The 72,089-nt window shown below is 42.3% G+C and overlaps 1 protein-coding gene across 1 annotated transcript; it reads left to right on the top strand.

Annotated features, from left to right (window-relative positions):
- LOC102184867 (cytochrome P450 2J2) lies at positions 44,210 to 71,502 on the top strand. Its single transcript, XM_018044784.1, has 9 exons — positions 44,210 to 44,495; positions 50,738 to 50,900; positions 54,292 to 54,441; positions 54,817 to 54,977; positions 57,540 to 57,716; positions 59,390 to 59,531; positions 59,879 to 60,066; positions 62,789 to 62,927; positions 70,980 to 71,502. The coding sequence occupies exons 1-9, from the start codon at positions 44,286 to 44,288 to the stop codon at positions 71,156 to 71,158; spliced, it is 1,509 nt and encodes a 502-aa protein (XP_017900273.1). The 5' UTR covers positions 44,210 to 44,285; the 3' UTR covers positions 71,159 to 71,502.

The raw sequence follows: 72,089 nt of genomic DNA, 5'->3' as shown, positions 1-72,089 counted from the left end.
ATTCTTCAGCACTCAGTTTTTTTATGGTCTAGTTTTCACATCCATACATGGCTACTGGAAATATCATAGCTTTGACTATATAGACCTCTATGGGCAAAATAATGTCTCTTTTTTTAAATATGCTGTCTAGGTATGTCATAGCTTTTCTTCCAAGGAGCAAGTTTCTTAATTTCATGGCTGAAGTGCACCATCTGCAGTGATTTTGGAGCCCGAAAAAGAAAGTCTGTCACTGTTTCCATTGTTTCCCCATCTATTTGCCATGAAATGATGGGGTCAGATGCTATGATCTTTGTCTTTTGAATGTTGATTTTTAAGCCAGCTTTTTCACTCTGCTCTTCCACTTTCATCAAGAGGCTCTTTATTTCCTCTTCACTTTCTGCAATAAGGGTGGTGTCATCTGCATATCTGAGATTATTGATGTTTCTCCTGGCAATCTTGACTCCAGCTTGCGCTTCCTCCAGCCCACCGTTTCTCATGATGTCCTCTGCATAGAAGTTAAATAAGCAGAGTGACAATATACAGCCTTGACGTACTCCTTTTCCTATTTGGAACCAGTCTGTTGTTCCATGTCCAGTTCTAACTGTTGCTTCCTGACCTGCATACCGATTTCTCAAGAGGCAGGTTTGGTGGTCTGATGTTCCCATCTTTTTCAGAATTTTCCACAGTTGATTGTGATCCACACAGTCAAAGTCTTTGGCATAGTCAATAAAGTAGAAATAGATGTTTTTCTGGAACTCTCTTGCTTTTTCCATGATCCAGCAGATGTTGGCAATTTGATCTCTAGTTCCTCTGCCTTTTCTAAAACCAGCTTGAATATCAGGGAGTTCACAGTTCAACCTCCTCTTATTTTCCAGAAAAAGTCCAAGCTGAGATTGATAGGGTGCTTGGCCAGTCTCAGAAACCAAGCACGGCTGCTTGAGAGTCCATGCCCTATACCAACACTGTCATCCACGAGGTGCTGAGAAGGGGAACATCATCCCTCTGAACGTGCCCCAGGAGGTGGCAATGGACACCACCCTGGCTGGATACCACCTGCCCAAGGTAATTAGGGGCTCTTTCATAGCCTCAGGACTCCAAGTTCATATTTGTAAATGGTTGAAGTCTCAATGGGAAATGTGATGTGTTTTCTTGCCTTAGGGAAGCACTTAAATAGGGAGAGAGATATATTAATATTATTGCTGATGTAATAGTAGATTTTTTTTCCCTGTGGGGTTTTTAGAATGTTAGTTCAAAGAAACGTTAATAGGTGTTGTGGGAAAGCAAGGGGATTCCCAGGTCAAACATGTTTAGGCAAAGACTTGCTGTTTTAGATTTGAGATATCTCAGTGTTTTAATATGTGATGTGCATTGTTAATTCCTGTGGGGAGATAGCAGGCAGCAATTCTCAGTCAGACTTTGCTGTGAGGTCCTTTTCTTTGCCTTGGGAGAACTTCTAACAGAATAGGGACCTGCCACACGTATGTTAGAAAATTCTGCTTCACAATCCTGGTGGTTTAGAATATTGAAATATGAATAAATATTTGAGACCATCTGAACCACAATCACATTAAAGTGATGTTTCTAACATAATATCCCCAAATGTATTTTTCAAGCTTTGATGTACACCCTCTTGATGGGACTACATCACAAGGGAAAACAATCTAAGTCCGTGTGGTACTAAATGTCAGAAAAGGAGAGAAAGGAATGCGTGCCTTTTAAGTAGTAATTATGTGGCATTGGTCTTCCCTGGTGGCTCAGACTGTAAAGAATCTGCCTGCCATGCAGGAAACCCGGGTTTGACCCCCGGGTCAGGAAGATCCCCTAGAGAAGGGAATGACAGCCACTCCAGTATTCTTGCCTGCAGAATTCCATGGAGAGAGTAGCCTGGCAGGCTACAGTCCATGGGGGTTGCAAAGAGCTGGACACAACTGAGCAGCTAACACGCATACACCATGTGCCATTGACTGTTCAGGTTCTCTCAAAATATCTTTATCGGTCCTCAGAATGTGAATTTTGTTATCCTCATTTTACAAATTTGAACTTCAGGCTGAGAGAGTTACTAGTCTTTTAAAGAGGTCTCAACTACAAAATTACCACAGTTGGGTTCCAGAAACAGAGTTTTTCTGATTCCCAGGCTCATCTTTTTCTGCTCTACACTAAGTTCTCTCCTCAGAGGTTACTTTACTTTGCCTTTAAAAAAAGTCTCCCTGCAATTATTCTCTGTGGGGCCCTGTCCTCGCAAAGGCAATTCTGCTCTCATTCTGCCCACCACTGTTAGGATCTCAGCAGACAGCTCTCCTGTGCCCCCGAGTGCCCTCTCTGCACACTGCACATTCACAGTTCTCACCCCTTGGTCCATCTCTGTGGATCCATTGCAGTTTGTCTGAGTTTCTCTGTGTGTGGAACCTGGGGCTGATATCAAGGCAGAACACTAGGAACTTCCCCATTGCGTTCCCCTTTGTCCCCATCCTGCAGAGCTGGGAAAAGCAGCTATTCCTGCAATGATTGCGTTTACTATTTTCTTGCTGGCTGACCATTTTGCGGGTGAAATCTGAAGTCTAAGTGACTTCACAGGTTATCTTTGTATATTCATAGCAATTAATTTAGTTCCCAATAACCATTCTAAGTCAATAGACTGGTTATAACAAGTTTTCTTTTCTGATGTAGTGTTCTGCAGGCTCAGGGAGCCAAGTAAAACTGATTTTTAATAGAAGCTCGAATAATTACCCTGAGGGATGGCATGCGCAGTGCTTCTCCATACAGCCCCAAGCTGAGGTGTTCTGAAATGCTGGCTTCCAGGCCTCTGCATGCAACCCTCTTTGAGCAAGTGATACTAGACTAAATGCAGAGGAAAAGAAGATTGGGCATTGGGTGCTGAGGAAAGGCAGGTACTTGCTGAAGGATATACAGTGAGAATGCTCCTCAGATTGGGTAAAACTTAGGTCACAGAAAGCTAGGTCCTGGTTGATTAGCTCACGATGGTGGAGTTGAAAGACTTGAACTTAACCTTCTTATGCAAACACAAAACTCACAAATATCTTCTGAACAACCACTGACCAAAAAAAAAAAAAAAAAAAGGAAACGTACCAGAAAAGATACCCTACATCCAAAGATGAAGAGGCCACAGCAAAATGGCAGGAGTGACACAATTACGATAAAGTCAAGTCCCATACTCACTGGGTGGGCGGTGCACAAACAGGAAGCCAATCACATCACAGAAATTCTGCCACAGAATTGGAAGTCCTGAGCCCCATGCCAAGTGCCCCAGCCTGGGGATCTGACAACAGGAGGAAGTACCCCCACAGAATCTAGCTTTGAAAACCATCAGGGTTTGATTGCTGGAATTCCACAGGACTGGAGGTAACAGAAGCTCCACTCTTAGAGGGCACACACAAGGTGGTGTGCACACCAGGACCCAGGGGAAAAAAGCAGTGACCTCGTAAGAGGCTGGGCCAGACCTACCTGCTAGTATTGGAGGGTCTCCTGGAAAGGTGGGGGGCAGTGTGGCTCACAGCAGGGACAAACACACTGGTAACTCCAGCAAGTACTCATTGGCATGAAGATACCCAGAGGCTGTCATACAAAATGGCATGGAAAGGAGTGGGGACAAATGACAGATTGAGAAATTGAAAGAGGCTTGATGTAGTGGGAATGCAGGTAGAAGGACAGTGGCTCCAACAGGGGCAGGTGATGTGTCCTTAATCTAAGAGTGATGGGAGCTCTTGAAGGCTGTCTGTCAAGTGCCAGGTGTGGTGGGTGGACAGGACTAACATGATTAAATTGTGTCCATAGCTAACTCTGCTTTCATTGTGTTGAGAACATTGAAGGGGAAGAGAGGATATAGAGTTGTAGTCAGAGCTACTGTAGGAATGTGTGGACAACCAAGGTAGTACCTTGGACCTGGCAGTGGGCATAATGCAGGTGACAGAATCAAGAGAAATTTCAAGTAAAATTGACCAGCCTGCCTGAAGGACTGGATGAAGGCAAAATGGGGAAAAGGGAGGCACTAAGGAGGACTCCTGGGTTTCTTGCTGTGTACCAAAAAGGATAGTGGTTCCTTCCACTGGGTGACCTAATTCTATCATTAAACCTTCTGTGGAATGTGCTAGATAATGGAGGGAAGAGATTGGAGGGAGAAACTTAGACGAATGAGACATTTTTGTTATACAAACTACCATAGTTACCACTTCACTGAGCATCTGGGTTGATTTTGGTCCAGAACTGCCTGCCCACTGTCACATGATTCATACCTGTTGTATGTTCATTGTTCATTGTTCATCATATGTTCATTGATTCATACGTGCTCCCTCCCAAGATCAACACTGAAAGGTCCCTGCAGAGATGCATTCTGCACTAAGAGTAGTCATAATTCCTTGATCAAATTCCCAACAGACAATTCCAGGTCACAGTTTTAAGCTGACTCATGGCAAAGAGCTGAGTCATAGCGGTTGGGCTCTGAAGTTACTGGGTTGGGGGGTTTGAGGGAATTTGGGGTGCTGCCAACATTAATGTAGGAGCCTGGGGGGCTGCTGCCCCATTCCACATGTGTGTTGTGTGTGTCATGTCTTGCATGAGTCTTTTCTGCCTTCTCCAGGGCACCATGGTCACGACCAACCTGAGTGCGCAGGGACCCCGCAGAGTGGGCCACCCCCAACACATTCAATCCAGAGCATTTTCTGTAGAATGGACAGTTTTAAAAAAGGGAATTCTTTCTGCCTTTTTCAATAGGCAAGTAGCAAAAAATAGGAGTGTGGTGCCGGGGTCCAGCCCTGGTGGATCCAGGGAATTTGAAGCAGGGACGGAGTCAGCAAGGAAAAACTTATTTATTTAGAAATATAAAGAGAGATTAGGAAAGAATAGTGTCGTAGGAAAATTAGTGGAGAAAAGAGGCTGAATAACTTGGTTTACATGGAAAACCAATAAAGTGCTAAGACAAGGAACTTGCACCGTCTATGTAGGCCACTGGCACCCGCTTGAATAGCGGAGGGTGCCCTGCCTTGGGCTCCCTCTCGCGTGGGTCTTAGAAGCCAGGGCAAAGAAGTAGATACAGTGAGCCTCCATGCTCCAGATGGGAATTCAGCCAGAAAAGGGAGAAAAGAATGACATGGGGGAGCCAAGCATCGGTGCCAGACCCACAACTTTATTTTCAAAAGCAGCTTATATACCCCAAGTTGTACATAAAGAAATAATGGAATATGCAGAGTTATGCAGGGGCAGCAGTCCTGACACTTATTGAGACCAGGTTTTCCTCTTGCATACCTTCCCGTATACAAAAGGTCCCAGGTGGTTTTACATCATCTTCTGGCCAGGGGGCCTGTTAACATTTTTATGGCTCTTTTCCTAGATAAATGTCTATCAACCAGAAAACTCTTTTTCCCTTGAAGTGTTTTTCCTTATTCTTCATCACCCTCAAAATACTAAATAAAGTTACATTCCTGTAGAACAAAGGTGCAGTGGGTTATAACAAAGAAAGTACTTAACTCAAAAATCTAATGTTACTAATACCAGGGCTACCACCTGTTTTTTCTACATACCAACTATATCAACAAATAAAAGATATAAAAACTTGGCAGCAAGTATTGGCTCAACAAATGAAACCCTTAATCAGTCCTATTCTAATGATTTTGACTCCTCAGAAGCCCCTACATTCCTAGGATGTTTTAAGCTTCCTGTGCCTCCCGCAGTTGGGAGGCTGCAAACAATCACATGTGCAGCTGTAAGAGTCCGGCAGTCAGGCTAGAAAGCCATCAGAGGGGTTTTTGGATTGAAACACTCTTATTATGCCCAGAAGACTTATTACGTAAAAGCTCTAAATTAACTTTTTCCAGAAAAAGGTGGTGGGGGGACAGCCCCATCTTAATGTCAGAGGAGTTGGTGAAAGCATAATGCAGTAAGGTAGGCAAACTCTGGTTTTGGGGGTAGATGCTCGAGAATTTCCAGGGTGACCCCTGAGGCTCGATCCTGCCTTTGCGTATGCCGAGCCTCCTTCCTCATGACCTTTGCCACGGGCGGGGTTCCTCACACTGGCTCCCAGCAGTGCGGGAACCCAGAGTCTCTCTCTATACCCTTCTCTACTCTTCTCCTTGTGAGGCTTTGCTTTAGTTGGAATGTCTCTACATTGCCCTGCCCAGCATGACTCGCTCTTGCTGCAGTTGCATCTCAGGATTCCCTGGGTGGAACATCACCAGGACTCATGCCCTTACTTCCTAAGCCCTGGCTTGACTCAGATGGAGATTTCAGCATTAAGTTGTTCTGTCCCCAGAACACCAGAGACAGAAGCTTAGCCTCTGCCTGTTACCCACACAGAAGGTTAGAACCCCACCATCTTCATAGAGCTTTAAGTTCCATGATCCTTTTAGGGCTGCCCACTCACATAAAAATAAAGCTATTTTCTAAGAAAGAGGTGGAGGAGGTTCCGGTAAAGGGGCTGCTTCCTGATCACGATGGGCATCACAAGTGACTCTAGCTGCCATGGACTTAAGTAGATGAGGTTCTACTCTATCCGTTTTCTGATGAGGTCCCTTTGCCTTTTTAAATTCTAATAACCCTTTAAAAATCTAGTTAATACATTTACATGGTGCACAACTTGAAACGTACGAAAGAGAATGCAGAGAAAACTCTTTCTTTCATATTTCTGAACCTGCCTGTTAAAAAAGGGTGTTTTAACTCATAACAATGTGAAATGAGTAACAAAATTCTCCATATATACCAGATAACAAGTTAAGTATGCTGCTGACATCATTTCAAATAATTTCCCAAATCCTTAATTCCATAAATGTTTCCTAAGCACCTATTTTGTGTCAAGCATTCAGCCTGGAGGATATGACAATGATTAGGTGGGGGTGGGGGTGGGGGGAACAATGCAACTCTCATGGACCACATGTTGTCGTGTAACCTTACATGGTTCAAATTCCTGTCACCACATTGGGGATAAGGAAGGAAACTGAAGCTTAGAAGGGCCAGCTGTGGTATCTACAGTAATAAAGCTCATAGAAGCAGAGCTAGAACTCAGTGTTGAACATGTTTATCAAATACTGAAGCCTGTGCTCTTCCTAGCAGTGTCTTCTTTAAAAAGTAACTAAATGCTGGTGAGTTAACACTCTGAAATTCATAGTCATTAATTTAAATTAAATATAGATTGATTATCTGCAATAGTATAATTTTGCTTATCATGACACAAAGGCACAGTAAGGGAGGGACTGGAATTTGAACCCACATAGATGTGGTGTAGAGCCCAGGTTTTCTGCTGTAGGAGTCTGCCCTGTGTGTATCTAGAATGATTCTGATTTGGATTTGGATTTTCTATATTTTTCTTACTCTCATTCTGTGCTACCATTGCTCATTTTGACAAGTCACTTTCTAACATGAAAGCAGATGTGAGATGCAGGAAAACCTTTCAGTCTTCCCATCTACAAGAGCTTCCAATTTCCTATCATAGTACAAAGCTTTAGGTGCTTTATTTAAGTATAAAATTATTCTTGCCTCACTAATTTTGTTGTTATTGTTGTTTTTATTCAAAGTTGTATCACACCCTTCTAATTATAGATTTCATTGGCAAGCAAATTGTTTTATTTACTACTTACAAAAACCCAATTATTAGCAGTTAAACATAAAGGGATCAGTATCTAACTCTCAATGTAAGGAAATTAGGATTCAGAAAAGTTGTTTCTCATCCAAGGTCATCTGCCCAAGGAATTGGCAGAAAATGGCCAAAGACTCAAGTTTCTGGTTTCTTCATAAATTTTTATTGATGTATAGTTGATTTAGAATATTGTATTAGTTTTAGGTGTACAGCAAAGTGGTTCCATTATACATACATGTATATCTTTTTTCTTATACTTTTTTCTCCTTACTGGTTATTACAAAATATTGAGTATAGTCCCCTGTGCTATACAGTAGGTCCTTGTTGGTTATACTTAAGTTCTAATCTAATGATCTTGCTAACACAATTAAAACGTTACTTATTTTCATAAAGTAGCTTCCATTTTAAGATTCACTGAGTTCACATTTATATGTATTGATCATTATATTACTACATAACAAAGTCAAGAATTCAGTTACTTAAAATAATATGTATTATTGTTCCCAAGTCTACAATTGAGCCTGGGAGCTCGACTAATCTTAGCTGGGCTTTCTTGCCTGTTTGGGAGGTCAACTGGCTGAAGGCTGATCTAAGATGACCCTGGCTGGGACAACAGGGTTTTTCTAGGTTTTTTCCTCCAGCTGGTTAGCCCAGCTGGTTTACTTGTGGAAGATATGACCACAGGTGGGAGAACGGAAGCACGCAGTGCCTCCAAAAGGCCCAGCTGGGAACCAGTGACCATCACCCCGACTGCCTTCTGGTGCCCATGCAGATTTATAGCCCCAGTTCAAAGGAAAGGGAAAATAGCACAATTTTGGGGAAAGAGCTATGAAATCACATTGCAAATGATGGGGGTACAGGGAGAGGGTAGAACTTAGAGCCACTGTTGCAATCAAGAGTTCTCACAAGCTGTCTTTCTGCCTAAGAGTCAAATCCAGAAAAGGCAAGCACTTTGGGGATACTCTCAGCTATTACAGAATGAGGGCTAGCTGAACACAGCAGGATATGGAAACTTGAAAATGCACTGAGTCAAAAAGTCAACAAAGCTGTCAGGTTTTTCGCACCATACTCCCATCTTCGGGGCACTGTTGCTTTGCCTCATTCTTGATCCAGCACTTTGTAAAGAAAACTTCCTTGAAGGAATGGGATGTGGAAAGCTCCTTCCCTTCTCTTGGAAGGATGATCAGGTGTGGAATTAGGATGTATGTACAGTCAACAGTTATTGCAAACTTGTATTTTCTTCATGTAAGGTTTTCCCCTTTGATCCAACAAAACAGCAAACAACTTCTTGAAGAGCAAGAGACTGAATCCTCATTTTTAAAAAGAAATAACTGGATCATGGGAGATAAGATTAGAAAGATCTTTTTTCAAAAGCGCTAGGCCAGTTCTCTCATTCCTAGTGAGTCAATTGACCTGGTTAGTGATGGCCAGCTAGTGGAAGCACCAAGGAGAAGGACATTTCCCATAGTCCAGTATGAAGACTTGAAGTAAAGTAGCCCTACTTTTCATGATTTAATAAATCATGTCTCCTGTCTTACTGGTATCCTTTCCCAGCCACATACTGTGGTTAGGAGAAAGATTACTTCACAAGTTTGACAAGTGAGAATTGTTTATATCGGTGAGAATAAATGATTTACTCATAGCCCAGAGCTGGGTACTGATGGAACCAGTACTGTAACACTGGTTCCTGACTTTGTGGGTCCAATTTTGTCACAATATCTGAATTCTTCTAAGAAAATCTTGAGTATTTACAACACAACTGATTTGGTACGGTTTGAACCAATTTCTTCATTGTTCCACTAGTGATGGATAAAGAAATCAGAATGAGAGGAACAGAAATGATTAGACATGTGCTGGTGGGAAACATAGAAACAGAATTATATAAAAATGACATCATTCTGAAGCATATTTCGATTTATTAAACACTTTTGCAGCTACTCTCTAATTTTATTTCCTCAACAAGTGGTTTCAGGCAGAGGACACAATGGAAGCATGCTACATTACTGCTTTCCAAGAATAGTTCATTACTTGGGGAAACACGAAAAAGCAGCACCCAGAATTAACTACAGAGAGTAATGTCAGTGAGGGTGTACAGCAGAATCTTTTCAAAGACAGCTAGGCAATATGTCAAAATGTTAACAAAGGTTCTGTCTGGATTATAGAATTACAGATACCTTTTATCTATATTTTTCACACATTTTCTTCATTTTTGCAGTAAACATGCATTACTTAGGGAGAAAGTAAGTTATTAAAACACCCACAAGAGAGATGGTGGTAGAACCCTGTGTGGGGTGTTATAGCCCAAGTCAGGGAGGAAAACATTATGAAGGGGAGGGGATGAGAGAAGCCTGGAGCAGGTGAACACAGGTGGGATGAGATGGAGTCTTCTGTCCTATAGGCAGTGGGGGTGGGGTCCTATGGCAGTGAGAGTCCCAGTTATTAAGGCAGGAAACCTGCCATAGGGAATAGGTGCCTCCTGCTTGAGAAACTTTGACATTCATTTGCTTATACTTTTCATCAGTCTTTTGAAAATTGAAAAAAAATGCAAAATTTTGCTTTTGTCTGCTTTTGTCCTTATCATTTGCTAATGGATTTTTGAAAGACTTTTGACTTGACAACATTTGTAGGTCGACCCAACCCCTCACTTGTTTCATCCACACCCTGTACCTTCATCCTGTGCCTTACCAGTCTGACCCTTGAAGGCACTGGAGTGTGTGATTGTGAAATGAGCTCACTGGACTTAGGTTTTACCAGGTGGTTGTGATCAAATAAACAGTGCATAAAGGTCCAGGACCAGGCAGGCCCTCATTTTGCTCAGGTTTTACAAGATGGGGTGGATGATTACCATGCTTTTGGGGCATAGATACCATCTGAGGAGGTAACTCACATTATATTTTTGTCTTTTAGGAAAGCAGATGTGCCTTGAAGAACAGTTGGCCAGGACTGAATTATTTTCTTTTCTTCACTTCTGCAAAAATTTATTTTCAGGCCTCCAGAGAATGAGAAGCTGAGCCTGAAGTTCAGAATGAGCATGACCCTCTCCCCAGTCAGCCACTGCCTCTGTGCTGTTCCTAGGGCGTGATGTTGTAGGGAGGGGGAGGAAAGCAGGAAGAATGGGCATGTCCCCGCAAGGCAGGGGGCCTGCTCAGAAATGAGGGAGGTGCATCCAGCGCCTCCAGGACAGGTCACAGGAGCTAGACTCAGAAGGAACTGGATCCAAACCCCAGCTTTGTCATCTTCAGTGGAGCCTTAGGAAATCAGTTACTTTGTGAGTGATTTGCCATTTCATCTAGGAGATTTAATCAATCTTGAGCACTCTTTGGAAGGACTGATGTGGAAACTGAAGCTCCAATACTCTGGCCACCTGATGCCAATGGCTGATTCATTAGAAAAGACCCTGATGCTGGGAAAGAGTCAGGGCAGGAGGAGAAGAGGGCTACAGAGGATGAGATGGTTGGATGGCATCACCGATTCAATGGACATGAACTTGGGCAAACTCTGGGAGATGGTGAGGGACAGGTGTAAGGTAAGGAGTTAGAGTAGGCGAGGTTCAGAAAAAGAATGAGACTGGCACTCTACAGGAACAGATCACCTTTAATGAGGTGAGAAGTGGAAGAAGTCAGATTAGCAAGCTGCTGCACTTATCTAAAAAAAGAGTAAGTATATATAGGCATGTATGTAGAAAGCTACTGTCTTAAGGGGGCCTGCTCTTCTCCAAGGTTGCTGGGAGTAGTTACCTCTTAAACAGCTGGGGCAAGGAGTTCTAGAGATCGGCCAGAGGCTGGGCTGGCTTGACGCTGGGCGTAATCAACCTAATGTCTATTTTTCCTTCTGGTGAGAGAGTTCTTTGTTTTGCCTAGAATGGTTGGGAGGACCTGGAAGGGAGTTTTAATTCCAGGTTACCTTGAGCCATGCAACTTTCCTTCATTCCAGACTTTAAGGAATATATATAAAAAGAGAAAGAGATGTGGGCACCGTTAATGTTCAGGGCTTCTTCATGCTGATAAATGAGGGTCACAGGTTTGTAGTCTGGGAGGAAGGAAGTCTAAGGCCCATAGTGTTGATTTTTTATTCTCGCCGTCAGGGTTTCAAGCAAAAGAACAGTCTTGACTTGGTCTTGAAAGATGGCCCGATTCCATTCTCAGAGAAACCTTTGAAAGAGATTGAAGAGACAGGGTCCAAATAAAATGAAAAGTACCAATGGTCCCAAGAAAGGGAGTAACCAAAGGAGGGCCTGTTGGAACAGGTTTTGGGGAGTGTAAAGGTTTTGTAACTCTTTTCTGTGGCATTCAATTCTGTCTCTAAATTCTTTGACTCTGCCCTGGACTATGCCTGTTTCATTAACAAAATAACAGCAGTCTTCCCCTAGAGAAAGGCAGGTCCCTCCCTTTTCTGTGGTGAGAAGGTCCAGGGCTCACCTATTTTGTAGGGCCACGGAAGCCAATGAGTTAATTTGTCTTTGGACTGAAACGAAGGGCTCTGCTACTTGCTCCATATCCTCATTATGTTCTTGGGACAGTTTGTAGTAAAAATGGGCCAAGATCAAGATGCCTCCAATCCCAGTGCCTAGGGCTGCTGCTATGTCAGTCCCAATCAGGAGGGGGGCTATGACAGCTTGTCTTTTCCAAGGGAAAGTTTTCCTTGGGGGTAGACTATTTGTTCTACTTCTTCTTTGAGGAATGTTAGACCTGGGGTCAGGAAGACCAAGATGCAAGGGCCAGGGGGGTCAAGGGGCAGACATGAATAGCATAGGTCCCACAGAGAATGAAGATTCCTGGGTTGGTGCAATTATTTATGCTGTTCCAGAGAACCCAAGTGGAACTGAAGGAGGGAGCAGAGTTTGTAAGACCAGTGTAGCTGGGACTAGAGTAGTTGATACACGTTAGGTTTAAAGAGGGTGAGAGTAAGACATTGTCAGAGACTGGCCCAATAAGTTGTGTGGTTTTTTGTTGAGAAGGGGAGGTATAGTTATTCTGTGACAGCCAGGTTGAAGGTAAAGCAATTGCTATGTGCTGTGAGGGAAATAGTGATATGTATATCCAACACTGGGATGTTTATTGTGTGTACTGGAAGAATTGGAAAGAAGAGCTGAGAAGGCAGGTAAGGTGTTGGTTATCAGAGGGAGGTTTTAGGGGAGGCTGTAATTGGGAAAGGAGGTCTAGGCATTTATAAGGCTCAGGGGTCACATGTAACTGGGAAATTATGTTCTTTATAACTTGTTCTTGTTTTTTTTTTTTAATTTTTTTTGATCTAGTATCCCACCCCCATCTGAGTACCCCCAGTGGGTAATGGGATAGAAACATATGTTTTTTTCCATTTGGCTTATGGCAGGTACTCACGAAACTTCCTCTCTTTTGTACTTTAACAGTGAATAGGTGTTTGGACTTTCTCCCCATGAGGTTCATGGTGCGTGGTCTTGGAGCCGTATTATAACATGAGGAATGAACATAGGAATAAATGTCTGAGCAGGGGCAGGGACTAGCCAGAAGGCTGGGGAGCACAGCAAGGATAAGGAACAGAGGAGCCATGATTCTGTTAGTTAGGCAGTGCAGAGGAGTAGAACACAGCTAACAACGTAGGCAATACCAACAGAAAGATGAGGGATAAGTGACCAGTCCTGAGGGGAGACAGTTATTAGGCCTATAGGAAGGACTGAGATTAAGAGTCCAGTTATAGTTAGAGAGACGGGAAGAGACCAGTCAGGGCGAGGGGCAGAAGGTCCCAAGTTGGTGGTTGCTTGAATCTGAGGAGGAACAGTGCTCATTAGGATGTAGAATGATGTAGAGAATGAGAGTAAAGAAATCAGTTTCTTCTGGAGTCAGGTTGTAGAAGGTTCCCTGAAGTCACAGTTGAGACACCAGTGTAGTCAGGCCTTTGAAGGAGGTTCCTGTCAGGGCGCTGGTCCAGAGGTCTTGTAGTAGCTGGGTCAGGAACAGCTGTAGGTTGAAGAGTGTCCAGGTCATTCAGTGTCTTCTTGGATGGTCAACAGAGGTTGTTGCCGGGTGATTTTTAAGAAGGTAGGCCCAGTGAGAGAGACTGATAGGGGTCAGTAAAGGAGGGCAGCGCAGGATCAGAGGTGAACCATTTTAGGCGAGAGAGGTGTACCCAGGCGGTGACTCCAGTGGCTAATGGGATAGAAATATGGGTTTTTTTGTTTGTTTGTTTGGCAAAGGCAGTTTAATGTCTTAAGAAACTTGTATCATGCACAAAACTCTCTTCTACTCGCTACAAATCTTTTTTACACCTTCTGTATTCATCACTTTATTTATCCATTCATAGAACAGCCATCTATAAGCCATACTACCTTTTTCTCTTAATAAAATATAATTCTATTTCTTATACCTTTTTTAGTAAAAATATGCACCTTACTTTCTTTCAGAAACCATGAACTGTTGTTTAGCTCATTTATAAATTAACCTCAGCAATATTATCCAGAGACAAAGACATACACTGAGACATACATATATATCCAGACAGACAGAGATCTCACAGTTTTCTGCTTTAAGATTTAAAAGATCTGTTTGCCCTCTTTTTTTTTTTTTTTTTTTCTTTTGGCTTGCAGTTGTACTAATCTGTCTAAGGCTGACATCTCAGGCAAATTGGGTTGTCTATTTCAATAGCGTGATAAGAGTTAACTATAGGCTTTTGCCTAGGCATGTTTCTATTATATCAGGGTTGGAGCTGTTGGGTCAGGAACAACTATAGGTTGAAGAGAGTCCAGGTCATTCAGTGTCTTCTGGGACGGTCGACAGAGGTTGTCGCCGGGTGACTTTTAAGGAGGTACGTCCTGTGAGGGAGACCTGATAGGGTTCAGGAGGGCAGCTCAGGATCAGAAGTGACCCATTTTAGGTGAGAGAGGTGTACCCAGGAGGTGACCTTCTCGAGTTTAGCTGCAGTTGGGGTAAGCAGGATGATTTTGAATGGTCCCTGTCACTTTGGGTTTAGGTCACCCTGGGGATTATCTGACAGATAGACCATGACTCTAATTTGTAAATGGGGCAAGGGGACTTGGGGGTCAGGGGCAGGCAGGTTGTGGTTGATGAATTTCCAGAGGGCATTGTGGAGTTCTGCCAGCAGAGGGGACTGTAGGAAGCTTGGTATGGGAGGAGGTTCAGCGGGGAGTCCAAGAGGGAGCATGGGCCTCTGTATATCACCTCAAAGGGGCTCAGCCCCAGGGGCTTTTGGGGCAAAGCCCGCACTCTGAGGAGAACAATTGGCAAAAGTTTAGTCCAATCCAGATGTACCTCAAGGGTTATTTGGTAAGAGTTTCTTTGATTATTCTGTTCATCTTTTCTACCTTTCCTGAGGACTGGGGATGATATGGAATGTGAAATTTCCAGGGTATCTGTAAGAATTGGACAAATTGTTGTGTGACCTTGGATGTAAATTTCAGGCCCTTATCAGGCTGTAGGGATGAAGGCAGGCCAAACCTGGGGATAATTTATGTGAGGAGGATTTGGGCCACAATGTGGGCTCTTTTGTTTGTAGTGGGAAATGTTTTTACCCATCCCAAAAAAGTGTCCACAAGGACCAAGAGGTATCTGAATCGCCGAACTGGGGGCATATGAGTAAAGTCTATCTGCCAATCTTGCGCTGGGAGGCTCTCTCGCATTTGATGGGTTGGAAAGGAGGTAGGTCTAAGGTTGGAATTGAGATTAATACGTTGACATGTTTGACAGGAGCAGGTAAGGTTATCTAAATATTGTTGGTCAGTTCTGATGAGATGGATGAAACTGGAGCCGATTATACAGAGTGAAGTAAGCCAGAAAGAAAAACACCAATACAGTATACTAACACATATATATGGAATTTAGAAAGATGGCAATGACGACCCTGTATGCAAGACAGCGAAAAAGACACAGATGTGTATAACGGACTTTTGGACTCAGAGGGAGAGGGAGAGGGTGGGATGATTTGGGAGAATGGCATTGTAACATGTATACTATCACGTAAGAATCGAATCGCCAGTCTATGTCTGACGCAGGATATAGCATGCTTGGGGCTGGTGCATGGGGATGACCCAGAGAGATGTTATGGGGAGGGAGGTGGGAGGGGGGTTCATGTTTGGGAACGCATGTACACCCGTGGTGGATTCATGTCAATGTATGGCAAAACCAATAAATTTTTTTTAGTTTAGAAAAAAAAAAAGGGTAAATGCATTTGCTACTGCTGGGCAGAAGCTAAAAGTGTATCTGAAAGTGCTATGAAATTCATTGTTCATTTGGATAAAGTTTGAATTTTTATTTCAATAACCTTAACTGAGAAAAAAGAATACTATTATATCATGATATTATTAGGTTTTTGTTTAATTTATGTATTGACCTACTCTTGCTGATTAACTGAGTAGTTAAAATCTGTCAGGAAAAAAAAAAAGTAAAACTGAGCACAAATTAAATGTGTTTACTTGAATTCTGAAAAATAAATAAATAAATAAATAAATATTGTTGGTCAGCGGTGGATATGGGGAAGTGGTTACGGAGGAGCTGTTGCAGTGTCTTGGATGAGGAATGAAAGAGTGAGTGTAGATAAGAGAGGGTTTTTCTGGTGGTGGGAGGGTCACCAGACCCTCGGGTGGAGTCAGAGCCAAGATGACAAGGGACGGGAGGGAGGGATGGGACAGGGCTCTCTCTTTTGTCTTCTGGTCTGCAGCACTGTTGTAGGCTGATATGTGACTTCCCTTTTGATGTCCCCTACAGTGGAGGATGGCGGCTTTGTTTGGTAAGAGTGCTGCCTCTAGAAGTTTGTGGATTAGGTCTGAATTAATAATGGGGGATCCCTTTTGGGTTAGGAAACCTCTCTCTCTCCATATTAGGATGTTTGAGTGAAGTATGTTATAGGCATATTTGGAGTCTGTGTGGATGTTAACCCTGAGATTTTTAGCCAGAGTTAAAGCTCTGGTGAGAGGGATCAGTTCTGCCGATTGGGGGGTGGTGTGAGGTGACAGAGGTGAAGCTTCAATTGTCTGGGTTCCATGATTGTGACAAAGGTCTCCCTGGATGATGGCATATCTTGCTGCAAAGGGTGGGGATTTTTGAGAGCTGCCATCAATGAACCAGTGTGGGGTGCCTGGGTCTAGGATGGGCTAATCTGTTAAATGCTGAAAGGAGTTTTGGATAAGATCTACTGTTAGGCTGCAGCTATGTAGCAGAGGGTCTGTTGTAGAGGACGTGGGTAATAAGCTGACGGGGTTAAGGGGAGAGCGGGGGGAGAATGAGAGCCGAGGGTCGAGGAGAAAGGCATGTAGGACTTGCACCCTGGAAGGGGGAAGGGAGAGGAAAGCCTGATGTGATAGTAAGTCTCGGAAGGTGTGTGGAGAACAGACTGTTAAAGGGGCATGTCTAGAGAGTTTATTTGCTTCGGGTATGAGGGCTGCAATAGGAGCCATGACCTGTATGCAGGGAGGCCACCCTTGGTCACCCTTGGTCACCATGTCAAGCTGTTTTGACAGATAGGCTATAGGAGACCAGGTCTCTCCAGCCTGCTGACATAGAAGTCCCAGGGCCTGTCCTTGGTTGGAATGGGCAAAGAGAAAGAATGATCTGGTGTGATCTGGCAGGTGGAGAGTTGGCACTCGGAGGAGGCTCTGGGAGAGCTGGCGAATAGGATTGGCCAGCGAGGAGGGGTTAAAGAGGGACTCATCTGGACATCCTTCAGTAGCCTCATAGAGCAGCTTTGCACAGAGGGAGAAGTTAGGGATCCAGATACAGAAAAAGTTTAGGAGGCCAAGTGTAGACAGGAGTTCCCTTTTCGTTTTTGGAAGTGGACAGTTAATCAAGGCCGGGATTCTATCTGGGGGAATAGTTCTTTGTTGGTGGGATATGGAGAGCACCATGTAGGTGATGTTTGTCTGTACTACTTGGGCCTTGGATTGGGACACCTGATAACCCCAGGATCCCAGGGCCCCCAAGGAGTTTGGAAGTATGTTGGAGACAGAGTTTTTGGGTTGGGCTACAAAGGAGGAGGTCATCTATATATTGGCAGAGATGACTTGGGGCTAGGTCGAGTGTCTGTAGATCCTTTTGTAAAGGCTGTCCAAAAAAGTGGGGGCTGTCTCTGAACCCCTAGGGGAGACATGTCTATGTTAGTTTTTGAGAAATGTGAGTCTCAGGGTCTTGCCAGGTAAAGGCAAAAAGGGATTGGGAGAGTGGTGGAGGGGGATAATGAAAAAGGCGTCTTTGAGATCTAATACTGTGAGGTGGCTTGCAGTTGGGGCATGGCAGATAGAAAGGTGTAAAGATTAGGGACTACTGGGAATGTTGGCATAATAGCCTCACTGATTTTTTTCAGGTCCTGGACCAGTCTCCAAGAGTTTGGTCCCTTTCTTACTACCAGAATAGGGGTGTCATGTGGTGAATGGATAGGAATTAAGATAGAGGCTTGAAGAAGATGGTCTATGATAGGCTTAAGTCCCTTTGGGCCTCCGAGGTGAGAGAGTACTGTTGTTGGGTGATTATAATCGAGGGGTCTTTTAGGGTAATGTGGACTGGGGGATGATGTTTGGCTATGGATGGGTGATCAGTGTCCCAGACTTGGGGGTCTAAGGCGGGTGGATCCAAGGGAAGGTCAGGGGTTAGGGATGGGGACAGTCCAGGTGTCATCTGCATGCAGAATATAGGGACTGTATTGAGGGGGGTTACGGTAACAAAGACCCCCAATTTGGATAACAGATCTCTCCCCAGGAGTGCCATTGAGCGCTTAGGCATTATGAGGAATGAGTGTATGAGGGTCGATTTTCTAAACTGACAGAGTAATGGAGGGCTGATTTTTGGCCTTAAGGGAACTCCAGAGACCCGCTTGATTGTGAGTTCTGAGTCTTCACTTAGGCCAGAATAGGAAATTAGGAGAGAGAAAGTGGCTCCAGTGTCTACCCTAAAGGAGGTCTTTTTTCCAGCCGCTACCCCGTCTAGGTTCCGAGCTCATGTCTGGGGCACAGGCTGGGGGCCTGGAACTTGGGCCCCATTGTTGAACAAACTCTCACAGTGTTGGGCTGGGGTTTTGGGGAGAAGTGGGGATCTCCTCAGGAGTGCCAGGGCATCTCTGTAGACATTCCATACTCCAGTGTCCCCACTGGCCACAGGTCGGGCATGTTTTTGTGGGGGGCTGCGGGTTTGGGCATACCTTTGCCCAGTGTCCTGATTGGTTGCAAAGGAAGCAGGGTCCGGGGAGGGGGAGGGGGGTGGTCTTAAGTCCCAGTCTGGGATGACTTGGGCCGGGCTGATCTCTTCCCTTAATTGCTGCCGCCAAAAGGGCATATTTAGCTTTTCTCTCATGGTCTTTTTCTCTCTTAGCTTCTTCCTATCTATTATTGAACACCTTGAAGGCTACTTCTAGAAGGTCTCTTTGAGGGGTATCAGGGCCCTTCTCTAGTTGTCGAAGCTTGTGTCTAATGTCAGGGGCGGACTGGCTGATGAACTGAACATGAAGGTAGAGTAACCTAGCAGGGGTGGTGATATCTAGCTTTGGACTGTCTCTATGAGGCGTGCCAAGAATAAGGCTGGATTTTTGTCTGCCCCTTGGGTGATTTCTCTGATTTTATCATAATTGACATGGATATGAGTATTTTTCTGCATTCCTTCTAGAAGAAAATAATCATATGATTGAGTCTCTTGATACCTGGAGCATTGGGCTGGTAAGTCCAGTGGGGATCTAATTGAGGCACCGCCTCATCCGCAATTGTGCTATCCCAGTCTTGGTTATGTAAATGATCAGCATGGGCTTTTGCCACTTGACATATACAGTCTTTTTCATCTGGGGTGAGAGTGGCATTTAGGATATAATATATGTCACTCCATGTGAGGTTATAGGCCTGGGAGAGTCTCAGGAAATCTTTTCTGTATCTGGTAGGATTTTCAGAAAATGATCCTAACTTTTCTTCTATGTGGCTCATATCTGACAATGAAAATGGCACGTGGACTCGGGTGGGGCCCTCTGGCCCCACTACCTTTCTCAGGGGAAACATATGTTGGGTACGTGACCCTGTGGCAGGAGGGGAGGGAAGAGGGGAGGAGGAGTCAGGAGAGGTTTTGGGGTCAGTAGGTGAATTGGGGTGGCAGATAGGGAGGGGGCTCGTCTGCTGGGTCAAATTCTGGGAGTGTGGAAGGTCGTGACCAGTGGTTAGTTGAAGAAGACAAGCCTTTTTTTTTTGGTAGGCAAGGTGCACAGAAGGACTTCATGCGTGGAGCAGTTCTTGCATGGGGAAGGCCTGCTCCGAAGGGCCCAAAAGGCTTGGGCATATGGTACCTCCGACCCTTTGCCATTCCATTTGAGGAAGTTAGTGAGATCTGATAAAATATTGAAATCGAAAGTCCCGAACTCGGGCCAGTGGTTTTGGCTGTCTAATTGATATTGAGGCCAGATCTGTATACAGAGTTGGTTTAAGCAGTTAGCTTTGAGTTCAGTGAGAGAGAGTGGCTTGAGATTTTTGAGAACACAGGCCAGAGGGGAATCCTTTGGGACAGATTGGCCAGACCCCATAATTGAAAGGCAAGCAGAGGCTCCTGTTGGGAGCTCGAGTCATCACCTGTTTTCGCAATAAGAGTTATGAAAAGAGAGCTCTATGTGGAGGTGGAGCGTCCCCCACTGTCACCTACAGAATGGCCCTAGGCTGGGGGTCAGAGAGGACTAAGTTTTAGGGCGCCTCTAGAAAACTGTCTGGATTGGATCTTACCTTAATTTAGGGACCAGCTTGAATGGAGTATTGCATGTAAAGCGGTCAAATGGCAAAAGGCCTCTGTCCTGGAGTTGGTCGGTCTCACGAAAAAGAGAGTGTAGAGAAAGCAGGAAGAGAGAGAGAGGCCAGTATTCTTCGGGGTATGTGGAAAACCAATAAAGCCCTTACACAGGATTTGTACTGCTCACAAAGGCACAGGGCGTCCTCTCGAGGAGGTCTTGAAACCCCGGGCAGGAAGGTGAGCTCAGCAGGCTTCCACGCTCTGAAGAGCTGGCCAAGAAGGAGAAGGAACCTCAACCTCCCGGATTTAGGCACCAAAAATGTAAGGTATGGAGTTAGAGTAGGCGAGGGTCAGAAAAAAAATGAGACTGGCACTCTACAGGAACAGATCACCTTTAATGAGGTGAGAAGGGGCAGAAGTCAGATTAGCAAGCTGCTGCACTTATCTAAAAAAAGAGTAAGTATATATAGGCATGTATGTAGAAAGCTGCTGTCTTAAGGGGGCCTGATCTTCTCCAAGGTTGCTGGGAGTAGTTACCTCTTAAACAGCTGGGGCAAGGAGTTCTGGAGATCGGCCAGAGGCTGGGCTGGCTTGGAGCTGGGCATAATCAACCTAATGTCTATTTTTCCTTCTGGTGAGAGAGTTCTTTGTTTTGCCTAGAATGGTTGGGAGGACCTGGAAGGGAGTTTTAATTCCAGGTTACCTTGAGCCATGCAACTTTCCTTCAACAGGGAAGTCTGGCGTGCTGCAAGCCATGGGGTCTCAAAGAGTCAGACACAGCTGAGTGACTGAACAATGAATAACAACAACTAGGAGATTTGAAGTGGACAGCAATTCCTTAGCTAAACAAAAAACTGCTGTTAAGATCAGAGGAGTAGAGAACAGACTTGTGGAGAAAGGGGGGGAAAGAGAGGGTAGAACTAATTGAGGAAGTAGCATTGCCATATATACACGACCATGTGAAAAATAGATATTGGGAAGCTGCTGTATAACACAGGGAGCTCAGCTGGTGCTCTATGACCTCCTAGAGGGGTGGGATGGGGTGGGAGGATTGAGGCTCAAGAGGGAGTGGATATATGTGTATCCACGGGACTTCCTGGGCAAGAATACTGGAGTGGGTAGCCATTCCATTCTTTAGGGGATCTTCCTGGCCCAGGGATCAAACCCAGGCCTCCTACATTTCAGGCATATTCTTTACCATCTGAGCCACCAGGGAAGCTGTGTGTGTGTGTGTGTGTGTGTGTGTGTGTGTGTGTGTGTGTGTGTGTGTTTATGTCTGATTCACATTGTTGTATAGCAGAAACCAACATGACATTGTAAAGCAATTTTGCTCCATTTAAAAAAAAACAGCTCAGGAAAAATAATGGACTTTAAGTGGTTTGTAAATTGTAAACCACATCATAAAATTTATCATCATGATCTGCTTTTCTGTGCCCTTCCTGAGAGGGAAATTTGCTTCTGGCCTGTTGAGATGGTCTGGGTCAAAGAGGTGCCAAATGATGGATAAGAGTTAGAAGCTGGGCCCTGGGGCAGCCATGCAGGTCAATCAGAAAGGCCGTCACCCTTGGTAGCACTGGGCAAACTTATCCTGCTTCTGCCTCAGACTGGCCCCTGGGAAATCAGTAGGGCAGGGAGATTCTTGATTTATAGGCAGGTTTCCATGGAGAAGCAGTTTCTCTGGTTTACTAAGAATACACTGCCTTGGCTTTGGACACTATAGCCAAAAAACAACATCATTACATATAAACAAACATGGAAATCAACTTATGGAGGAACAAATTTGGAAATATTTTGTCATTATATTGTGCCTCTGTACCTTAAATCCTCTCATGCATTTATTCCCACTCCTCTTATTGGTATTAATAACATGGTAGCTGTGATCTTTTCTTATATATTGATTGTCAGCTTTTGACTGGCAAATATTCCCAGCCTAAACACAACTGATGAGCTCTGGTAAAGTATAGTAGAGAAGGAAACAGAAATCCCACCATCCTGTTAGCCCTCCTGTGTGTGGTCACTGAGGGGCAAAAATGGCATCAACAGGAAGGCCAGGTCCCACTGAGAGTCCATAGGGTTTTGATGCCAATCCGCATCCAGACAAACACCAGCAAACCTGGCAAACTGGACTAAACCTTGTAGTTTATCTTTCTCAAGGGTTAGAATTTTAAAATATAAATATCTCAGAACAAAAAGACACTTGAAGACATGGGCCTTTTCATCCCTGTTGCTTGGGATTTAGAGAAAAGCTAAATCATGGAACCATTAGAAAGGGAATCAGGAAGAAAAGGCAAGAGAGAAGGAGTGAGAGAGTCTGGCTGGAGCTAGCCTAAGCCTGTCAGAGTCAAGAGTAAGTCTGGGAGAAATGGTTGCGTGTTCTGAAGTGCACGGAAATGATTTGCACTAGAGTAGAAAATGAGAAGCCCAGCTGCCCACCAGAGTGCGCTTTCTTTGTAACCTCTTGAAAAGTTTCATCTCTAGAAAACACCTTAAATGACATTTCTGAAATGAAACCAATCAAACCAGACCTTGAACTTCCTGAGTATCTGAGACCTTGTCATCCATTCTGTGTTTCTGCAGTCAGATCATCCTCATAGGAGACTGCAAATTGGCCAAAATATTTTCCCTGATTTACTCAGTCTCAACTGTTAAATGAACTCTGTTGAATCATCTCCAAGGTCCATTCATGCTCTGCTGTGCATTTTCCGTGATTTACTAGAGTCGTGTTTACTAGAGTCAGTAGGGCAGGCATTTACCTACTCCCTGTGGAATCAATGGAAAACTCCTGGACCCTCATCCTGCTCTAATAGATGCAGTGGGACCCAGGCCCAAGTAGCATGTGATCACAATTAACCAGAAAGCTATAGGACACAGGGCTGGGAGAAACTGAATTTCTGAACTTGCAAAATGTTTCCCTTTTTCCTCAAAGTTCATATTTTGAGGGAAACTCTAAACTATGAATTCTCTACTGTAAAAGCATTACACAAGTATTTTGTTTTCTGTCCTTTTGTAACTCTCTTATTCCTCATCTATTTTGGAAGCTCCAGGTCATCTTTCCCTCTTCCTTTGTGTCTGTATCTGACACATATCATGCCAGCACATGACATGTTCTGTGACATTGTGGATGAGATGCAGATATTACTGGAAAGCACCCAGGCTGTGAATATTCCCTTCACCCTCGTCCTCCCTTAGAGACACTGACATGCACAGGCTGCTGTGTTATTTAAAGTCACGTTTGAGGCTGACCTTTTACAAGTAGATGAGGAGCAGAGCACTCAGGATATCCTGAGTTGTATAGAAACATATTCAGGTCAGGCATGACTGGAGGACATGCACCAAGGAGGGCTTCTAGCAGAGGAACCACTTCCCACGCCCCTATGTGTTTACAGACAGGAGGCAGGAGCTGGCAGATGACTAAGAAACAAGGACAGTGTCCTAGGTGTTTCAATCTTTGCCCTGGGAACACCAGAGCCTACCTCCATGACAAGCTCTTCTCCCTGTGATCTAACTCAAACTTGCTTATTGCTAAGCTACCAAGAAGGAAGGAGAAGGGCACTGAGGATGAGTGTCCAGGGACATTGTTCCATGTCAGTCATCCCAAATTCCAATGTATTTTCTCTTCTTAGCAAGATGACACTACTATGTTGCAAATTCTCTCATTCTTGTAAAGGATTCAAGTCAGTCTTCCAGGGAGCCCCTTATGGTTCATATTTAACATATTTTGCTTAATATATTAAGTATTTATATATAATATATATATTAGATTTAAATTATATATTATATAAATATATATATATATTTGTGGTATAAATATATATGTAATATATCTATATTAAATCAAGTTACAGTTTCCTTTGCATATAATACACTAAAGTGTAGTTGTAGTCTTAGAAATGTACAACCCACCAAGTATGAACCAGAAAGAAATAGAAATTATATAGAGACCAATCACAAGCACTGGAATTGAAACTGCAATAAAAAAATCTTCCAGAAAACAAAAACCCATGGCTGTACTGCTTCACAGGCAAATTCTATCAAATGTTTAGAGAAGAGCTAACATGTATTCTGCTCAAACTCTTCCAAAAAATTGCAGAGGAAGGAATACTCCCAAACTCATTCCATTAATATGAGGCCATGATCACCCTGATACCAAAATAAGACAATGATACCACCAAAAAAAAAAAATTACAGGCCAATATCACTGATAAACATGTCAAAAATCCTCAATAAAATATTAGCAAACAGACTCCAACAACACATTGAAAGGATCATATACAGTGATCAAGTGGGGTTTATCCCAGAGATGCAAGGATTCTTCAAAATATAAAAATCAATCAATGTGATACACCATATTAAGAAACTGAATGATAAAACCATATAATAATTTCACCAGATGCAGAAAAAAGCATTTGACAAAATTCAGCATTCATTTATGATAAAAACTCTCCAGAATATGGGCATAGAAGGAACCTACCTCAACATAATAAAGTCCCTATATGATAAACCTACAGCAAACATTGTTCTCAAAGGTGAAAAACTGAAAGCATTTTCTCTAAGATCAGGAATAAGACAAGGCTGCCCACTCTCACCACTATTATTAAGTATAGATTCTGAAGCTCTAGCCATAGGAATCAGAGAAGAAAAAGATATACAATGAATACAGATTGAAAAAGAAGTAAAACTCTAACTGGTTGCAGATGACATGATGCTATACAAAGAAAACCCTAAAGATGCCATCAGAAAATTACTAGAACTAATCAATGAATTTAGTAACACTGCAGGATACAAAATTAACACACAGAAATCCCTTGCATTCCTAAACACTAACAATGAAAAAATCAGAAAGAGAAATTGAGGAAACAATCCCAATTACCATTTCAACAAAAAGAATAAACTACCTAGGAATAAACCTAAGGAGAAAAAAGCCTGTATGATGAAAATTATAAGACATTGATGAAAGAAATCAATGATGACATAAACAGATGGAAAGATATAGCACGTTCTTGAGTTGAAAGAATCAATATTGTGAAAATGACTATACTACCCAAAGCAATCTACAGATTCAATGCAATCCCTATCAAATGACCAATGGCATTTTCCACAGAACTAGAATACAATTTTACCATTTGTGTGGAAATACAGAAGACTCCAAATACCCAAAGCAATTTTGAGAAAGAAAAATTGAGCTGGAGGAATCAGGTCCCATGACTTTAGGCTATCCTACAAAACTACAGTCATCAAGATACTATGGCATGAAAACATAAATGTACCTCAGTGAACAGGATACAATGCTCAGAGATAAACCCACATACCTATGGGGAACTTATCTTTGACAAAGGAGGCAAGAATATACAATAAAGAAAAGGCAGCTGCTTCAGTAAGTGGTGCTAGTAAAACTGTACAGCTACATGTAAAAGGATGGAAGTAGAACACGTACTAACACCATACACAAAAATGAATTCAAAGTGAATTAAAGATCTAAATGTAAGGACAGAAACTATGAAATTCCTAGAGGAAAACATAGAACACTCTTTGACATAAAGAGCAGCAAGATCCTCTTTGACCTACCTCATAGAGTAATGGAAATAGAAACAAAAGTAAACAAATGGGACCTAATTAAACCTGAAAGCCTTTGCACAATAAGTGAAAGTGAAGTCACTCAGTCGTGTCCAACTGTTTGTGACCCCATGAACTGTAGCCTACCAGGCTCCTTTGTCCATGCGATTTTCCAAGCAAGAATACTGGAGTGGGTTGCCATTTCCTTCCCCAGGAGATAACAAATGGGACCTAATTAAACCTGAAAGCCTTTGCACAATAAAAGAAGTTATAAATAAGATGAAAGACTACCCTCAGAATGGGAGAAAATGATTACAAATGAAGCAACTGACAAAGGATTAATCTCCAAAATATACAAGCAGCTCAGGCAACCCAATATCAGGGAAACAAACAATCCAATCAAAAAATGGACAGAAGACCTAAGCAGACATTTCTCCTGAGAAGACACACAAATGGCAAATAAACACATGAAAATAATGCTCAACATTGCTTATTACTAGAGAAATGCAAATCAAAACTACAAAGAGGTATCAACTAACACTGGTCAGAATGGCCATCATCAAAAAATCTACAAACAATAAATGCTGGAGAGGGTGTGGAGAAAAGGGAACCCTCTGGCATTGCTGGTGGGAATGTAAATTAATACAACCACTAAGGAGAACAATATGGAGATTCCTTAGGTGGGGGGGTCGGGGGGGGGGGGGACTAGGAATAAAACTACCTTATGACTTAAAACTCAACATTCAAAACACTAAGATCATGGCATCCAGTTCCATCACTTCATGGCAAATAGACAAGGGGAAAATGGAAACAGTGACAGACTTCGTTTCCTTGGGCTCCAAAATTACTGAAGACGGTGACTGCAGCCATGAAATTAAAAGATGCTTGCTCCTGGGAAGAAAAGCTATGATAAACCTAGATGGTATATTAATAAGCAGAGACATCATTTTGCCGACAAATATTCATATAGTCAAAGCTATGCTTTTTCCAGTAGTCATGTACGGATTTGAGAATTGGACCATAAAAAAGGCTGAGCACTGAAGAATTGATTCTTTAGGACTGCAGTGCTGGAGAAGACTCTTGCAAATCCGTTGGACAGCAAGGAGATCAAAAAGGATCTCCTTTAGTCTGATTAAAGGATTTCCTTTAGTCCATCCTAAAGGAAATCAATCCTGAATATTCATTGGAAGGAATGATCATGAAGCTGAAGCTCCAATACTTTGGCCACATGATGCGAAGAGCTGATTCACTGGAAAGACCCTGATGGTGGGCAAGATTGTGGACAGGAGGAGAAGGGGGTGACAGAGGATGAGAAGGTTGGATGGCGTCATCGACTCAATGGACATGAGCTTGAGAAAATTCTGGGAGAGAGCAAAGGACAGGAAAACCTGGTATGCTATAGTCCATGGGGTTGCAAAGAATCAGGCAAGACTTGACGACTGAACAGCAACAATAATCCAGCAATCCCACTCCTGGGCATACACCCTGAAAAAAAAGTAATTCAGTAAGATACTTGTACCATACATAATGTTCATTGCAACACTATTTACAATAGCCAGGCCATGGAAACAATTTAGATGTCCATCAACAGATGAATGGTAAAGAAGTTTCAGTACATATATACAATTGAATATTCAGTTCAGTTCAGTTCAGTTCAGTCACTCAGTTGTGTCTGACTCTTTGCGACTCCATGAATTGCAGCACGCCAGGCCTCCCTGTCCATCACCATCTCCCGGAGTTCACTCAAACTCACGTCCATCAAGTCGGTGATGCCATCCAGCCATCTCATCCTCTGTCGTCCCCTTTTCCTCCTGCCCCCAATCCCTCCCAGCATCAGAGTCTTTTCCAATGAGTCAACCCTTCACAGGAGGTGGCCAAAGTACTGGAGTTTCAGCTTTAGCATCATTCCTTCCAATGAACACCCAGGGCTGATCTTCTTTAGAATGGACTGGTTGGATCTCCTTGCAGTCCAAGGGACTCTCAAGCATCTTCTCCAACACCACAGTTCAAAAGCATCAATTCTTCGGCGCTCAGCTTTCTTCACAGTCCATCTCTCACATCCATACATGACCACTGGAAAAACCATAGCCTTGACTAGATGGACCTTTGTTGGCAAAATAATGTCTTTGCTTTTGAATATGCTATCTAGGTTGGTCATAACTTTCCTTCCAAGGAGTAAGCGTCTTTTAATTTCATGGCTGCAGTCACCATCTGCAGTGATTTTGGAGCCCAAAAAAATAAAGTCAGCACTGTTTCCACTCTTTCCCCATCTATTTCTCATGAAGTGATGGGACCAGATGCCATGATCTTCATTTTCTGAATGTTGAGATTTAAGCCAACTTTTTCACTCTCCTCTTTCACTTTCATCAAGAGGCTTTTTAGTTCCTCTTCTCAGGCATAAAAGGAATAATTTGATTCCATTGAAATGAGGGGGATGAATCTGAAGGCTGTTATACAGAGTGCAGTAAATCACAAAGAGAAAAACAAATATTGTATATTAATGCATATGTATGGAATTTATAAAAACGGTGTGGATAAACCTATTTGCAGGACAGGAATAGAGACATAGATGTAGTGAAAGGACTTGTGGACACAGTTGGGGAAGGGAAGAGTGGAACATACTGAGAGTAGCATTAATATATATACACTACCATGTGTAAAATAGATAGTTACTGGGAAGATGCTCTATAGCACAGGGAGCTCAGCCAGTGCTCTGTTACAACCCTAGAAGGGTGGGATGCAGGGGTGCAGGAGCGAGGCTCAAGAGGGAGAGGATATATGTATAATCATAGCTGATACATGTTGTTGTCTGACATAAACCAACACAACATTGAAAAGCAATTGTCTAGTTAAAAATAAATTTAGGAAAGAAATCATAAAAATCCAAGCAGAAATAAATGAAAAAGAAATGAAAGAAACAATAGTAAAGATTAATAAAACTAAAATGATTATTTGAGAAGATAAAATTGACAAACTTTTAGGCAGATTTATCAAGAAAAATAAGACTCAAATCAAGAAAATTAGAAATGAAAAAGAAGAGTTACAACAGACAATACAGAAATACAAGAGAATAGAAGAGACTATTATGAACAACTCTATGGCAATAAAATAGATAACCTGGAAGAAATGGACAGATTCTTAGAAAAGTTCAATCTTCCAAGACTAAACCAGCAAGAAATAGAAATCATGAACAACCCAATTACAAGCACTGAAATTGAAGCTGTGATTAAAAATCTCCCCCAAAACAGAAGCCCAGGACCAGATGGCTTCACAGGAGAATTCTATCAAACATTTAGAGAAGACCTGATACCTGTCCTTCTAAAACTCTTTTAAAAAAATTGCAGAATAAGGAACATTTCCAAATTCATTCTATGAGGCCACCATCACCCTGACACCAAAACCAGACAAAGACAACACAAGAAAAGAAAACTAGCGTCCAATATCACTGATGAACATAGATGCAAAAATCCTCAACAAAATTTTAGCAAACAGAATTCAGCAACACATCAAAAAACTCATGCATCATGATCAAGTTGGGTTTATTCCAGGAATGCAAAGATTCTTCAATATACACAAATCAATTGATGTGATACACCATATTAACAAATTGGAAGGTAAAAGTCATATGATCATCTCAAAAGATGCAGAAAAAAATCTTTGACAAAATTCAGCACCCATTTATGATTAAAACTGTTCAAAAAATGGGCATAGAAGGAACCTACCTCAACATAGTAAAGGCCATATATAATATGCTTACAGCAAACATTATTCTCAATGGTGAAAAAACAAAAGCAGTCCCCCTAAGATCAGGAACAAGACAACTGTGTCCACTTCCACCACTATTAATCAACATAGTTCTGGAAGTCCTAGCTACACCAATAAGAGAAAAAGAAGAAATAAAAGGAATCCAGGTTGGAAAAGAAGAAGTCAAGCTCTCACTGTTTGCAAATGACATGATACTATACATAGAAACCCCTAAAGACAGTATTAGAAAATTACTGGAGCTAATCAGTGAATTTAGCAAAGTTGCAGGATACAAAACCAATACACAGAAATCACTTGGATTTCTATATACTAACAATGAAAAATCAGAAAGAGAAATTAAGGAATCAATGCCACTCACCATTGCGACAAAAACAAGTAAATATCTAGGAATAAACTTACCTAAGGAGACAAAAGGACTGTACACAGAAAATTATAAGACACTAACGAAAAAAATCAAAGATGACACAGACAGATGGAGAGATATTCCATTTTCCTGGGTAGGAAGAATCAATATTGTGAAAATGTCTATACTACCAAATATAATCTACAGATTCAATGTGATCCCTATCAAATTACCAATGCCATTTTTCACAGAACTAGAAGAAAAAATTTCACAATTCATATGGAAACACAAAAGACCCCGAAGAGCCAAAGCACTCTTGAGAAAGACTGAAAGAAGAATGGAGCTGGAGGAATCAACCTTCCTGACTTCATATTATACTACAAATCTACAGTCATCAAGACAGTATGGTACTGGCACAAAAACAGAAATATAGACCAATGCAACAAGATCAAAAGCCCAGAAATAAACCCATGCACCTATGGGTACCTTATTTTTGACAAAGGAGCCAAGAATATACAATGGGGCAAAGACAGCCTCTTCAATAAATGGTGCTGGGAAAACTGGACAGCTACGTGCAAAAGAATGAGATCAGAACACTTCCTAACACCATACACCAAGATAAACTCAAAATGGATTAAAGACTTAAATGTAATACCAGAAACTATAAAACTCTTAGAGGAAAACATAGGCAGAGCACTCAATGACATAAATCAAAGCAAGATCCTCTAGGACCCACCTCCTAGAGTAACTGAAATAAAAACAAAAGTAAACAAGTGGGACCTGATTAAATTTAAAACTGTTGCACAGCAAAGGAAACTATAAGCAAGGTGAAAAGACAACCCTCACAATGGGAGAAAATAATAGCAAATGAAGCAGCTGACAAAGAATTAATTTCCAAAATATACAAGCAGGTCATATAACTCAAACCCAGAAAAATGAACAACCCAATCAAAAAGCAGGAAAAAGATCAAAACAGACATTTCTCCAAAGAAGACATACAGATGGCTAACAAACACATGAAAAAATGTCAACATCGCTGATTATTAGAGAAATGCAAATCAAAACCACAATGAGATATCACCTCACACCAGTCAGAATGGCCATCAACAAAGTCTACAAACAACAGTTGCTGAAGAGAGTATGGAGAAAAGGGAACACTCTTGCATTGTTGGTGGGAATGTAAATAGATATATCCACTATGGAAGACCATGTGGAGATGCCTTTAAAAAAAACTAGGAGTAAAACCTTCATGACCCAGCAATCCTACTCCTGGGCATATACCTTGAGGAAATCAAAGTTGAAAACAATACCTGTATCCCATTGTTCGTTGCAGCATAATTTACAATAGCTAGAATGTAGAAGCACCTAGATGTCCATTGACAGATGAATGGATAAAAAACTGTAGTACATATACACAATGGAATATTACTCAGTCATAGAAAAGAACACGTTTGAGTCAGTTCTGATGAGGTGGATGAACCTAGAACCTATTATACAGATTGAAGTGAGTCAGAAAGAGAAACATAAATATCGTATTCTAACACATATGTACGGAATCTAGAAAAATGGTACTGATGAATATATTTACAGGGTGGCAATGGAGAAACAGACATAGAGAATAGACTTATGGGCATGGGGAGAGGGGAGAAGAGGGTGAGATGTATGAAAAGAGTAACATGGAAACTTACATTACATTATGTAAAATAGATAGCCAATGGGAATTTGCTGTATGACTCAGAAAATTCGAACAGGGGCTCTGCATCAACCTGGAGAGGGTGGGATGGGGAGGGAAAATAAATAAATAAATTTTAAAAGTAAATAAAGTGTAATTATAATGCTGTAATACTTTCTACCAGACCATCTGACCTGCCTCTTGAGAAACCTATATACAGATCAGGAAGCAACAGTTAGAACTGGACATGGAACAACAGACTGGTTCCAAGTAGGAAAAGGAGTACGTCAAGGCTGTATATTGTCACCCTGCTTATTTAACTTCTATGCAGAGTACATCATGAGAAACGCTGGACTGGAAGAAGCACAAGCTGGAATCAAGATTGCTAGGAGAAATATCAATAACCTCAGATATGCAGATGACACCACCCTTATGGCAGAAAGTGAAGAGGAACTAAAAAGCCTCCTGATGAAAGTGAAAGAGAAGAGTGAAAAAGTTGGCTTAAAGCTCAACATTCAGAAAATGAAGATCATGGCATCTGGTCCCATCACTTCTTGGGAAATAGATGGGGAAAGAGTGGAAACAGTGGCTGACTTTATTTTTCTGGGCTCCAAAATCACTGCAGATGGTGACAGCAGCCATGAAATTAAAAGATGCTTACTCCTTGGAAGGAATTTATGACCAGCCTAGGCAGCATATTAAAAAGCAGAGACATTACTTGCCAACAAAGATCCATCTAGTCAAGGCTGTGGTTTTTCCAATGGTCATATATGGATGTGAGAGTTGGACTATAAAGAATGCTGAGCACCAAAGAGTTGATGCTTTTGAACTGTGGTTTTGGAGAAGACTCTCGAGAGTCCCTTGGACTGCAAGGAGATCCAACAAGTCCATCCTAAAGGAGATCAGTCCTGCATGTTCATTGGAGGGACTGATGTTGAAGCTGAAACTCCAATACCTTGGTCACCTGATGTGGAGAGCTGACTCATTTGAAAAGACCCTGATGCTGGGAAAGATTGAGGGTAGGAGGAGAAGGGGATGACAGAGGATGAAATGGTTGAATGGCTCACCGACACAATGGACATGTGTTTTGGTAGCCTCCGGGAGTTGGTGATGGACAGGGAGGCCTGGAGTGCTGCGATTCATGGGGTCACAAAGAGTCAGACATGACTGAGCGACTGAACTGAACTGAACTGATTGACTTGCTCTTCAGCCGATAAGTAGTGTTCAATGCTTTGTGACCACCCCCCACCCACCCCCGCCATGGACTGCAGGCTTTCCTGTCCTTCACTATAACCCAGAGTTGGCTCAGATTCATGCCCAATGAGTCAGCTTTTTGCATCAGGTAGCCAAATTATTGGAGGTTCAGTTTCAGCATCAGTCCTTCCAATGATTGTTCAGGGTTGATTTCCTTTAGGATTGACTGCTTAATCTCCTTGCTGACTAATGGATGCTCAAACAGCGCAGGTCAAAAGCATCAATTCTTTGGCACTCAGCCTTCTTTTTGGTCCAATTCTCACATCCATATATGACTACTGGAAAAACTATAGCTTTGACAATATGGACCTCTGTCGGCAAAGTGATGTCTCTGCTTTTAAATATCCTGTCTAGGTTTGTTATAGCTTTTCTTCCAAGGAGTAAGCATCTCTTAAGTTCATGGCTATTAGTCACTGATTTTTCAGTAATTTTGGAGCCCAAGAAAATAAAATCTGTCACTGTTCCCAGCTTTTCTCCAAATATCTTCCATGAAGTGATGGGACTGGATGTCATGATCTTAGTTTTTTGAATGTTGAGTTTCAAGCCAGCTTTTTCCCTCTCCACTTTCACATTCATCAAGATGCTGTTTAGTTCCTCTTCCATTTCTGCCATTAGAGTGGTATCATCTAATGATAGCATCAATCGATGGAATCACATATTTTTCTTTAGCCTGTTGATGTGATGAAGTTACATCAGTTGAATTTCAAATATGGAATCCACTTTGCATATCTAGCAGAAAATCCCTCTTGATCATGGTGTATTCCACCTTGTATACATCTCTGAATTTGATTTACTAACACTTGACAAAATTTTTGCACCAATGTTCATAAGCGTGATTTTTCCTTCTCCTCAGACCTTTGTTTGGTTTTTTAACTAGTGTAACATTGGTTTCAAGGGCTGCATTAATATTTTCTATGTATTGATTTTGTGGAAAAGATTGTAGTAACTTATTATGATTTACTTCTTAAAGTTCAGTAGAATACATCTTTGAAAACTTCTGGATCTGCACTTTCACCTTTGAAAGTTTATTAATGATTTACTTTTTCTTTAATAGATATAGGCCTATTGAGATCTCTATTTCTTCTTATGTGAGTTTTTGTAGACTATGTCTTTCAATGAATTGGCCCATTTCAAGTAGGTTATCAAATGTGTGGGCACAGAGTTATTCATGATATTCCTTTTTTATAATATCCATTAGATTAGTAGTGATGGTGTTTGTTCATTTATCATAGTAATTTACATCCTTTCTCTCTTTTCTCAGTTAACTTGTCTAGACATTTGCCAATTTTTAAGAAATTAAAAAACAAAACTTTTGCTTTTGTTCAGTTTTCTATTGTTCACCTATCTTCATTTTGATTCATTACTGCTCTAATTTTTATTATTCATTTTCTTGTGATTTCTTTGGATTTAATTTTCTCTTCTTTTTCTAGAATCATGAGATAGAAGATTAGATTGTTTAGTCTTTTATTCTTTCCTACTATACGTCTTCAATGGTATAAATTTTCTTCAAAGCACTGATTTTACTGAATCCACACATTTTGATAGGTTATATTTTCATTCATTCAAGATTTTTTATTTTTTGGAGAGTCCTTCTTTGAGTCATGTTTATTTATGTGTGTTGTTCAATATCCAAGTAGTTTGCAGTTTTCTACCTACTATTCTTTTACTGATATCTAGTTAACTTTGTTTTATTATGAAAGCATAATTTGTGTGACTTCTATATTGATATTTAATAAAATATATTTTATATTAGAATGTGTCCTATTTGGTGAATGTCCTACATGAGCCTGAGAAGAATATGCATGCTGGTCTTGTTGGATTATGAATTCTATAAAGGTTAATTGAATCCAGGTAATAGATAATGCTGCATGGTTCAACTTTGCTGTTACTGCTTTTCTGCATCTTGGTTCTGTCCATTTATGGTAGAGGGATATTCAAGCCTCTAAGTATAACGGTAAATTCATCTATTTTCCCTTGAAATTCCATCATTTTGCCTACAAGTATTTTGAAACTCCATTGTTAGTTATATACACATTATAGAATTGCTGTGTCCTCTTGGAGAACTGACCCTTTATCATTATACATAGACCTTTGATTCATTGCTGCTCTAATTTTTATTATTTATTTTCTTCTGCTTTCTTTGAATTTAATTTTCTCTTCTTTTTCTAGAATCATGAGTTAGAAGATTAAATTGTTTATTTTAGTCTTTTCTTCTTTCCTACTCTATGCATTCAATGATATAAATTCTACAGTTTATGAAAGTTTTCCTTGTTCTGATATCAGCAATTAATACAACTACTTCAGTTTTCTTTGATTGGTGTTATCATGGTATATCTTCCTCCAACCGTTTAATTTCAATGTATCTGTATCTCCATATTTAAAATCAGTCTGCTCTAGGCAACATTCAGTTGGGTTTGTGTATGTGTGATCAAAAACAAATAACAGGAGATCTACCTGATATATAAAATTTTAAATGTAGAGTAAATCACCAGCTGTGGGTTTCCATATTGTAATGGTTAGCACTCTGGACTCTGAATCCAGTGACCTAACTTCCCTGGTGCTTAGATGGTAAACAATCACTCTGCAGTGCAGGAGACCCAGATTTAATCTGCAGGTAAAGAAGATGCCCTGGAGGAGGAAATGGCAACCCACTCCAGTATCTTGCCTGGAGAATACCATGGACAGAGGAGCCAGGCGGGCTACAGTTCATAGAGTCGCAAAGAGTCAGACAACAGTGACTAACACTTTCACTTCTAAGTGTATAGGACAGTAGTGTTAACTCTAACCACAGCATTTTACACATGATCTCTAGAAATTTTCAATCTCACATGGCTGAAACTCTATTCCCATGGGACAGAAAATTTTCATTTTCTCCTTCCTCCAGTACCTGGAAACCACTAGTGTGGGCAAACTGGAAGACTTATGCACCATTGGTTAAGAATGTAAAGTGGTGCTGCCGCTATGGAAAACAGTATGGAGATTCTTTACAATTAAAAATAGATCTTCCTTACGAACCACTGGTGCTATTACTGGGCACTTAGCCACAAGAATAGAAATCAGAAAATTAAAGAGATAGATTTTCATTTCACAGCACCATTATTCATAACAACCAAGAGTTGGAAACAAGCTCAGTTCAGTTCAGTTCAGTCGCTCAGTCATGTCTGACTCTTTGCGACCCCATGAATTGCAGCACGCCAGGCCTCCCTGTCCATCACCATCTCCCGGAGTTCACTCAGACTCATGTCCATCGAGTCAGTGATGCCATCCAGCCATCTCATCCTCTGTTGTTCCCTTCTCCTCCTGCTCCCAATCCCTCCCAGCATCAGGTCTTTTCCAATGAGTCAACTCTTCACATGAGGTGGCCAGAGTACTGGAGCTTCAGCTTTAGAATCATTCCTTCCAAAGAAATCCCAAGGTTGATCTCCTTCAGAATGGACTGGTTGGATCTCCTTGCAGTCCAAGGGACTCTCAAGAGTTTTCTCCAACACCACAGTTCAAAAGCATCAATTCCTCGGTGCTCAGCCTTCTTCACAGTCCAACTCTCACATCCATACATGACCACAGGAAAAACCGTAGCCTTGACTAGACAGACCTGAGTTGGCAAAGTAATGTCTCTGCTTTGGAATATACTATCTAGGTTGGTCATAACTTTCCTTCCAAGGAGTAAGCATCTTTTAATTTCATGGCTGCAGTCACCATCTGCAGTGATTTTGGAGCCCCCAAAAATAAAGTCTGACACTGTTTCTACTGTTTCCCCATCTATTCCCCACGAAGTGATGGGACCAGATGCTATGATCTTTGTTTTCTGAATGTTGAGCTTTAAGCCAACTTTTTCACTCTCCTCTTTCACTTTCATCAAGGGGCTTTTAGCTCCTCTTCACTTTCTGCCGTAAGGGTGGTGTCATCTGCATATCTGAGGTTATTGATATTTCTTCTGGCAATCTTGATTCCAGCTTGTGTTTCTTCCAGCCCAGTGTTTCTCATGATGTACTCTGCATAGAAGTTAAATAAGCAGGGTGATAATATACAGCCTTGACGTACTCCTTTTCCTACTTGGAACCAGTCTGTTGTTCCATGTCCAGTTCTAACTGTTGCTTCCTGACCTGCATGTAGATTTCTCAAAAGGCAGATTAGGTGGTCTGGTATTCCCATCTCTTTCAGAATTTTCCACAGTTTATTGTGATCCACACAGTCAAAGGCTTTGGCATAGTCATAAAGCAGAAATAGATGTTTTTCTGGAACTCTCTTGTTTTCTCCATGATCCAGCAGATGTTGGCAATTTGTTCTCTGGTTCCTCTGCCTTTTCCAAAACCAGCTTGAACATCAGGGAGTTCGCGGTTCACGTATTGCTGAAGCCTGGCTTGGAGAATTTTGAGCATTACTTTACTAGCATGTGAATGTTCTTTAATGAATGAATGAGTAATGAAAATGTGTACTATAAATGCAGTGAAATATTCTTCAGTCATAAAGGAGAAAGAAACCTTATCAATTCTAGAAATGAATGACCATTGAGGACTATATACTAAGTGAAATAAGCTAGCCATTGAAGGACAAATATTACATGATTCTACTTCTCTCAGTTATCTAAAATAGACAGCTCATAGACAAAAGTGTGAGGTGTCCAAGGTTGCTTTGACTATTCAGAGTCTTTGTGATTTCATATAGATATTAGGATTATATTTTCTATTTTTATAAAAAATGCCTTCGGGATTTTGAAAGGAATTGTATTCACTAACATGAGCAATTTAATCATATTAACTCTTCTAGTTCACGAGCATGAGATAGCTTTCCATTTATCTGCATCTTCTTTAATTTTCCTCAGCAATATTTTACATTTTTAATGTAAAGACCTTTGCCTTCTTGGCTGATTTTATTCCTAAGTATCTTGTTCTTTCTGATGCTGGGCTAAAACTATTTCTGTGTGTTCAGTTCAGTTCAGTTCAGTCGCTCAGTCGTGTCCGACTCTGCGATCCCATGCATCACAGCATGCCAGGCCTCCCTGTCCATCACCATCTCCCGGAGTTCACTCAGACTCACGTCCATCGAGTCGGTGATGCCATCCAGCCATCTCATCCTCTGTCGTCCCCTTCTCCTCCTGCCCCCAATCCCTCCCAGCATCAGAGTCTTTTCCAATGAGTCAACTCTTCGTGTGAGGTGGCCAAAGTACTGGAGTTTCAGCTTTAGCATCATTCCTTCCAAAGAAATCCCAAGGTTGATCTCCTTCAGAATGGACTGGTTGGATCTCCTTGCAGTCCAAGGGACTCTCAAGAGTCTTCTCCAACACCACAGTTCAAAAGATTCAATTCTTTGGTGCTCAGCCTTCTTCACAGTCCAACTCTCACATCCATACATGACCACAGGAAAAACCATAGCCTTGACTAGATGGACCTGAGTCGGCAAAGTAATATCTCCGCTTTTCAATATGCTATCTAGGTTGGACATAACTTTTCTTCCAAGGAGTAAGCATCTTTTAATTTCCTGGTTGAAATCACCATCTGCAGTGATTTTGGAGCCCCCCAAAATAAAGTCTGACACTGTTTCCACTGTTTCCCCATCTATTTCCCATGATGTCATGGGACCAGATGCCATGATCTTTGTTTTCTGAATGTTGAGCTTTAAGCCAAATTTTTCACTCTCCTTTTCACTTTCATCAAGGGGCTTTTTAGCTCCTCTTCACTTTCTGCCGTAAGGGTGGTGTCATCTGCATATCTGAGGTTATTGATATTTCTTCTGGCAATCTTGATTCCAGCTTGTGCTTCTTTCAGCCCAGCGTGTCTCATGATGTACTCTGCATAGAAGTTAAATAAGCAGGGTGACAATATACAGCCTTGACATACTCCTTTTCTTATTTGGAACCAGTCTGTTTTTCCATGTCCAGTTCTAACTGTTGCTTCCTGACCTGTATATAGGTTTCTCAAGAAGGAGGTCAGGTGGTCTGGTATTCCCATCTCTTTCAGAATTTTCCACAGTTTATTGTGATCCACACAGTCAAAGGCTTTGGCATAGTCATAAAGCAGAAGTAGATGTTTTTCTGGAACTCTCTTGCTTTTTCCATGATCCAGTGGATGTTGGCAATTTGTTCTCTGGTTCCTCTGCCTTTTCTAAAACCAGCTTGAACATCTGAAAGTTCACAGTTCACGTATTGCTGAATCCTGGCTTGGAGAATTTTGAGCATTACTTTACTAGCATGTGAGATGAGTGCAATTGTGCGGTAGTTTGAGCATTCTTTGGCATTGCCTTTCTTTGGGATTGGAATGAAAACTGACCTTTTCCAGTCCTGTGGCCACTGCTGAGTTTTCCAAATTTGCTGGCATATTGAGTGCAGCACTTTCACAGCAGCATCTTTTCGGATTTGAAATAGCTCAACTGGAATTCCATCACCACCACTAGCTTTGTTCATAGTGATGCTTTCTAAGGCCCACCTGACTTCACATTCCAAGATGTCTGGCTCTAGATTAGTGATCACATCATCATGATTATCTGGGTCGTGAAGATCTTTTTTGTACAGTTCTTCTGTGTATTCTTGCCAGCTCTTCTTAATATCTTCTGCTTCTGTTAGGTCCATACCATTTCTGTCCTTTATTGAGCCCATCTTTGCATGAAATGTTGCCTTGGTATCTTTAATTTTCTTGAAGAGATCTCTAGTCTTTCCTATTCTGTTGTTTTCCTCTATTTCTTTTCATTGATCACTGAGGAAGGCTCTTTTTTTTTTTTTTTTTTAATCTCTCCTTGCTATTCTTTGGAACTCTGCATTCAAATGGGTATATCTTTCCTTTTCTCCTTCGCTTTTCACTTCTCTTTTTTCACAGCTATTTCTAAGGCCTCCCCAGACAGCCATTTTACTTTTTTGCATTTCTTTTTCTTGGGGATGGTCTTGATCCCTGTCTCCTGTACAATGTCATGAACCTCTTTCCATAGTTCATCAGGCACTCTATCTATCAGATCTAGGCCCTTAAATCTATTTCCCACTTCCACTGTATAATCATAAGGGATTTGATTTAGGTCATACCTGAATGGTCTAGCGGTTTTCCCTACTTTCTTCAATTTGAGTCTGAATTTGGTAATAAGGCATTCATGATCTGAGCCACAGTCAGCTCCTGGTCTTGTTTTTGTTGACTCTATAGAGCTTCTCCATCTTTGGCTGCATAAAATACAATCAATCTGATTTCGGTGTTGACCATCTGGTGATGTCCATGTGTAGAGTCTTCTCTTGTGTTGTTGGAAGAGGGTGTTTGCTATGACCAGTGCATTTTCTTGGCAAAACTCTATTAGACTTTGCCCTGCTTCATTCCGCATTCCAAGGCCAAGTTTGCCTGTTCCTCCAGGTGTTTCTTGACTTCCTACGTTAGCATTCCAGTCCCCTATAATGAAAAGGACATCTTTTTTGGCTGTTAGTTCTAAAAGGTCTTGAAAGTCTTCATAAAACCATCAACTTCAGCTTCTTCAGCATTACTGGTTGGGGCATAGACTTGGATAACTGTGATATTGAATGGTTTGCCTTGGAGACGAACAGAGATCATTCTGTCGTTTTTGAGATTGCATCCAAGTACTGCATTTTGGACTCTTTTGTTGACCATGATGACTACTCCATTTCTTCTGAGGGATTCCTGCCCACAGTAGTAGATATAATGGTCACTGAGCACAGGCGGCTGCAAGAGCTGGGCTGGCGCACTAAGCGCAGGCGGCACTAAGCGCGGCCGAGAGGAGCTACCCCACGTCCGAGGTCACGGGCAGCGGCCTAGAGTGCCAGGCTGCGATGGTGCAGGAACGGCCGAGAGGAGCTACCCCGCATCCGAGGTCAGTGGCAGCCGGGAGGAGCTACCCTGCCTCCGAGGTCAGGGGCGGCTGGGAGAAGCCACCTCACGCCCGAGGCCAGGGGCGGTGACCCTGAGGAGCCACCCTGAGCCAAGGCCAGGGGCTGCACTGGGAGGAGCCACCCACGCCCCAGGCCAGGGCCCGCGGCCGGGAGGAGCAACCGAGGAGCAGGAGCGGTGGCCGCGCAGGCACAGGAGGGCCTAGAGAAGCTATCCCACATTGAATGCCAGGACAGCAGCAGTAGGGAGATACCCCTCCTCCAAGGTAAGGAGCAGCGACTGTGCTTTGCTGGAGCAGCCATGAAGAGATACCCCACACCCAAGGTAAGAGAAACCCAAGTAAGATGGTAGGTGTTGCAAGAGGGTATCAGAAAGCAGACACACTGAAACCATACTCACAGAAAACTAGTCAATCTAATCACACTAGGACCACAGCCTTGTCTAACTCAATGAAACCAAGCCATGCCTGCGGGGCAACCCAAGACGGGCGGGTCATGGTGGAGAGGTCTGCCAGAATGTGGTCCACTGGAGAAGGGAATGGCAAGCTACTTCAGTATTCTTGCCTTGAGAACCCTATGAACAGTATGAAAAGGCAAAATGATAGGATACTGAAAGAGGAACTCCCCAGGTCATTAGGTGCCCAAAATGCTACTGGAGATCAGTGGAGAAATAACTTTAGAAAGAATGAAGGGATGAAGCCAAAGCAAAAACAATACCAGTTGTGGATGTGACTGGTGATAGAAGCAAGATCCGATGCTGTAAAGAGCAATATTGCGTAGGAACCTGGAATGTCAGGTCCATGAATCAAGGCAAATTGGAAGTGGTAAAACAAGAGATGACAAGGGTGAATGTCGACATTCTAGGAATCAGCGAACTAAAATGGACTGGAATGGGTGAATTTAACTCAGATTTCTGTGTGTAGATGACATTATTTTAGTGTGTGTGTGTGTGTGTGTGTGTGTGTGTGTGTGTGCTCACTCATGTCCAGTTCTTTGTGACCCCATGGAGTGAGTCCACCAGCCTCCCCTGTCCATGGAATTTTCCAGGCAAGAATACTGGAATGGGTTGACATTTCCTTCTCCAGGAGATCTTCCAGATCCTGAGACTGACCTGGGTCTCTTTGCATTCCTACTTTGGCAGGCGATTCTTTACCACTGTGCCACCTGGGAAGCCCATCTTAATATCTAGAAAACTCTAATGATTACACACATACAAAAACTGTTGCAAATAATAAATGAATTCAGCAAAGTCTCAGGATCCAAAACCTACAAAAATCAGCCATGTTTCTGTATCTTAATAATGAGCCATCTGAAAGGATTCTTTTTTTTTTTTTATGGACTCTGGCAGTCTTTTAACAAGTATGTTCAGAATATAAATATTTAATGTGGTTATTGATACAGATTATTATCTATCCTAGTCATTATTTTTTTTCTAGTCATTGCTTTTGATATGTATTTCTTCTTTGTCTTTCACTCTTTTTCTCTCTCCTTTGGTTTTAACTATTTTGTATAAATCCATTTTCTCTTCTGTCTGAGCATACAGTTATATTTCTTTTTTAAAACTTCAGTGGTTGCTCTATAGTTCACAGTATACATTTCCAACTAATTCAAATCCACCTTCAAATAATACTACACTGCTTAATTAGAAGTTCAAGTACCTTATAACAGAATTTTCCTAATCCCTTCCTTCTGTCCAACCAACATTTCATCTTTCATATCACCTATCTGTATGCTAAAATCACCAAATACATTGTTGCTATTTTTTTGAACAAACTTTTATTATCAGCTCAATTAAGAAAAAGCAAGTAAGACTCATCATGCTTTACTTGTTTCTCTAGAGTTCTTTATTTATATTTGTGTTTCTGACCTTTATATCTTTGTTTCTGAAGTCCTTAAACATTATTAAGGCAGGTCTACTAGCAACAAATTCCTTCAAACTTTGTTGGAAAAGATGTTTACTGTTCCTTAACTGCTAAATGGAACAAAGAACGCATCCTCATAATTTTGTCACTGAAGTAATTTATATAAAGAGAAGAGTTCAGTCCCTTGTTACAGAGTACCTCACAAGAAATGTCCGGTTTTGTTGTTTTTCCAAAGTTCAAAAGGCTGGGCTCCAATCCTTTGGTGAGAAGGTGACTGAAAAACACAAAGCTCAAGTGTCTGTGGAGCTCTCTGAGATGCAATGAAACCGTAAACCTTAGGGCACCCTTGGTCTCAGAAGGACAGGCTCTCTAAATAGAGCAAAACAAACCAACCAACAAGTGAGAAATGGACTATTTCCTGTTGTATTAGTAAACAAAGTATGTCAAAATCATCAGCGATTGCAGTGACTGCAGACGGTGAGCTGATGACCCTTGAGGAACTCAGGAAAGAAAGAATACTTGCCACCTAGGAGCCATCAGACTGCAGCTACTCCCTATGTTGAGACCCGAGAAAACTCAGGATGTGATGACACAGGATACTGGCCCCAGATAGGTGAGGTGCCTATCAAAGGAATGATTTCAGTGAGCATCTTACCGTATATAGAAAAGCGCTAAGTTCTTTAACTTGAGATATCTGGTTTTACTTTAATTAATAATAGTCTTTTGCCATTCAGACTACCTGTCCCCCCACCAACTCCTCTGAGCAGTTCTCTGTTACTTGAAATGCTGCTGCCCTAGCTGGTGATTGCAGCCATGAAATTAAAAGACGCTTACTCCTTGGAAGAAAAGCTATGACCAACCTAGACAGCATATTAAAAAGCAGAGACATTACTCTGCTGACAAAGATCTGTCTAGTCAAGACTATGGTTTTTCCAGTAGTCATGTATGGATGTGAGTTGGACTATAAAGAAAGCTGAGCTCCAAAGAATTGATGCTTTTGCTGTGATGTTGGAGAAGATTTGAGAGTCCCTTGGACTGCAAGGAGACTCAACCAGTCAATCCTAAAGGAAATCAGTCCTGAATATTCATTGGAAGGACTGATGCTGAAGCTGAAACTCCAATACTTTGGCCACCTGATGTGAAGAACTGACTCCTTGGAAAAGCCCCTGATGCTGGGAAAGATTAAGGGCAGGAAGAGAAGGGGATGACAGAGGATGAGATGCTTGGATGGCATCACCTACTCAATGGACATGATATGAGCAAGTTCCAGGAGCTGGTGATGGACAGGGAGGCCTGGCAGGCTGCAGTCCATAGGGTCACAGACTTGGACATGACTGAGCGACTGAACTGAACGGAACTAGCTTGAAGTCCTAAACTTATGGAATAAAACAACCCTTAGTGTTTAGGTTGTGAATATTCTTTCAGTGGACACAAAAAACCTCCCAGCCTAGCCTTTTCTCAGATCCAAGTATGTTCTCCAGGGAATCCCATGCCTGACATCTAGAGGGTAGCAGGAAGGCTGGGCTCCAGCCCAGAGAACAGACTCAGGTGGGGGAAAGCTGGGGCGAGGGGAGGAGGAGGCAGGAACTGAGGAAAGGCAAGGAGAGGTAAGGTGGACCCGGCGCCACAGGGAGCCAGGGGTGGGGCTTAGCTGAGCGCTGGGGGAAGGGAAGAGCCGCGGTGGGAGGAGGCAAGGGCGGGCTGAGACAGTAGGATGGGGCGGGGCCTGGGAACCCGGCTGAGAGCGCGGAAGCACAGATCCTCCCAGAAGCGAAACCAGACATCGCAGTGATGCTGGAGGCCCTGAGCTCCCTGGCGGCGGCCCTCTGGGCGGCTCTCCGTCCTGGCACCGTCCTGCTGGGGACCGTCGTTTTTCTCTTCTTTGCTGATTTCCTCAAAAGACGGCGTCCAAAGAACTTCCCGCCAGGGCCCACGGGCCTGCCCTTTGTAGGCAACTCGCTGCTGATGGACCTTGAGAAGGCGCACCTGCAGCTTCAGCAGGTAGGAGCGGGCGAAGGTGTCAGAGCCGCGTCCTGACCTGACCTGCAGGACAAGGGCCTTCCGGGTACCTAGGGCTGGAGCATGGGGGCTTCTGAAGCATTCAGTCGGGAACCGGGTACACCCTGCTCTGAGCTTCTCTTTCCTCACCGTCACCTGGAATGATTCCAGCTGTGCTTTCTAGGGGTGAACTGTTGTTGCTGCTGCTGCTGCTAAGCCGCTTCAGTCGTGTCCGACTCTGTGCGACCCCATAGATGGCAGCCCACCAGGCTCCCCCGTCCCTGGGATTCTCCAGGCAAGAACACTGGAGTGGGTTGCCATTTCCTTCTCCAATGCATGAAAGTGTAAAGTGAAAGAGAAGTCGCTCAGTCGTGTCCGACTCTTAGCGACCCCATGGACTGTAGCCCACCAGGCTCCTCCGTCCATGGGATTTTCCAGGCAAGAGTACTGGAGTGGGGTGCCATTGCCTTCTCCAGAACTGTTAACTGTTTACTATTTAAGTGTCCCGACACGATCCGCTTTGGGGGAGGTAGGGGCTGCAGGTTTATTGTACAAAACGGAAAGTGTTTCTTGGTCCATATAGCTGATGGAAAAAGTGTAAATATTGAACTGTAGCTCTCATCTGAAGCCTCACATACTGCCAGGAGCTTTAATATTTGCATATTTTCTCTCGTGTCAGGGATCCTTGGATTGAATATGGTTCAGAATCCTCTCTATATGCTCAGTAAATGTTTTTCGACTGACCAAGTGACTCTTTGTCTCTTCTGTTTCTTTTACTAGAGTCTGGAGTGTGACAGACACGTTTTTTAAAGTCATTTCGAAAAATAAAGTCATTTCGTGGTGTCTGGTTACATATTACAGGGACGTTCTATTTATAGTATGATCACTCCTCTTTTCAATAATCTTATTCTTGGTGGGGGTAGGGGTGAATGCTATATACTTCCCCTCTTGGAGGCTCCGTTTTCCATTTGTAAAATGAGGATGTATGTGCGTGTGCTTAGTCGCTCAGTCACATCCAACTCTTTGTAGTCCCATAGACTGTAGCCCACCAGTGTCCTCTGTCCATGAGATTTTTTTCAGGCAGGAATACTGGAGTGGGTTGCTATTCCCTTCAGGGGATCTTTCAGAATTGGGGATCGAACCCGAGTCTCCTTTGTCTCCTGCACTGCAGGTGGACTCTACCCACTGAGCCATTCCTACCTAAATCCTCAGGACTTTTCAATTACATTGCTTCCATCCACACAAGGACACAGTTCCTCAGCTTCAGGTTCCTCCATCTGCAATCCACTCTCACTAAAGTATTCATTTAAAAATGTCGTCTGCCTAGATTTTCTTAGTGCTTTCTGCTGCTTCCTAGAGTTCATATTCCCTTTCCTAGAGTTCATATTCCTTAGGGAGCCACATGGATCCCTTCTTGTAGCCTCTTTCCACTTTATAGTCATCTCCCATCAAGGCTCCCTAACTGTGGCCATTCTGAATTCCTTAAAATTCCCTTCATCACTCAACACTGTCCCGAGAATCAACTGCCTCCCTGCCTCTCAGCACAGGCACCTTCCTGACCGACAACACTGTGGTAAGTGGTTGCGATGATTAAATAAAAGGAATGTTCAGTGTTAAAATAGCTTATAGTTGGTGCTCAAAAAAGAAAAGTTTTAGTTCCCTAGAAATTCCTGGAGCACTTTCAACACAAGCCTGTATTACAAACTCAAGTTCAGATGGAGATGGTTTCATCACTTTCTGGGAGAAACAGCCAATTGGTTGCACTAAGTGGTAGGATGAGTATATAGAATTTTAGGGCCAAGATGCTAAGATTCTAAACCTGTGCCTTTCTTTAAGAATTGTGCTGTTTAATTTCCAAGTATTGGAAGATCTTCCTGATTTCTTTCTGTTAATGATTTACAGTCAGCATTCATTAGGGTCAGAGGACATATACTGTATTTCAACTTTGAACAGATATGTACAGGTTGGTTTTATGACCTAAAATGGAGTCCATGCATACTTGAAATAATGGCTTCTGCTGCTGCTGTTGGAGCATTCTGTACTATATATCAGACAGACTTGAAGAGCATTGTTTAGTGCTTCTATACCCTTGTTGACTTTTTATCATTCTGTCAATTATTAGGAGAGGCATGTTAAAGTTTCCAACTATAATTAGAAGTTCATCTATGTGTCAGATCGGTTCTGATAGTTTTACTTTATATACTTGGTATATATAAAGTAAAGCTCTTTTTATTTGGCTATATATAAAGCTCTTTTTATTTGGCTCATGCACATTAAAATTGTTACATTATCTTGGTGAATTGGCTCTTTAGTTATTACATGTTCTTCTTTATCCCTGATGATTTCCTTTGCCTGAATATTATCTGATAAAATAGAGCCACACCAGCTCTCTTTTAATTAGGATTTGCATACTATATGCTTCTCCATTCTTTCACTTTTAACCTACTTATATGATTATACTTGAAATGAGTTTTTATATAGAACATATAGGTGGGTCATTTTTTCTTTGTGCCAGTATCTCTTTTAATTGGTGACTCTAGATCATTTGTGTTTAGGGTAACTTTTGCTGTCTGAGGGATTCCCTGGTAGCTCAGCTGATAAAGAATTCTCCTGCAATGCCGGAGACCCTGATTCGATGCCTGGGTCAAGAAGATCCCCTGGAGAAGGGAAAGGGTACCCACTCCAGTATTCTGGCCTGGAGAATTCCATGGACTGTATAGTCCATGGAGCCACAAAGAGTCGGACAGGACTGAGCGACTTTCACTTTGATGTGTGAACACTTAAGTATGCCATTTTACTATTCGCTTTCTATTTTTCACTCTGTTTTTTGTTCCTCTATTTCTTCTCTCTGGTCTTTTGTGGGTCACTTGAACATTTTTAAGAATTCCTTTCTATTTTAACTGTAGTGTTTTTAGTATGCTTCTTTGTTTGGTGCCTTAAGTATTTGCTCTAAAGTTTATGTGATATGCATACATAGCTTATTGTATCATCTGAGGTTGTTTCTCCATTTTAAGGCTGAGGAAACTGAAAACTAAGTGATTTGCCTAAGTGACTCAGCACTGAAAATGGCCAAAGAAGGACTTGAATCTTAATCTGGTCTCTACTTACGCTACTTGACTTTTCATGATATAGTTAGCAGATAATTGATTTTGTTCAGGGTTGCACTTATCCAGTAGACACTTAAGAAGTGCTTATCATATGACAGGTATAATACAAGAAGAGTATATGGTGAAATGTGTGGTATAAATTTTTGATAACCAAATGAGATGTCATTAAGTGGGTTCATTGTGAATGGGAATCCACGGGGATACCCTCCTAGAATGTTGAAATAAATTAGGCTGAACTTGAGCAGAGGCAAGTGGCTCTGGGGAGTAAAGTGGACAGGAGATTTTAAGTTGGAGAAGTGACTTGAGCTAAAACAAAATAAGGAGGCAGTGAAGAAACTGGCTGATTTGCTTAGCATGGTTTTTCCCCCATTTTCTCAACATTGTTTACTATAGCTGTTTTATAGAAACATTTATGTAAATAAGAAAAAGTTCTTATTGGACTAAGAAGGGGAAATGGTAGATAAGGTGGTTAAAGCCACTATAAGGGTTTATATAGAGTTGATGTAACAAAAAGATTCCGAAAGACAGTGGTGTAAAAAAGATTGAAATTTATTTGTCTCTCACAAGTAGATTGAGATGTAGGTAGGAAGACCAGGATAGGAAGGCTGCTTTGCTCCACAAGGTCATCTGAAACTACAGTGCTTCTGTCTTGTGCTCTGGCCCTGCAACAGTGTCATGTGTAAGTTCTGTGCCATGAAAAGGAGAAAGTGGGGGGTGGTGAGAAGTAACTTTCCTTTAAGAACACGACCCAGAAGACGCACACATCACCACTACTCACGTCCCATTGGATTCCCATGAAATTAAGTGAGAAGTAATGTGACCAGGTAATCCTTAGGGAGTTCCATCACTCAGCAGAAGAGAGAGAGAATGTGTCCATGCTTTCTTTAAGGATGAGGCATACAGAGCAAATTAGAAACAGTCCTACTTTATGCCCATCAGCTATGTGCTATATCTCTGTGCCTCTTTTTCTGAAAATTGGGCATACATTATAGAGTTGTTATAAGAAACAAGTTAGGATTATCAGCCTACTGCCAGGGTGCCTAGCATACAGCTGATGCTCAGTTTATATATCTACCTCCCTCCCCCTCTCTTCAAACATTTATAGTAACCAATTCAAGAACAAAAAAGTTTTTGATTGCAAATGAGGCATCACTTGTCTGGCTTGATTGCTGCAAGGGCTCCCTTCGTACCCTCTCTGGCCACTTCCCTCCATTTATTTGTCAGTATCTTACAAGAAATCTTTTGCTAAAATACACTCCCAAATATATCAATAAAAATACATAATTTTATTATTAACCTTAGTATTATGATTACTAACCCCAGAATCCTAAAGATGAGAATTTGTAAGAGCCCTCATTTTATATACTTGGAAACTGAGACAGAGAGAAGTTAAATAACTTGACCAAGTATCACATAGAAAATAACCAGTGGAAGCTGGATACAAAGGGATTTGTATGCCTTCAAAATCCAAGTACTAAGCACTCACCTTACCTCTCTTATTCAGTTTTTAATTGCAAACAAAACAAGATATAAAGTGTTTCACCTGACATTGAGACCTCCTTGGTCTAGCTCATAGTACCTTTCCGGCCTTGTATCCCATCTCCCTACACAGGACCCTTTCCAGGAACATTTCCCAGCCCCAGGACCCTTATATGTGTGTGACACACCCAGACACTCTTCATTTCACTCGCACTCTTTCTCTCCTCTCCCTGCCCCGTAACTCTCATTCTCAGTTTATTGCTGTCACATCCAGTAAACTCTTACGTTCCCAGTGCTATTTCAGCTTTATGTCTTGTCTTTAAATCTTACAAATACCTCCAGTCCTTAATATCTTTGGCACTTTGGCTAAGTTACTTCTCCATGACTCATTTTCCTTACTAAAACATAAATAACATAATTACTGCCATAGGGTGGATGGACGAGTGGTTAAGAAAATGCGCTTCCACAGCAGGAGGCACAAGTTGATCCCTATTCAGGGAGCTAAGGACCCACAGCAATGTGGTGCAATCAAAAAAAGATAAATTTGGTCTAGCTTCCCTAGTAGGGAGTACACACCATCATAGGGTGGTGTGAGGGAAATGAGGCAAAAGGTGAAAGGTGGTTAGCGTGGCACCCAGTGGATGTGGCTGTCTGTGACCACCAGTGCCTTTCCCCTGTACATCAGCTCTTTACTCTTGTCCTGTCTGCCCCCTTGAGCAACTGCACCTACGCTTCTTTGCTCACGGAGCCCATTCATTCCCCAGAGTCTAGAGTGGCTGTCTGCCAGTATTGAAAACAAACTGTCTTTCCCATTGTTGTTCTCTTTCTTCCTCACAGAAATCTTCTTTCCCCTTTTTTGGGGCTGTAGAGAGCACACTGCCCTGCTTGTGAGATTTTAGTTCCCAGTCCAGAGTTAGACCTGTATCCATGGCACTAAAGTCCAAGCCCTGACCACCGGACAGCCAGGGAATTACCCTCCCAGAAACTGTAAACGAAAAATCGTTTTCTCCCTCTTATACAGGGGAGTGGAGGCTCCAAAAAAAAGTGAAAAAACTTTCCCGAGATCTCACAGCTAGCCAAGCATAGAGTTAACATGGCTCCAGCTAGTGTGTTCTTGTCTATGACTGGGCCTAGCCCTGTAAGGAATTTTTTGTCACCTAGAACCTGTTGAAGAAGGGGACACTGTCTTGTGGTTAAACAGATATGATTTTCTATGAAGTCCATGCTTTCTACCCCAGACATTCACTAAACATATCTCTGCCTTCTCTGGTGAGTCACATGGACTGAATTCTCTCCCTTCACTAGACTCTAAGATGCCTGAGGTTAGAGACCTTGCTTATTTTATTGTATCCTTATGCCTTTTTCTCAGGATACATATGCTCACTCAATCCAAGTAAGGTGAACGTATATATGAGTATTTATAATGAATGTCTACATCCTCTAGTGGATTGAACTGAAGTCAAGTTGACAGCAAGAGAAGTGGAAACAGGCATAAATATTTCCAACAGCAAAGGTATACACACACACACACACACACACACACACGCACACGCACACACAGATTTCCCTCAATATAATCTCCCTCAGCTCTACATACCCTCCATTCCAGAACACACAGACATGTGCATGTATAACTGTGACTCTTCTACTATTTTTCAGTTTGTGAAGAAATATGGCAATGTTTTTAGCTTGGATCTTGGTACATTTCCTTCTGTTCTTATAACTGGATTACCCTTAATTAAAGAAGCGCTTGTCCAACAAGGTGAAAACTTTTCCAACCGCCCTGTAATGCCTCTCCAGGAGCATATCTTTAACACTAAAGGTAAGTTCTTACGTTGGTTAGCATATGTTTGATATTCTTATGGTCTGCGGAAAGTATCTCCAACAATCCCAGGAACAAAGCTCCTCATAAGGAGCCTGAGTGCCCGCATTTCCCTGTTGAAGGCACCCCCTCAGGGCACCTGGCAGAGCCAGCTCTAATGTCAGGGATTTGGGAGAAGCGACATGACCTGCATGAACTCACTCTGGGTGCTTTGATAAATAAGTATCCTCATCACTCAGTGATGTGATGTGTTGTTTAAGCAGAGAAAAGGCAATGCGTCCTCAGGCTCTCTTGCTGCTTTCCCACTCAGATCTCTTCCCCTAGAAAACGGATGTGCATCAGCTTGTTCCTGTTGATTAAGTGATCCCTTCTTGCCTCCAGTTCCTTATGTTCTGTTATTAAGGCTGTGCCCCAAAGGTATCTCAAGCCTTCTATCTATGTTAAAAGAGTTTGGCATGAGTACTTAGAATGGTCACTAAATAAACTTACATTTTCAAAATTCTAAATGAAAACTTTATACTTCTACAAAAACACCATTTTTTCAGGTATTTCTCAATCCCTCTCTGAAATACTTCACCCATTATCCTACATCCATTCACTCGACTATCTGCCATGAGAACTGAGGACTAGAGGCACCAGTGACAGAGTAGTGAGTAGAACAGAAAAAATTCTTGATTTTTGTGTAATTTACATGTTATTAAGAGACACAGTATCAAGTACGCTAAAATTTAATGCCTCGGTTTTATGAAGATAAGAGCAGGGTTCACTTAGTATAGGTATCAAATCTCCTCCTGAGACTCAGGAAAAGCTATTATAAGTAAATAACAAGTAATAAAATGAAGAAGCAATCCACTAGAGGGAATAGAATATGAAAAGTTTCTAAGATGGGTAAAAGGACAGTGAACTGAGGAATTGAAATGTATCCAGTGTGAGAAGAACAGAATTTAAATGGAGATAATTAAATGAAGATGAAGATGTGAAGTTTCGCCTGAAATAGTTCATGTTTAAGGATATTGCTTTTTATCCTGATAACAATGCAGGCTTCTGAATGTTTAAGTAGTAAAAGGAATCAACATACTTACATGGTAAGTTTTAAAGACTTCTCTAAGCTTCAATGTCAAGAATGGAATAAAAGGAGCAAAAGACTATTGTAGAATTTTAAGGGAGAAGAGGTGGTGGCCTGAACTAGGGAAGTGGCAAGAAATGGCAGTCCAGTAGGTTACACTAGGGGAGTGACTGTGAAGACAAATTGATTTAAGCTATTCAGGAGGCATATTCAATAGGACATGATGACCTAGATGGAGGGAGATAGAGGTAGACACCCAAATGGGTAGGTAAAGGAAAAAAGGAAGATGTGGAGGAGAACAAGGTGTTCATTGGCCTGGGTGGCGAGTTGTATGGAGCAAATCATTAACTCAGTCATGAATATGCTGAGTGTGAAGCCAAGAGAGTCAAGCAGAAAATTGGTTACATGTCTGCAGCTGAGGCACAGATACAGACGTTCACATCAGTAGATGTCATTTGAAACATTTGGAGTTGATAAGATTTAGTAGAAATGGAGGATAAGGGTAAGAAGAGAAGAAGCTTTGATCCAAGCTTGAAAAGGTTCATCATTTCAAAATTTGACAAAGATGGGGAAACAGTGGAAACAGTGTCAGACTTTATTTTTGGGGGCTCCAAAATCACTGCAGATGGTGACTGCAGCCATGAAATTAAAAGACGCTTACTCCTTGGAAGAAAAATTACGAGCAACCTAGATAGCATATTCAAAAGCAGAGACATTACTTTGCCGACTAAGGTCCATCTGGTCAAGGCTATGGTTTTTCCAGTAGTCACGTATGGATGTGAGAGTTGGACTGTGAAGAAGGCTGAGCACCGAAGAATTGATGCTTCTGAACTGTGGTGGTGGAGAAGACTCTTGAGAGTCCCTTGGACTGCAAGGAGATCCAACCAGTCCATTCTGAAGGAGATCAGCCCTGGGATTTCTTTGGAAGGAATGATGCTAAAGCTGAAACTCCAGTACTTTGGCTACCTCATGTGAAGAGTTGACTCATTGGAAAAGATTTTGATGCTGGGAGGGATTGGGGGCAGGAGTAGAAGGGGACGACAGAGGATGAGATGGCTGGATGGCATCACTGACTCGATGGATGCGAGTCTGGGGAACTCCGAGAGTTGGTGATGGACAGGGAGGCCTGGTGTGCTGCAATTCATGGGGTCGCAAAGAGTCGGACATGACTGAGCAACTGAACTGAACTGAACTGAAAGTTAACCGAAGTTATGATGATTTCTGTGAAGTCAGAGAATTAGCAGAAGAGTCTGGAGAGTGTGGTGTCCTGAGCACCACTGGAAAAGAGTGTTTCAAGATAAATGCATCTCATGCTGTTGACACATCAGCATGAGGCTGAAAAGGATCCTGGACTGAACAGCAGGGAGGGCTATTTCATTAAGGTGGTGGAAGTGAAAGGGAGATATTAGAAGGAGTGGAAGAGTGTACTGGAATGAAGAATTGAGAGGGTAGTGGTCTCACCTGTGTTATAAAATAAATGAAGTTCTCTGCATACCTCATGATGGATTTGTTTATCCTTTGCCTGTGATTTTCTTTCTGCATACCATTCACAATTCTTTGTTTACTTGGGTGATTCATCTTTTAAGGATCTTTAAGCACTTTCTCCTTATGAGTTTTGATTTTATCTAATCCATTAGTGCATGCTTAGTATGTACCATAACAAATACTTAGATATAGTGTGTGACAAGTAGTCAAAGCATGGGCATCAGAGTCAGGCAGGCTTGGAAATGAATGCCTGTTCTGCTGCTCTAACTCTGTGACCTTGTAGAATGTACTGTTATCTCCTGTGCCTCATTTTTCTCATCAGCAAAACTGGGGTAGTAGTTTGGTAGTGGCACCCCACTCCAGTACTCTTGCCTGGAAAATCCCATGGACAGAGGAGCCTGGTGGGCTGCAGTCCATGGGGTCGCTAGAGTCGGGCACGACTGAGCAACTTCACTTTCACATTTCACTTTCATGCATTGGAGAAGGAAATGGCAACCCACTCCAGTGTTCTTGTCTGGAGAATCCCAGGGATGGGGGAGCCTGGTAGGCTGCCGTCTATGGGGTCGCACAGAGTTGGACACAACTGAAGCGACTTAGCAGCAGTTTGGTAATAGTGATATATATAGAAGTATATCAGAAAGTGAGTACTAAATCCCAGAATGCATTAAAAACGCTAATGTCTCCAGCATTGCAAGCAATCAGTAAATTCAATCCATTATATCAATTGCTTTGAAATTACTTCTCTGAATAATTTCAAGCACCTTAAAGTCCTTTTTCGTCCTTCTGATACATCACGGGTCTGGTTGGCTTTTTTTCATAATGTTGGCTTTCTTTTCCCAGGCTTAATCATGTCCAGTGGCCACATATGGAAGGAACAAAGAAGGTTTGCCCTGACAACTCTTAGGAACTTTGGTTTAGGAAAGAAGAGCTTAGAGGAACGCATTCAAGAGGAGGCCTCCTACCTCATCCAGATGATAGGAGAGGAGAATGGTGAGCATGTCATAGGACAGGTGCAGGGACTATGGCTCATACGTTTGCTAACCAGATGTTCATCAGTGCCTACCTGCCTTTCCTGAGCCCAGAATTGTGTAGAGTGCTGAGGGGATAACAGGGAACAGCTAACCATGACCTGTCTTCATGGGGCTCATGAATTCAGACAAAGATGGGTAGTAAACACGTTGGTTTAAATCCTGGTCATCAGTTTGACTTCCCATGCATTGACTCAGTGCTTGCCCAGTGTCAGACCCTGGGGTCACAGTTTCAGAGGTGGTTCTGTAGTCGGTGTGTCATATGTCACACAGAGTAGGATCTCTGTACAATAGAAGCAATCCATTATGAAGGCTCCATCTCTTCTTCTTCCTCCAGGAAAGCCTTTCGACCCTCACTTTACAATCAACAATGCTGTTTCCAATATTATTTGCTCCATTACCTTCGGGGAGCGGTTTGACTACCAGGATGATCAGTTCCGGGAGCTGCTGAGGATGCTGGATGAGGTCTTAAATCTGCAGACATCAATGTGCTGCCAGGTGAGGCAGTTGCCACTTCCTATCTTGCATAAAGATATGTTAATGTCTGTCACAGATTAGATGGGGTCTTTCTTTCCTTTGTAGCTAAAAGATAACTTTTTTAAACTGACTTCAGCGCAAACTTATTTGAAATCAATCTGTTGACTTTAATGTTTTTTATAATATTGTATTCACTATTGATAAATAACATTACTAACATTTGTATGAAGTACAGGACTTTACATGACATACAGGTATACACTACATTCTTTTCCTTAAGAAACAGAATATTACCATCACTTTTGAGTCCCTTCTGTCCATGTCCCTCCCTAGTCGCACACCTCTGTGATCCTCAGATGTATGCTTCTGTGCCTGGCTCTAACTCAGCTCATTGTTTTGAAATTTATTTATTGGGTCTTCTAATTTACTCTGTGTAGTTTTCCTCTGCATGCCGGTGCCACTGATTGTTATTCTTTTGAATAATGCTTGCAGATTTATTGAACATATGAGGGATTTCTAATTTGAGGAAGCTATGAATAAAGCTGCCATGAACATTTCTGTTTTATTGTTCATGTGGACACATCCACTCATCTCTCCTGCATATACACCTGTGTGTAAAAATCCTTAATGGTTTCCACCATTGGTCTATTTCCATGCACATCCACACTTGTTCCTACCAGTTTTCTAAATTTCTAGGATATGGATTTAAGAGATTCAACCCTCACCCTGTCCTTGGTAATCCCTGCCATCTCCTTTTGTCCTGCTAGGGTTGTAAGTCTGTCAAAAGCTCTGCTCATCTGCTTGGCCTCTCAGCCCCTTTTGTGTATTTGGAAGGCACTATTATGGGAAAATCAGCCCTAAGTGTTGGGGTAAACCCTTGTGTATGTACAGGAGGATTTACTTGTAATCATTTTTAAAAGTAACATTGCCTGGAGATTTATGAACCCATCTCACCTAACCCGATAAAGCAGTTAGCATGAATCCTGGCACAGAAAACGGACATAATGGATATGAGCTACTATGATTATTATTGTCAGTATTGTTTTTGAACAACATTTCTTATTGTCACTTCTAATCATGGTAACCCCTCCATTCAGTAATTCCATTTTCTTCCTTCCTATTAAGACAGAACTTAGGAAGTCTGGGACCTCAGTGAGCATGTGTTGACTATTCCCAGGGAAAAGAAATTCCTGAGAAGGTTGGATGAGACAGTGAGTCAGGGGGTAATAAGCATTTTTTAGAGGCCCAAAATAGCTCAGGCAGTATGATTGACAATTCCATTTGTCATACTTTATTTCAGTCAATTTTTATAACAACCCTTTAAAGATGAAATGGAGCATCCTAATATGGGCAAGTAGATATGGGAATGCTTAAGCATATTCACATAGTGATCCACTGGCTGTGTGTTAAGTGTGGAATAGATCTCATGTGATTGAGTAAGGAAAATAACCCTGGTGCCCCAATGGCAGCAGATTATACTAAGCCCAGACAAATTACATAATCATCTTCATTATTGTCATTATTATTATTCCCGAAGCCTTATAGCTAGAAAGCAGTAGAGCTAATATTCAAAGGCATGTATGTTTCATTTTAAGTCTAGGCAATTTTCCATTATGTTGGGCTATCTGTTTTCTACCAGATATTTTTAGGGAAAATATATCCAAAACACACTTAATTTTATTAAAAATGTCTTATCTGCATGAAGAATACATCATAATGGTATGATAGATAAACACATATCTATGTTTAACATAACTAATTAGCTAGCTAAAAAGAGGTGTTTCATGCACAAAGACATATACACACATATTAGAGGAAAGTGTCATGAAAAAATATAAATAAGGGAATGGGAAGAGATTCCAGAAGTACTGCATTATAGGATTAGCAAATAAGATCTCTCTGAGCAAGAGCCAACCTGAATGAAATAAAAGGGTAGAATTATACAATTTCCAGAGGAAGACCAATCTTCATTGAAGGAATAGCAAATCCAAAAGACTAAACATTGCCATTCTTGATGTTGTCACAGAGACCAGCGGAGCTGGACTAGAAAGACTAAGAGCGAGTAAGATGGCAGCGAGTGATAGCAGAAGAGGGGGCAGGCGTGGAAGAGGCCAGCTCATGTGGAGCTCCAGGCCAGGAGAATGGTGTAGAATTTCTCTAAATGTCATGGAAAGTCATTGGAGGATTGAAAGATAAATAGTGAAATGATCTGATTAAACTGTTAAATGATCTCTCTGGCAGCTCAGTGGAAAACAGACTGGGAAAGGGGTTGAGGAGAGAATCAGGGAAATTGCTGGGAGGCCTTAAAGCACCTAGGTAAGAAATGTTGGGGCTTTGTCCTAGAATGACAAACACATGGAGTACTGAGAAGTGGTCTGGAAATGGTTCTATTTTGGATGGAGTGCTGAAATGCTTTGCCAGAGGGGGAAGAAGAGAGGTGTGACAGAGAAGATGAGACAAGGGTGATTCCAAGCGTTAATATAAGCAAAGAAAATACATATAGAGATACAATGGTTTCTTTGTCTTCAAAAGTAGAAAACGGGCACTTCCTTGTCTCCATGACTGTTTTGTTTTCTCCATCAGCTCTATAATGTCTTTCCAAGGATAATGAATTTCCTTCCGGGTCCACACCAAGCACTCTTTAATAATTTGGAGAAACTGAAAATGTTTGTTGCCCTTATGATTGAAAACCACAAGAGAGACTGGAATCCTGCTGAAGCAAGAGACTTCATTGATGCTTATCTCCAGGAAGTAGAAAAGGTGAGGGGACCTGGGTGTTTTCCTGAAGAGTGTTCTTAAAGAGCAAATGAGGCAATTCTGATATCTTATTGCTGCTGTAAGAGATCACTATAAACTTGGTGGCTTAAAACAACCAACATTTATCAAGTCAAGATCGGGGCAGGCTGGCTCTTTTGAGGCTCTAGGGCAGAATCTATTGATGGGCTTTTCCAGCATCTAGAGGCTGTCTATACCCCTGAACTCACGCCCCTTTCCTCCGTCTTCAAAGCCATTGATGTAATGTCTTTTTTTCCACTGTCCTTGCATCTTCTCTTAATTTGCTCCCTGTCTCCTCTTATACTCTTCTGATTACAATGGGCGCGCTAGGATAATCCATATCAAGATCCTTAATTTCATGATATCTACAAAGTTCCATCTGTCAAAAAACATTTACCCATTCCAGAGATTAGGACATGGACATTTTTGTGAGTCATTATTCAGCCTAGCACAAGGCTGGAAAAATAGAGACACTATTTCAGAGTATAGGAATATCATTAGCTCAGAATTGATGATAACATTCAAAATAAAGATATTGGTTTAAGAGTATTCAGCTTGAGGTCTTGGAAAGCCCACATATACTGCCTTTTGATAGTCTATTTCTGTCCTCTATCCATATCTGAAAGACCTATACACAACAGGGAAAAGAAGCATTGTTTCAATATTACTTTTACCAATGTCCAGTCCCCTACCCCTTCCCCAGTTCCCCAACACAGAGTATAAGTGAAGCTGAGTCAGATGCCAAAGGTTAGTCTCAAGTGGAGGACTTTTGCCTTCCTCCCTCCTCCCTATTTCATGCACTTTCAAATGTTGTTTGTGAGATGCGGGGAAAAGGCCAAATTGGATACAGGTCATTTAACATATTAAGGCTGGTGGTTAATACTCATCACTGCATCAGTGTCATTGTTTTTCACTCATTTTCAACTTTTAGAGTTCAAAGAATGGTGAATTTATTTTCTGTCTCCTCTCTTATTTCACCTTATTGTTATACCATTAATAGAAGTATTGATTCCTCCTGACAGGAGGAGACTTCACTTGTTATAAGGTGTGCAGGCACGCAGAGGAACACGGACACATTGAAGCTCCCGTAGGAAAGTGGTGAAGATGCTGGAGGGCCAAGAGGAATGATTGTTGGAATCAGAGAAGTTTAACCTCAGGAGGATGTTAATGGGGAATTGCGAGAATTGTACTTTAGAGAAATTAATTTTATTCTTTCTGGTATCAATGCAAACATTTGTTGAGAATTTCTTATATGACATTTCCATCTCACATAGTTCATAATGCCAGTTGAGGAGTGAATACTGAACACAAAGTGAGAGGTTTAGCGACTTGGTCAAGTTGTACATATAGTGAAAGGTGTGGCTAATATTGTAACCCAAATATTATTATATTTCCAATATAATAATAGACTCTCCCAACATATGGAAGTAAAAAGATTCTCTCAGTTTTCATCCATCCAAGGTGACAAAAGCTCCCAGCACTTGGAGCAGGAAGATGCTAATGATACTGCAATAATAAGCCTCTGCCTGCTGAGATGGTCAAAGGAAAAGTCATTTCTCTTGGGGGAATCTCTCCTCCCATGTTCTCACTAGAATGAAGCCTCCTTTTGTGGCAACTAAGAACCATCTGGATAAGCCAATAATCACTGTGTTTTCTAGCATAAGGGCGATGCTGCTTCAAGTTTCCATGAAGAAAACCTCATCTACAGCACCCTAGACCTCTTCCTTGCTGGCACAGAGACAACTTCAACCGCCCTGCGCTGGGGGCTGCTCTACATGGCCCTTAACCCCGAAATCCAAGGTGAGCTCATTAGTGGATGGGCCTAGGCCAGGTCAGTATGCTTCCATAAATTAGTTCATCTATGTCTCAATATTCCTAAAGGGAATGTTGGTTCACCCTCACTAATAAGAGGAACCTGAGGCTCACACAGCTTTAGGAACTTGCTGCAGGAATGTTGTTGAGCAAGAGTTTTCCACCTAATTTGTCTCACACCAGGGCCCACTTCCCACTCTCATACCTCCCTGAGAAGCTAGTCTGGAGAGCCTAAGATAGCCGTTTTGATGCTGGTTATTTCATTCCTTAACTTAACCAGGCTCAAGGAGAGTTATAGAAAAACAGAATTATAGAACCACCTTTGCTTTTTTCAGAAAAAGTCCAAGCTGAGATTGACAGGGTGCTTGGCCAATCACAACAGCCAAGCATGGCCACTCGAGAGTCCCTGCCCTACACCAACGCTGTCATCCATGAGGTGCTGCGAATGGGGAACATTATCCCTCTGAACGTGCCCCGGAAGGTGGCAGTGGACACCACCCTGGCCGGATACCACCTGCCCAAGGTAATTAGGGGTTCACACCAACAGCCTCAGATCTCCAAGCTCATATTTGTAAATGATGGAAATCTCAATGGCAAATGTGATGTGTTTTCTTTTCTTAGGGAAACACTTAATTGGAGAGGGAGATATATTACTACTGATGTAATTCTAGATATTTTTCTTTACATGGGGTCTTTAGAATATTAGTTCAAATAAATGTTAATAGTTGTTCTAGAGGAGAAGGGGGATTCCTACATGAAACATGTTCAGACAAAGGCTGGCTTTTCTCTACTGTGAGATTTCTCATTCTTTTTACTACCTGACGTGCATTCTTAATTCTTGTTGGGAAACAGCAGGCAGCAATTCTGAGTCAGACTTTGCCATGAGGTCCTTTTCTTTGCCACGGGAGAGCTTTTCACAGGATAGGGACCTGCCAGACTTATTTTGGAAAATTCTGTTTCAAAATCCTGGGAGTTTAGAATGTTGAAATATGAGAACCAGTTAAGACCTCCTGGGCCAACATCACATTGAACTGGTGTTTCTAACATAATATCCCCACAGATATTGCTTCCAGCCTTGACTTACAGTCCCTTGATGGGACTACCTCACAAGGGAATCAATCCAAGCCTGTGCACACTGAATATCACAAAAGGAGTGAAAGAATGAATGGTTTTTAAGCAGTCATCATGTACTATGGACTATATAGGTTCTTTCAACTTGATCAGTCCTCAGAATAATTCTTTTTTTTTTTCTTTTACAAATTCATAATGAAGGCTCAGAGCTGATTGATCTTGCATAAAATCTCTGGTGTACAAAGTGACAAGAGCTGGGTTAAAGAAATAGATGTGTTCTGAGCCCCAGGCTCATCTTTTTTTGTCCTATACCATGTTTTCTCCACAGGAGTCACTTTACTTTGCTTTAAAAGAAGCTCCTTAAATTGTTCTCAGTAGGACCCTGTTAAGTTCCCTGTCCTCACAAAGGCAGTTCTGCGCTCTGCCAATCACTCTTAGGATCTCAGGAGTCGGCTCTCCTGTCCCCACTAGTGCCCTCTCTCCACACCGCACATTCACAGTTTTGCTTTCTCAACACCTTAGTCCATTTCCATGGATCCATTTCAGTTTGTCTGAGTCCCTCTTTGTGTGTCGAACCTGGGGTGGATTTCAAGATAAAACCAGAAGAGCCTATGCTCTGGGCTCGCCTTGGTCATGGTCCCTGCAGCCCTTGGAGAAGCAGCTATTCCTGCTGCGATTTCATTTACTATTTTTTTGCTGATTGACCGTCTTATGGATGAATTCTGAGGTCTAGATGACATTACAGGTGATCTTCACATATTCATAACAATTCACTTAGCTGCAGAGAACCATCCTAGCTCAAGAGATTGGTTTTGTAAGATTTTTTTTTTTTTCTGATGTACTGTTCTACAAGACCCTTACCCACTGGGTGGGCAACTTGCAAACCGGAAGCAATTATACTACAGAAGTTCTGCCATAGGAGCGAAATCCTGAGCCCCAAGGCAATCTTCCCAGCCTGAGGGTCTGGCATCAGGAGGAGGAGCCCTTGAGAATCTGGCTTTGAATGTCAGCAGCCTTTTATCACAGGAATTCCACTGGACTTAAGGAAGCATCAACTCCACTCTTGGGTCATGTGCACACTGAGACCCATGGAAAAATAGCAGTGACCTCATAAGAGTCTGGACCAGACCTACCTACTAATATTGGAAGGTCTGCAGAGGCAGGGGCAGCTGGGGCTCACAGCAGGGACAAAGACCCTGGCACTCGCAGGTCTAGTGAGTAGTCACTGGCATGAAGATGCCCAGAGGCCACCATGCAAAAAGGTATGGGAACAAGTGGTATGATTGAGAAACTGAAGAAGGCTTGATACAGTGGGAGTGCAGGCAAAAGGACTGTGACTCAGATAGAGGGCTGGTGACAGGTCCTTAATCTGAGTGAGGAGAACTATTTGGAGGGTTTTTATCAAGTTCCAGGAGTGTTGGGTGGCTAGGAGTGACATAACTAAACCATGTCCAGAGCTAACGCTGCTTTCCGTGTGTGAAGCACTTTGGAGGGGGGAGAGGATATAGAGTTGTAGTTAGGCCTCCTGTAGTAGTGTGGACAACCAAGGTAGTACCTTGGACCAGGCAGTGGGGGGAAATAACATGGAGGTGATAGAATCAAGAGGAATTTCAAGGAAAACTGACCAGCCCGGAAAAGGATGGAATGAAGGCAGAATGAATAATGGGGGGCGTTAAGGAGGACTCGTGGGTTTCTTGCTGCAAGCTGGGAAGGATAGTGGTTCTTTCCACTGGGTGACCTGATTGTATTATTAAGCCTTCTCTGGAATGTGTGAGATAATGGAGGGAAGAGAATAGGAGAAACAGATGAATGAGACATTTTTCATGTTGGGGAGGCTGCCATATTTACCACTTGACTGAGCAACTGGGTTGATTTTGGTCCAGAACTGCCTGCCCACTGTCACATTATTCTCTCACTGATGCACACACCTCCCCATTCTGCACTAAGAGTAGCCACATTTCGCTGATAAAATTCCCAGCAGACAATTCCCATCCATCATTGTAAGCTGTCCCATGGCAAAGAGCAGGGTTCTAGGGGTTGAGCTCAGCAGGTACAGGGTTGGGGAGGCTGAAGAAGTTCAATCAGCCCTGATGTGGGAGCCCGGGGGGCCGCTGCCCCTCGGCACACATCTGTGGTATGTGTCATGTCTTGCATGAGTCCCCTGCCTTCTCCAGGGAACCCTGGTTACGACCAACCTGACTGCACTGCACAGGGACCCTGCGGAGTGGGCCACCCCCGACACCTTCAATCCAGAGCATTTCTTGGAAAATGGACAGTTTAAGAAAAGGGAATCCTTTCTGCCTTTTTCAATAGGTGAGTATCTGGAAATAGGAGTGTGGGAACCCAGAGTCCCTCTCTCAGCCCTTCTTCTGCTCTCTCAGCCCTGCTCCTCTTGTGATACCTTGCTTTAGTTGACATGTCTGTAGATAGCCCTGCCTAGCATGACTCACTCTTGCTGTGGGTGCACTGCAGGTTTCCCTGGGCTGAGCATCACCAGGATTCGTTCTCTTATGTCCTAAGCCCTGGCTTGACTCTGATGGAGATTTCAGCTTTAAATTGTTCGGTCCCCAGGAACTTTGGGGAGAGGAACTTAGCCTCTGCCTGTTACCCACAAAAGAAGGGTGGGCACTTGCCATCTTTATAGAACTTAAAGTGTTCCAAGATCTTTTTAGTGCTTCCCACTCACAAAAACATAAAGCTGATTGCTAAGAAAGGGGTAAGGGAGGTTCCAGTAAAGGGGCTGCCTCCGTATCATTATGGGCATTACAAGGGACTCTAGATGCCACGGGCTTAAGTAGATGAGATTCTGTCTATACTACATTCTTCCTTTTTACTTTTTTAAATGAGATGGTTTGATAGCATCACCAGCTCTATGGACATGAGTTTGAGCAAATTCTGAGATATAGTGAAGTACAGGGAAGTCTGTGTAGTGCGGTACATGGGGTCGCAAAGAGTCAGACACAACTTGATGACTGAATAACAGCAATCCTTTACAAATCTAGTGAATACATTTACATGGTGTATAACTTAAAATATATGAAAGAGAATGCAGAGAAAACTCTTTCTCTCATGTTTCCCAGCCAGCCAGTTCCAAAAGGGTGTTTTACTCATAACTTTGTGAAATGAGGAAGGAAAAGTCTTATATTTACCAGGTAATGAGTTAAGTATGTTGCTGAGATCGTTTTAAATAATTTCCCAAATCCTTAATTCTATAAATGTTTTCTGAGCACCTATTATGTGTCAATTAGGCAGCCCTGAGAATATGACAATGATTAGGTAGAAAAAAAAAAACAGTATAAGTTTTATGGACCATGTATTCTACCTTAAAGTTACAAAGTCCAAATTCCAGTCACCACGCTGGGGATAAGGGAGGAAACTACAGCTTAACAGGGTCAACTATGGTATCTATAGTCACAAAGCTCACAGAGCAGAGGTTGAACTCAGTGTTGACCAGGTTTATCAAATAAAGCCTATGCACTTCCTAGAAACGTCTCCCAAGAAAGTAACTAAATGCTACAGTGAGTGAATGCTCTGAATTTCGCAACAATTTTCTTATCATTGAGTTAAATTAAATATACATTGACTTTCTGTGACAGTATAATCTTATTGATCATGCCACAAAGGCACAGAAAGGGAGGGACTGGAAATTGACCCCATGTAGGCATGATGCAGAGCCCAGGCTTTTCTGCTATAGGGCACTGTCCTTCGTGTATCTGGACTGATTCCAATTAGATCTTCTGTTTCTTTCTCTGGTTCTCTGCCACCTTTGCTCACTTGGACAAGTCACTTTTTAATATGAAAGCAGACATGAGGATGTTGGAAAGCCTTCCAGACTTCTTGTCTGCCTTGGTGCGTGCTAAGTCGCTTCAGTCATGTCTGACTCTTTGCAACCCTATGGGCTATAGCCTGCCAGGCTCCTCTGTCCATGGGATTCTCCAGGCAAGAATACTGGATGGATTGCCATGCCTTCCTCCAGGGAATCTTCCCAGCCCAGGGTTTGAACCCATATCTTCTAAGTCTTCTGCATTGGCAGGTGGATTCTTACCACTAGCGCCACCTGGGAAGCCTAGACTTCTTGCCTACAAGAGCTTTATGTTTCTTATTATAGTACAGAGTTTCAGCTGTTTTATCTTAAGTGTTATAATTTTTCTTTCCTCACTGTATTTTTTGTTATTTAGAGTTGAAACACATCCTTCCTATTACAGATTTCATTTGCAAGCAAATTATTTTATTTTATACTTACAGCAACCCAATTATTAACAGTTAGGAAAACAATTAGTATCTCCTTTCTCAGTGAAAGGAAATTAGGATTAAGAGAAAGTTATTTCTCATCCAAGGTCATGTGCCCAAGGAATTGGCATAAAAGGGCCTAAGACTCAAGTTTCTGGTTTCTTTTAAATTTTTGTTGAAGTATAGTTGATTTACAATATTGTATTAGTTTCAGGTGTACAGCAAAGTGATTTAGCTATGTGCTTAGTTGCTCAATCATGTCCAACTCTTTGTGACCCCATGGACTACAGCCCACCAGGCTCCTCTGTCCGTGGGGATTCTCCAGGCAAGAATACGAGAGTGGGTTGCCATGCTCTCCCTCTGCCAGGGGGTCTTCCCAAGCCCACGGATCAAACCCAGGTCTCCCACTTTGCAGACAGATTCCCTACCGACTGAACCACCAGGGAAGCCCAAGAATACTGGAGTGGGTAGCCTATCCCTTCTCCAGGGGATCTTCCTGATCCAAGGATCAAACTAGGGTCTCCTGCATTGCAGACGGATTCTTTACCAGCTGAGCTACTGGCTCACATGGTAAAGATTTAGTTATAGACATATATCTTTTTCTTTCTAGGTTTCCACCTTACTGGTTATTACAAAATATTGAGTATAGTTCCCTATGCTATACAGTAGGTCCTTGTTGGTTATATATATATTTCTAATCTAGTGCTCTCCCTAACACGTTTAGAATTTTCCTACTTAAAGGCCCTTCCATTTTAAGATTCACTAAATTCATATCATATGTATCAGTTGTTACATTGCTGCATTACAAAGTTGGCAAACTCAATGGCTTAAAACAATAAGTGTCTATTATTGCTCACAAGGCTACAGTTGAACTGAGAGCTCCACTGTTCTTAGCTGGGCTCTCTTGCCCGTTAGGGAGGTCAGCTGGCTGAAGGCTGATCTAGGATGACATCAGCTGGGATAGTAGGGCTCTTTTCCAAGTTTCCTCCTCCAGCAAGCTAGCCCATCTGGTGTGCATGTAGAAGACAAGACCCCAGGAGGGAGGACAGCCTACAGTGCCTCCCACGGGCCAGGCTCGGAACTGGCGACCATCACTCCCACTGCATTCCGGGGCCCAAGCAGCTCACACTGTGAGCCCCAGTTCAAGGGAAAGGGGAAATGGCACAAATTTTATGGGAAGGGCTATGAAATCACATTGCAAATGATGGGGGTTCAGGGAGAGGGGGGAAATTGGAGCCAGTATTGCAGTCAGGTGATCTCACTATCTTTCTTTCTGCCCGAGAAGAATGATTCAGACCAAGCTAGCAATTTGGGGATCCCCTCAGTGTGACTAAACGAGAACTAGTGAAACAGAACAGGAAATAGAAACCGGAAAAATCCACTGACTTAAAGTGTCAACACTGCAGTCAGGTTTATTCCCACCAGACTCCCGTCTTTAGGGCTCAGTTACTCTGCCTCATACCTGACCCAGCACTTTATAAAGAAAGCTTCCCTGAAGGAATGGGGTGTGAAAAGCACCCTCCCTTCTCTTGGAAAGAAGGTCAGGTGTGGAATTAGGAGACATGCACAGCTGGGGAGATTACAAAGGTGTTATGCAAACATACATTTTCTTTTCTCCATTTAAGTTTTCCCTTTTGATCCAACAAAGCAGCAGATATCTTCATGAAAGGCAAGAGTCTGAGTCCTCAATTTTCAGAAATATCACTGAATCATGGAGATAAGATTAGGAAGATCTCTCAAACACCCTAGGTCAATTCTCTCACTTCTAGTAACTGATCTGGTTAGTTAGTGATGGCGAGTTAGTACATGCACCAAGAGGAAAATCTGTGTTTCCCTTAATCCCGGATGAAGCCTTGAAATAAGGTAGCACTCCTTTCCATGACTTATAAGGTGAAAGTGAGGTTCCTCAGTCGTGTCCGACTCTTTGTGACCCCATAGCCTGTAGCCTACCAGGCTCCTCTGTCCGTGGGATTTTCCAGGCAATAGTACTGGAGTGGATTGCCATTTCCTTCTCCAGGGGATCTTCCCAACCCAGGGCTCAAACCTGGGTCTCCCACATTGTAGACAGATGCTTTACCGTCTGAGCCACCAGGGAAGTCCCAAGTCAAATCTCCTGTTTTACTGGTATCCTTGATCAGCCATATATAGTACTTAGGAGAGCAATTACTTCACAAGTTTGACAAGTGAAAATTTTATATGTCGATGAAAATAAGCAATTTACTCAGAGCCCAGAGCTGGTGACTGATGGAACCAGTAACGTAACCCTGGATCCTGACTCTAAGGGTCCAGTTTTATCCCAATATATGGATTTTTCTAGGAGAATTTTGGGTATTTATAATACAACTGACCTGGTACCATCAAAAACAAATTTTTCTATTTGCTGCAATTTAAGCCAATTTCTTCATTTTTTTTTCTTTCCAGTTCAGTTGCTAAGTTTTGTCTGAAATTTGTGACCCCATGGACTGCAGCACAGCAGGCCTCCCTGTCCATCACCAGCTCTGGGAGTTTACTCAAACTCATGTCTGTTGAGTTGGTGATGCCATCCAACTATCTCATCTTCTGTTGTCCTCTCCCCTCCCACCTTCAAACTTTCCCAGCATCAGGATCTTTTCAAATGAGTCAGTTCTTTGCATCAGGTGGCCAGAGTATTAGAGTTCCAACTTCATCATCAGTCCTTCCAATGAATATTCAGGACTGATTTCCTTTAGGATGGACTGGTTGGCTCTCCTTGCAGTCCAAGGGACTCTCAAGTTCAAAAGCATCAATACTTCAGGCATCAGCTTTCTTTATAGTCCAAGTCTCACATCCGTACATGACTACTGGAAAAACCATAGCTTTGACTAGATAGACCTTTGTTGGCAAAGTAATGCTTCTGCTTTTTAATATGCTGTCTAGGTTGGCCGTAACTTTTCTTCCAAGGAGCAAGCATCTTTAATTTCATGGCTGCAGTCACCATCTGCAGTGATTTTGGAGCCCCCCAAAAATAAAGTCTGTTACTGTTTCCACTGTTTACCCATCTATTTGCCATGAAGTGATGGGACTGGATGTCATGATCTTAGTTTTCTGAATGTTGAGTTTTAACCCAACTTTTTCACTCTCTTCTTTCACTTTCTTCAAGAGGCTCTTTATTTCTTCTAAGCTTTCTGCCATGAGGGTGGTGTCATCTGCATATCTGAGGTTATTGATATTTCTCCCAGCAATCTTGATTCCAGCTTGCGCTTCATCCAGCCCACCGTTTCTCATGATGTACTCTGCATAGAAGTTAAATAAGCAGGGTGACAATATACAGCCTTGATGTACTCCTTTCCCTATTTGGAACCAGTCTATTATTCCATGTCTAGCTTCATGTCCAGATCATGTCTGTTTCTTCTTGATCTGCATACAGATTTCTCAGGAGGCAGGTCAGGTGGTCTGGTAATCCCATCTCTTGAAGAACTTTCCAGTTTGTTGTGATCCACACAGTGAAAGGCTTCGGCATAGTCAAAAAAGCAAAAGTAGATGTTTTTCTGGAACTGTCTTGCTTTTTCAATGATCCAGTAATGTTGGGAATTTGATCTCTGGTTCCTCTGCCTTTATAAAACCAGCTTGAACATCTGGAAGTTCACGGTTCATGTACTGTTGAAGCTGGGCTTGGAGAATTTTGAGCATTACTTTACTAGCGTGTGAGATGAGTGCAATTGTGCGGTAGTTTGAGCATTCTTTGGCATTGCCTTTCTTTGGAATTGGAATGAAAACCGACCTTTTCCAGTGCTGTGGCTACTGCTGAGTTTTCCAAATTTGCTGGCATATTGAGTGCAGCACTTTTACAGCATCATCTTTTCGGATTTGAAAGAGCTCAACTGGAATTCCATCACCTCCATTAGCTTTGTTCATAGTGATGCTTCCTAAGGCCTACTTGACTTTGCATTATAGGATGTCTGGCTCTAGGTGAGTGATCATACCATCGTGATTATCTGGGTTGTAAAGATCTTTTTTGTATAGTTCTTCTGTGTATTCTTGCCACCTCTTCTTAATATCTTCTGCTTCTGTTAGGTCCATATCATTTCTGTCCTTTATCAAGCCCATCTTTGCATGAAATGTTCCCTTAATATCTCTAATTTTCTTGAAGAGATCTCTAGTCTTTCCCATTTTATTGTTTTTCTCTATTTCTTTGCATTTATCACTTAGGATGGCTTTCTTTTCTCTCCTTGCTCTTCTTTGGAACTCTGTATTCAAATGGGTATATCTTTCCTTTTCTCCTTTGCCTTTTGCTTCCCTTCTTTTCACAGCTATTTGTAAGGCCTCCTCAGACAACCATTTTGTCTTTTTGCATTTCTTTTTCTTGAGGATGGTCCTGATCCCTGCCTTCTGTATAATGTCACGAACCTCCATCTATAGTTCCTCAGGCACTCTATCAGATCTAATACCTTGAATCTATTTGTCACTTGCACTGTATAATCTTAAGGGATTTGATTTAGGTCATACCTGAATGGTCTAGTGGTTTTCCCAGCTTTCTTCAATTTAAGTCTGAATTTGGCAATAAGAAGCTCATGATCTGAGCCACAGTCAGCTCCTGGTCTTGTTTTTGCTGACTGTATAGAGCTTCTCTACCTTTGGCTGCAAAGATTATAATCAGTCTGATTCTGTTATTGACCATCTGGTGATGTCCATGTGTAGAGTTTTCTCTTGTGTTGTTAGAAGCGGGTGTTTGCTATGACCAGTGTGTTCTCTTGGCAGAACTTGCCTTTGCCCTGCTCCATTCTGTACTCCAAGGCCAAATTTGCCTGTTACTCCAGGTGTTTCTTGACTTCCTACTTTTGTATTCCAGTCCCCTATAATGAAAAGGACATCTTTTTTGGGTATTAGTTCTAGAACGTCTTGTAGGCCTACACAGAACCATTCAACTTCAGCTTCTTCAGCTGGTTGGGGCATAGACTTGGATTACTGTGATATTGAATGGTTTGCCTTGGAAACGAACAGAGATCATTCTGTCATCCAAGTACTGTATTTAGGACTCTTGTTGACCATGATGGCTACTCCATTTCTTCTAAGGGGTTCCTGCCCGCAGTAGTAGATGTAATGGTCGTCTGAGTTAAATTCACCCATTCCAGTCCATTTTAGTTCACTGATTCCTAAAATGTTTACATTCACTCTTGCCATCTCCTGTTTGACCACTTCCAATTTGCCTTGATTCGTGGACATAACATTCCAGGTTCCTATGCAATATTGCTCTTTACAGCATTGGACTTTACTTCTATCACCACTCATATCCACAACTGGGTGTCGTTTTTGCTTTGACTGCATCTCTTCATTCTTTCTGGAGTTATTTCTCTACCTTTATCCAGAAGCATATTGGGCACATACCAACCTGGGGAGTTCATCTTTCAATGTCCTATCTTTTTGCCTCTTCATAGTGTTTATGGGGTTCTCAAGGCAAGAAAACTGAAGTGGTTTACCATTCCCTTCTCCAGTGGACCACGTTTTGTCAGAACTCTCCACCATGACCTGTCTGGCTTGGGTGGCCCTACACAACACGGCTCGTAGTTTCATTGAGTTAGCAAGACTATGTTCCATGTGATCAGGTTGGTTAGTTGGGGAAGAAGGCATCTTGAAAAGGAGGGGCTGGGGAAAGCCTGGAGCAGGCAAACACAGGTGGGATGAGATGAGGTTGGCCCTGCATGGGGAACCCTGGCAGGAAGATTCCCAGTCATGATGGGGGGATACGTGACATAGGGAAAAGATGCCTCATACTTGAAAAACCTTGCTTTGACGTTTACTTTCTTTTAACTTCCAACAATTTTTTTTTTTTATAAATTGAGAGAGGTAAACACAGACCGTTTGCTAATGGATTTTTGTAAGACTTTTGGCTAGACCACATTCATAGGTCAGCCTTGGCTGCCCACTTGTTTCATCCACAGCCTGCATCTTCACCGTTGCTTGACCATCTGAGTCCTGAAGGCACTGGAGTGTGTGATTGTGGAATGACCTCACCGGGCTTAGGTTACTCCAGGTGGTCATGATTAAATAAGCTGAGTGCATAAAGGCTCAGGGCCAGGCAGGCCTGCTGTTTGCTCACGTTTTGCAAGATGTGGTGGAAGATTTCAGTCCTTGCTGGCACAGACCACCTAACCAGATACTCATATTTTTGTCTTTCAGGAAAGCGGATGTGCCTTGGAGAACAGTTGGCCAGGACTGAGTTGTTTATTTTCTTTACTTCACTTCTGCAAAAATTTACCTTCAGGCCTCCAGAGAATGAGAAGTTGAGCCTGAAGTTCAGAGTGAGCTTGACCCTTGCCCCAGTCAGCCACCGGCTCTGTGCTGTTCCTCGGGGCTGAAGTTGTTGGGGTGGGGAGAGTGAAGAAAAGCAGGAAGAATGAGCTTTCCCACACCCCCCAAGGCAGGGCATCTGCTCAGAAGTGAGGGGACAGCATCCAGTGCCTCTAGGATATGTCACAGGAACTGGACTTAGAGGAAACTGGAACTAAACCCCAGTTTTGCCATCTCCAGTGGGGCCTTGAGCAAATGAGTTACGCTGTAAGTGATTTCGTTTTCATCCAGAAGATTTAAAGTGGACAATGATTCCATCTCTAAAGGAAAATCTACTATAAAAATCAGAGGAAATAATGGACTTTAAGTGGCTTGGAAACCATAAAGCACATCATAAAAGTCATAGCTGTGATCTGCCTCCTCCCTGCTTCCTTCCTTAGCTTGGTTTTGGTTCTGGTCTGTTGAGATGGCCTGGGTCAAAGAGGTGCCAAATGGTGGATAAGAGTTAGAAGTTGGGCCTGGGGCAGCTGTGGAGGTCAGCCAGAAAGGCACTCACACTTGGTAGCCCTGGGTAAGCTGACCCTGCTTCTCCCTCAGGCTGACCCCTGGGAAATAGCAGGTCAGGTGGATTCCTGATTTTTAGGCAGGTTTCTATTTTTAGGCAGGAGAAGGAGTTGCTCTGGTTTATCTAAGGAAACACTACCTTGGCCTTGGACAGCAGACCCAAGAAGAATGTCACCACAATAACCAAGCATGGAACTCAGGTTCGGTTCAGTTCAGTTCAGTCGCTCAGTTGTGTCCAGCTGTTTGCAACCCCATGAATTGCAGCACGCCAGGCCTCCCTGTCCATCACCAGCTCCCAGAGTTTACCCAAACTCATGTCCATCGAGTTGGTGATGCCATCCAGCCATCTCATCCTCTGTCGTCCCCTTCTCCTCCTGCCCCCAATCCCTCCTAGCATCAGAGTCTTTTCCAAGGAATCAGCTCTTCGCTTGAGGT

This window comes from Capra hircus, chromosome 3 (genome assembly GCF_001704415.2).
Source record: "Capra hircus breed San Clemente chromosome 3, ASM170441v1, whole genome shotgun sequence".
Lineage (NCBI taxonomy): Eukaryota > Metazoa > Chordata > Mammalia > Artiodactyla > Bovidae > Capra > Capra hircus.
The sequence above is the reverse complement of the archived record's forward strand: the minus strand, read 5'-3'. Positions and strand labels throughout refer to the sequence as shown.

Bases quoted from the DNA above. Each gene is read 5' to 3' on its own strand.
- LOC102184867 (XM_018044784.1), top strand. From the start codon at position 44,286: ATGCTGGAGGCCCTGAGCTCCCTGGCGGCGGCCCTCTGGGCGGCTCTC. The intron at 59,532-59,878 runs GTGAGCTCATTA...TGCTTTTTTCAG, and splicing joins CCTTAACCCCGAAATCCAAG to AAAAAGTCCAAGCTGAGATT. The intron at 60,067-62,788 runs GTAATTAGGGGT...TGCCTTCTCCAG, and splicing joins CCGGATACCACCTGCCCAAG to GGAACCCTGGTTACGACCAA.